At 46.9% G+C, this 72,089-nt stretch overlaps 1 protein-coding gene across 1 annotated transcript; it reads right to left on the minus strand.

Moving 5' to 3' along the window:
* Positions 1 to 9,344: 9,344 nt before the first annotated feature.
* Positions 9,345 to 40,254, minus strand: LOC115099569 (alpha-1,4-N-acetylglucosaminyltransferase-like). The gene is made up of 2 exons (XM_029617302.1): positions 39,919 to 40,254; positions 9,345 to 9,936 (listed from the first exon to the last, which is right to left on the minus strand). The coding sequence occupies exons 1-2, from the start codon at positions 40,252 to 40,254 to the stop codon at positions 9,352 to 9,354; spliced, it is 921 nt and encodes a 306-aa protein (XP_029473162.1). The 3' UTR covers positions 9,345 to 9,351.
* Between the last annotated feature and the right edge of the window lie 31,835 nt (positions 40,255 to 72,089).

Below are 72,089 nucleotides of genomic sequence, written 5' to 3' on the forward strand. Positions count from 1 at the left end.
ACTGCTGTGCCTGTCCATCCAGGCCTTGTGTTCCTACAAGTGTTTGACCTTGATTGCTTTGCCTGTTCATCCAGGCCTTATGTTGCTAGGTGGGATTGACCTCTGACCTCGACTGCTGTGCCTGTCCATCCAGGCCTTATGTTCCTACAAGTGTTTGACCTTGATTGCTCTGCCTGTCTGTCCAGGCCTTATGTCACTAGATGGGACTGACCTCTGTCCTTGACCGCTGTGCCTGTCTGTCCAGGCCTTACATCCCTACAAGGGCTTGACCTCTAACGATGTGCCTAACCGTCCACTGTCAAGGCCTTACGTCTATACAAGGGCCTGGACTCTAATGCTGTGCCTGTCTATCCAGGCCTTATGTCCCTACCAGGGCTTGACCTCTAACGCTGTGCCTGTCTGTCCAGCTTGGAGCTAGGCTATAGTTTTCATGACCTTCATAATACAGGCCATTTTCCCTAGATGTTTCTTAGTTGCCATATTAATGTTTCTAGTGCTATAGAAAACTGGTGGTAGATGTACTATAGTTCATCCTCTGTGTTCCCATTGTTTACAGAGGCACTGTATGGTACAAACTCAACATAGGTTGATATTGTAGATTTGGACTTGAGTAGCAGTACTTATTTCTCAGAGCTCTTCAAGTTCCTTTGTCATCAGCTAAAGTACATAAGTACAGTCAGTAGCTTCTGGGTATTCACTAGACGCCAACGGAAACACCCCACTCTAGGGGCGAACCCATTCTAGGGAGCCCTTTCCTGCACAAAGGAACGGGAACTCTCTCCTGGGCCAGCCTGTCTTGCCCCTATCAAAACCACAGGGACCTGACTGCCTCAGCTCTGCCAGCCTGTCTTTCCCTTATCAAAACTACAGGGACCAGACTACCTTCCTCTGCCAGCCTGTCTTGCCCCTATCAGCTTTCTGCCACTCTGCCTTGCTGCCATACACGAGACGACTCACTTAACTCCTTGTGGTTTTCTTGCCACTATCATGGTTCCTCAGTGTGTTGGTGCTTGTCTTTCTGCTTGCTATGTTCCCCCTTCATTGTGCTGTAGAATGTCAATGCCACTTGTCTTGCCACTTTGCCTGTCGTGCTGCCTTTGAGGGTTCATGCATCTGTTATCGGTGCTCTCTTTTGAAGCTGTGTTGTGTTTTTAACACTCTCGCTGCTGCTTTGTGCCTCTGTTAAAGCACTCTTGCCACTTCTGGTACCCCTTTGCTCCTTTACAGTGCCTTAGCTATTGATGCCACTTTGTGCCACTTTGCCACAGTCTAAGTACCTTGGAGCTCTTTTGTTGTTCTGATGATTGCTCCCCAGAAGTTTCATCAAAATTGATAATAAAACCCCAATTCTGCAGCCAAAAATAGGCTGGAAATCCTTCCCCCATTGACTTTAATGGGAACCGGAAAACAAATTCACATACCAACGTATCGGGGCGCCATACGTCCGAATACAACGGAAATGACCCCCGACGAATACGTATCACGAATGCAACAAAACTTTTCCGGCTGCACAGTCCTAGTAGTCAGCTCCTGACACCAGTACACACATATTCCTTTATTCTACAAATAGCTTAACTTCCCATTTCCCCACATCTGTTTCCCCTCTGGTGTTTTCATGCACAGTTTCCATTGTGAACTTTGGGTTCACCTTTTCACATAATTTAAAAATATTGATTTTTGAAAACATTTGTCAAGAAAGTCTTATAATTGTAATTGTAAAACTTGTTCCCAAAAAGTCTCATAGCTCCAAATATAATATTCAACGTGAAAAAATTATGGGGTAGATTTTAAAAGCTTGCGCACGGGCATACATGTGAGCACGCTACCCGGCGCACACACATGTATGCCCGATTTTATAACATGCGTGCGCAGGCGCATGCATGTTATAAAATCAGGAGTCAGAGCGCACAAGGGGGTGAACAATTGTGCACCTTGCATGCGCCGAGTCCGCTCCAAGCCACGCTGCTTTCCCTCTTTCCCTACCAGGCTGCTCCGAAATTGGAGCAGCCTCGAAGGGAACTTCCCTAACCCCCCACCCCACCTTCCCTTCCCTTCCCCTACCTCCCCCGCCCTTTCCCCCCTACCTTGGATGATTTCTTTTTTTTATCACAAAACTTACTTCAGCCCTGGGGCTGAAGCAAGTTGCACGTGCCGGCCGACTGCTGGTGCGCAATCCCTGGCACAGCGGCAAATATGGTCACTGTGCCGAGAACATGCCCCCGCCCTGCCCTGCCCCCAGACTACCCCACCCATGCCCCACCCCTTTTTGCAAGCCCCGGGACTTATATGCATCCTCCGGATTTACGTGCATAACCCTTTTAAAATCCGGCCCTATGTGATCATTTTTAGTGCTTTCACAAAAAACTTTAAAAAGTTCACAAAAATTTGTCATTAAACATGCTCAGTTATATGAATATTGTGGATGTAGGTTGGATGGTTGATGATTAAAAAATGACCAAAGTCGTTATCGGGTGATAATGCTTGAATGATATGAAAACAGCCACCACATCCATGTATACTATTGTAGACCTGCACATGGAACAGGCAATGCTCCCAGGAGGTTCTGGGTTTCAGCTTTCTACCTAAAATCCTAAATTTGGCTTCCTGAACCTCCCTCACACATTCTTATATGCCGTTGGTGCCCACATGACCATGGAAGCTGACTCCTTCCCAGCACTGTCTAAAATCCAATCTAGGTGATGCGTGAGGTCCAACACCTTCATTTCAGGCAGCCTCATGTCCACCAGCTACCCAGCTATCTACATTTCCAATGATCAAATCACCAACTATGATGGTCAACCTAAACTTTTGCTCCTGGGCAGTAGTCCTGGGAGACTCATCCTCAGTGGGAGAGGACAATGCATCACCTGGAGAGCAGATCCTTGCTAAAGGATCACTTCCTGCTACACCAGAGTGATGCTCTCTGACCAGGAGGACTTCATGAAGCAAGGTAGGGATGTGAATCGTTTCTTGACGATTTAAAATATTGTCCGATATATTTTAAATCGTCAAAAATCGTTAGAGGCGATATTTAATAGGAATTCCCCCGATTTATCGTCAAAAATCATAAATCGGGGGAAGGGGGAGGGGAAGGGGGAGGGCGGGAAAACCGGCACACTAAAACAGCCCTAAAACCCACCCCGACCTTTTAAAATAAATCCCCCACCCTCCCGAACCCCCCCCCAAATGCCTTAAATTACCTGGGGTCCAGTGGGGGGGGGGTCCCGGTGTGATCTTTTACTCTTGGGCCTCCGGTGCATTATAGAAATGGAGCCGGCGCTACCTTTGCCCTGTCATATGACAGGGCAAAGGTTGCGCCGGCGCCATTTTGTTTTTTGTCCCCCGAAGTCAGGAGCGTAGGAGATCGCTCCCAGACCCCCGCTGGACCCCCAGGGACTTTTGGCCAGCTTGGGGGGCCTCCTGACCCCCCCAAGCTGGCCAAAAGTCCCTGGGGACCAGCGGGGGTCTGGGAGCGATCTCCTAAGCTCATGACGTCGTTTTGCCATACAAAATGGCGCCGGCCATACACTGTATGGCCGGCGCCATTTTGTACGGCAAAACGATTCGAGTGCAGGAGGTCGCTCCCGGACCCCCGCTGGACTTTTGTCAAGTCTTGTGGGGGTCAGGAGGCCCCCCCAAGCTGGCCAAAAGTCCCTGGGGTCCAGCGGGGGTCCGGGAGCGATCTCCTATGCTCCTGACGTCGGGGGACAAAAAACAAAATGGCGCCGGCGCTACCTTTGCCCTGTCATATGAGAGGGCAAAGGTAGCACCGGCGCCATTTCTACAACGCACCGGAGGCCCGAGAGTAAAAGATCACACCGGGACCCCCCCACTGGACCCCAGGTAATTTAAGGCATTGGGGGGGGGGGGGTTCGGGAGGTTGGAGGATTTATTTTAAAGGGTCGGGGTGGGTTTTAGGGATGTTTTAGTGTGCCGGTTTTCCCGCCCTCCCCCGATTTATGATTTACACGATATTTAAAAAAACAAAACCGTGACGATCCGATTCCCTCCCCCCCCCAGCCGAAATCGATCGTTAAGACGATCGATCACACGATTCACATCTCTAATGCAAGGTAGCAACAAGGCTGCCAGATTGGAGTTGAGACTTGCCTACTATGTACCTGAAGGTCTCATCTATATACCTGTCTACCTCAGCTCCTCCAGTTCTGCCACTCTAGCCTCCAGATATTGGACTTGTTCTCTTAGAGCCAGGAGCTCTTTTCACCATACACATAGAACCTCTCACCAACAAGTAAAAAATCTTATATGTAATGATTCAAATGCAAAACACTGGAAGCCCCCCCCCCCCCTTTCCTTTCTGCTGGACTGCTGCCTTCATCTTAATTTTGTTGAGTTCCTAGTTAAGTTTAGGTTGCTATGGGAGTAGGAATGGTACAATTAGAGATCTTTAAATTTATTGGTGTATTCACTATCAATCTGGGCGTGATCTACAAGGGAATGACTAAACTCTCAATAAGTGTGGTGCAATAGTGTGATTTAAAAAAGAGCCTGATTGATTTTTAATGACAAAGTGCCTCTTACCTTTAAATCAAAGGATGAGCCAGGTGTGAGTGGGAGGGAGGGAAAGACACTCTAGAATTAACTCCCTCTAGTTTGCTTATTATCTCAGGCACACACAAACTCTAAAGAATTTACCTCACTACTTTACCTCTCTCTAAATTATTTTAGTCCTATGATTTCCCAAAGCAATACCTACTGATCCTCTTCAGCCATCAGCAAGTTGATCTTCTCCTCTGAATGCTTCCACTGGATTGAATGGTCATGTCCAAGGCACACCTATCAGTATGTAGAGTTCTTTCCTTTTGAACTCTAAATATAAGGCATGGGGGTAACTTGCACAGTTCAACAGTTGCAACCCTATATTTAAAACATTGGGGTAACCTATATTGGAGTAGTATATATAACCCTAAACAGAAGGTAAGGGGTTAAACTGCATGGAGTGGCAGACACACACCTATATTGAAATAGTAGATATAACCCAAAACAAAAGGTAAGGGGTTAAACTGGAGTGGCAAACACACACAGAATGCATGGGTGTAACCTGAATATTAGGGATGTGAATTGTTTTTTGACGATTTAAAATATCGTCCGATATATTTTAAATCGTCAAAAATCGTTAGGGCCACGATACAATACCAATTCCCCCGATTTATCGTTAAAAAATCGTAAATCGGGGGAAGGGGGAAGGGGGAGGGCAGGAAAACCGGCACACTAAAACCAACCCCCGACCCTTTAAATTAAATCCCCCACCCTCCCGACCCCCCCCCAAATGCTTTAAATTACCTGGGGATCCAGCAGTGGTCCAGAACGGCGGCGGTCCGGAACGGCCCCCTCAATTGAATCCTGTTGTCTTCAGCCGGCGCCATTTTGCAAAATGGCCGCCGCAAAATGGCGGCGGCCATAGACCAAAACGATTCGACGCAGGAGGTCGTTCCGGACCCCCGCTGGACTTTTGGCAAGTCTTGTGGGGGTCAGGAGGCCCCCCCAAGCTGGCCAAAAGTTCCTGGGAGTCCAGCGGGGTTCCGGGAGCGATTTCTTGCCGCAAATCTTTTTCCGTATGGAAAATGGCGCCGGCAGGAGATCGACTGCAGGAGGTCGTTCAGCGGGGGTTCCGGACCGCCGCTGAACGACCTCCTGCAGTCGATCTCCTGCCGGCGCCATTTTCCGTACGGAAAACGATTCGCGGCAAGAAATCGCTCCCGGAACCCCGCTGGACTCCCAGGAACTTTTGGCCAGCTTGGGGGGGCCTCCTGACCCCCACAAGACTTGCCAAAAGTCCAGCGGGGGTCCGGAACGACCTCCTGCGTCGAATCGTTTTGGTCTATGGCCGCCGCCATTTTGCGGCGGCCATTTTGCAAAATGGCACCAGCTGAAGACACAGGATTCAATTGAGGGGGCCATTCCGGACCGCCGCCGTTCTGGACCACCGCTGGATCCCCAGGTAATTTAAAGCATTTGGGGGGGGGGTTCGGGAGGGTGGGGGATTTAATTTAAAGGGTCGGGGGTGGGTTTTAGGGGGTTTTAGTGTGCCGGCTCACGATTTTAACGATTTTCACGATAGTTTACACACCCAAACGGCAACAATACGATTCCCTCCCCCTCCCAGCCGAAATCGATCGTTAAGACGATCGAGGACACGATTCACATCTCTACTGAATATAGGGTTTCCAGCTCATCCCATGTCAACTGAACAGATTGATCCAGGCTTGGTTTTGCCCCATTGCATGCCTAGGGTTGTAGTTTTGACTATCTAAGAAAAAGCAATGGGATAATCAGAACTACACCTCTATGCATGCAACAGTGAAAAACCAGGACTGGATCAGCCAGTTTAGTCAACCTGGGGTGAGTTGTCACTCTACTTGCAAGGAGCGACAATTGCAACTCTAAAACACCTGGCTGGGCAGATTGGAAGTACCATTTTCATAGTTATCTGCCATCATTTATTATGATGACCTCTAATTATTTTAGCAAAAATATGCAGCCTGTTATTCATGTCATCTTATCATTTTATTTTATTGGTTTTAATTTTTGTTTTATGGTGTGTTATGTTTTTATATATTGGTAAGTTGCCTTTGTGTAGATTTAATGTTTTATGTTTTCCTCAATTGTGAATGTTTATTTGTAAACTGTTAAGAATATTAGATGAGCAGTCTATAAATTCAAAATAAATAAGTATTCAGTAAGCCAATAAATTGCAAAGTTATCCAGGTAAAATTACCAAGATAAATTTAGCTGAATATTCAGCTGAATCTTGTTTTCTGCTGAATTTATTCTGCTAAAATTACCCAGATAAAGTTATTTGGATAACTTTACCATTTATCAGTTTAATTAATTTTGGTGGGAAAAAAAATTTCACAGCCCATAGCAGAAGCTTGATTTTCTCTGAATACCCTCGTTACACAAATGTTAGGCCTGAAGTGCCCAATCCCCTCACCATTCCTGCAATATTTTAAAGATAAATGCTGGGGCCATAGCAGCACAATTCCCACCATCCCCACAAGTTTCAAACAGGGATTGGTTGACTCTCAGTGATCTGACCAAGTTACACTAGAGTGATGTGAATATATTAGTAAGTTGTAACCAGGAGGCAGGGTGTAAAATTCAAAACTCAGGGTTTATCTGGCAAACTCTAAACTTAGTGAGACAAACCCCTATGACTATGGTCCTCTATGTTCCTATGTAATTGCTCTCTTTTTAGATCCACGTTTACCCTATTGTACATATATCATGCTGAGCATGCTGCAGGGTTACCTCAAAATTCAAGCAGAGGATCAAAAGTTCCTAGGCATAAGAGGAGTGGTCATTCTATCAATATCCCTTACACATATTGTGGGACATTTTAAAATTGTCCGCATTGGGACAAAATTTTCCGGTACTTTTACATTGAGAACTTTGCAACAATTTTCAAAGAGAAAGGAGGCATATATTTTTGCTTTGAGAACTGACACTGGTAAAGTACCTGCAGATTTTTGTACCTATTTTTCTATATGGGTACAATTTTGCTGGAAAAGTCGAGGCACAGAGTTGAAAATATAATCTCTGCACGTGCATTTCCTCTCCTAACCTAAACATGCCTCTTGGAATGCCTCCTTTCAATGTGGCTAAAAGTCTGTGCCTTGTAGAACACATAGACTTTCAGCCACATTGGGGGAGGGCAATTTGTCAGACAGGCAATTTACGCAATTAGCTTTGAAAGGTGTACATGGAGAATCTGTGTACTTATATAGCATGCTGAGGGCAGGGTGTTGAAGGATATAATAAAGAAAAAATCAACTTATGTGCAAGTATAACAGTGGGGGGGGAAAGAATGCTAGAGAAGCCAGAAGAATAAGGACACTAAGGGCCTCATTTTCCAAGCACTTTAACGCGATTTGCGAATGCAAATTAGTCATTTGGTATTCAGGGGGCGGAGCATATGTAAAGCGGGAACCTGTGTATCGTGTGCGGCGAAACAGCCGCAGTGTTAGCGCGGCTAATAACTACAACCTCGCGTTATGGACTGCGTGACAGGCCGGAAAAGGATTACCGCCATCCACGATAGTCCCAGACAGCCTGTTGGAGAGAGAGAGAGAGAGAGAGAGAGAGAGAGAGAGAGAGAGAGAGAGAGAGAGAGAGAGAGAGAGAGAGAGAGAGAGAGAGAGAGAACCTTACTATAGTGCCTATGCCCTACATAGGTATTTTAATCCCTATAGGAGGGCCACCTACTAACTCGGGGTGGGGATTAGGTATGAGCGTCGGGGGTTGGGGGCCACTTTCGCATTCCACATGAGACCTACGGACTGAACAGTGGTCTCTAGTGCATATTTGCTGGCCGTCGGAGTGAGGACGCTCACTCCAAGCGGAGATTTGGCCAACATTCTCTCCACCTAGCATGTTGTTGCCCAGGTAGAGTGTCCATCAAGCTAGGTAGAGAGAACGTTGCCCAAACCACTTCTTGGAGTGAGCGTCCTCACTCCGACAGCCAGCAAATCTGCACTAGAGACCACTGTTCTGTCCGTAGGTCTCATGTGGAATGCGAAAGTGGCCCCCAACCCCCGACGCTCATACCTAATCCCCACCCTGAGTTAGTAGGTGGCCCTCCTATAGGGGTTAAAATACCTATGTAGGGCATAGGCACTATAGTAAGGTTCTCTCTCTCTCTCTCTCTCTCTCTCTCTCTCTCTCTCTCTCTCTCTCTCTCTCTCTCTCTCTCTCTCTCTCTCTCTCTCTCAGGCTGTCTGGGACTATCGAAATATCGTGCACCGCGATGAAAGAATCATCGTGCAGTGGGAAAACATCACGTGCGGCGCTAATGTTTTCGCGAATGGCGAAAACATCGCCGCACACGATGTTTCCCCACTGCACGAAAGAAGCCTCATTTGCATTGGTAACGCCCCCTAATGCGTTACCAATGCGATATTGGAAAATAAGGCCCTAACAATCATGTTTGATGGTAAAATTCCAAACACAATCACTTAGAATACACTACATGTGAGAAAAGAGGATATTACAGTAAAATAAAGATGATGTGAAAATCATGTCAAGAAATTTAAAAAAAGCATAACAGTTCACGTACAAATAACTGTAGCTTCATGGTGATAGTTGATTAAGTTTGATAGTGCACAAAGAAATATATTAGCCTTGGAGGCTTTCATGAGTTGCATAAAAGGCCTATCCAAACTGGGATAAATAACTCTGAGGAGCTGAATAAGAGAATTGAATTGAAATTTTCCATGGGACATCTGTGGAGTTGGTCTGAATATTGTTATGCAGTGTTCATTGGCAGTTTCTGATTTTGAGGAGAATACTGAGTAAAAAGCGATTGACTTTAATAATGTTATCATCTTATGTTTACTTCCTTGGTGTAGCTTTCACAATGAATTCATAAGTAAGTGGACAGTATTTGATAAAGAGATTTTCAGCCACTGTATTGCTTCCTGCAGTAACCTTCTTCATATCCTTATTCATGAAATTCCACAAATGCAAGGCATATGAATTATTAAAGGTGCCACGGGGGTCCCAGACCTCAAAATACCGTCTCCATGCAAGATAGGGAATTGGATAGAATCGTTGTGGGTGCAAAATGGAAATATTCCCACATGTGGCATCTTCTACATGCTTGAAAACTGGCAACTCACATTGCCTTGCTAAAACTCGGGTAAGCAGTCGAGGGCCTTGTTGTCCCCATATGGCTCCATTGTAGTTCTTCACAAAGTCTTCCATGCATTCCCATAGATACTGATAGTGCCTTTGGAAACCAAATATCCCATTGCTACAATTTTGTGATCTTGGAGCTGCCAGGAAATCTACTTCTTGGATAGGCCTCATGGATATGATATCTGTGTCCATGTAAATCCCACCATGCTTCCAAATCATTGCTAACCTGAAGCCATCTGAACTGATATGTGTCCAGTAGCTTTCCTTGACTGGATTTACCTGTAAATTGAAGAGCGAAAGTAGTTATTCTTTCATGAGTTTTGTTTCAATCCGGGTCAAATAAACATATACTACATTGATTATTCCAATGAATACCAATTGTCAACAGAAGATGTACTGTATACTGTGCCTTGGCAATGTTTATTGATGCAATATGTAGTTTCTTTGTACTATTTATTTATTTATTTCAGTTTCTATACTGGTATTCTAAGGAAATCATATTGGTTTACATTTTAAAATAATAAAATACATCAAATTAAAACAAAATAATCATAAAATATTCAAATACAGCGTAAAATAAATTAAAAGTAACATCTGTAATCAAACTAACAACAATGGTAGCCTAGTCACTAATATGGTTCAATTTCTATCTATAAATACTAATTATAAAATTTGAAGTTGCAAACTGATGTGCACTGAATTAGAAATTAGTATTGACTGCAGACTTCAATTCTGTTTTCTTCTTTCTAGATCAGTAAAATATAGAAAGTCACATTAACTGGCTGGCTGGTGTGTTGTAAAAGAAAAGATAGAATATCATGCTAATGGAATATTGGTACATTTTATGCAGATACATAATCTGTCATATTTAGAAAGATAGACACATGATGGCAGAAAAAGACCATACGACCTAATTAGATTCCCTATCTAAACAACTGCTCAGCTCTACAATTTCTACTACTTCTTCAGAGATTCCCAGTGCTTGTCCCATGCTTTCTTGAATTCAGATACTGTACTGCCCTTGTCTCCACCATCTCCACTGGGAGGCTGTTTTGTGCATCCACCGCCTACTCTGTAAAGAAATATTTCCTGAAGATTATTATAAGAGGCATTAGAACCTATATATTATGCATACAAAAAAAGACAGTGAACAGGAAAAATGGAATATATATTAAACAAAAATAAAACAAACTTTAGAAACATTTTTAGAAAGGCAACAAACATGGTGCTTCACTAACAATTTTTAAAAGTGAAGACTCCCCCAATGTCATCATTTGCCCAAAAGTAATCCTTCTATTTTTCATTTTTTGAAAAAGTGTCCAAAGAAAATATGCCTAGTGTAGTGCAAAAACGTATTCAAAGGAATGAATTCTCTTTAATAATTTTAAAACCAATGATAACCACAATGTTAGTCAAGAGAATATTTAATTTCTCTAATGAACATTTTACACCCAAAACTGGAGTTCTTCAAAAAGCAAGACTGCTGGTCTCCTGGGGAAGAATTATTTGAAACATCTAGGTGACATGTGAGGTCCACCACCTTCGCACCAGGCAAGCATGTTATAGGCAATCCTCATGCCCACCAGCCACCCCGTAATCTACATTCCTAATAATCAAATCACCAGTTATGACTGTCAAGCTAACCCTTCCCTCCTGGGCAGGAGCCCTGGGAGATACATTCTTGGTGTAAGGAGACAATGCACCACCTGGAGAGCAGGTCCTTGTTACAGGATCACTTCCTGCTGCACCAGGTTGATGCTTTCTGACAAGGAGACTTTATTCCTCAAGGACCAATCCCTGAAGCACACTGATAGTAACACTGCCCTTCTCAGAGCAAACTCCACTTACCACTACTATGTGTCACTTCCCACCCAGCCAGTTTCTAACCCAGTCTGTGTCTCTAGGTTCCATACCAAGGGTGTTCAATTTATTTATATGACTTATATGTGGAACTGTGTCAAAAGCATTACTGAAATCCAAGTACATTATATCTAGCACCCTTGCTTGATCCAGCTCTCTGGTCACCAAATGAAAAAAAATGATCTGATTCATCTGACAAGATTTACCTCTGGTAAAACTATGCTGCCTCAGATCTTCCAATTCATTGGATTCAAAAAAATGCACAATCCTGTTTTAGTAGAAATTCCATTAATTTGCTCACCACAGAGTTCAGACTAATTCGTTTGTAGTTGCCAGCCTTTTCCTTACTTCCACTTTTATGAATAAGAACCACATCCACCCATCTCCAGTCCTTCAGAACATAAGAACATAAGAAATTGCCATGCTGGGTCAGACCAAGGGTCCATCAAGCCCAGCATCCTGTTTCCAATAGAGGAAAAAACCAGGCCACAAGAACCTGGCAATTACCCAAACACTAAGAAGATCCAATGTTACTGATGCAATTAATAGCAGTGGCTATTCCCTAAGTAAAATTGATTAATAGCCATTAATGGACTTCTCCTCCAAGAACTTATCCAAACCTTTTTTGAACCCAGCTACACTAACTGCACTAACCACATCCTCTGGCAAAAAATTCCAGAGCTTTATTGTGCGTTGAGTGAAAAAGAATTTTCTCCGATTAGTCTTAAATGTGCTACTTGCTAACTTCATGGAATGCCCCCTAGTCCTTCTATTATTTGAAAGTGAAAATAACTGAGTCACATCTACTCGTTCAAGACCTCTCATGATCTTAAAGACCTCTATCATATCCCCCCTCAGCCGTCTCTTCTCCAAGCTGAACAGTCCTAACCTCTTCAGCCTTTCTTCATAGGGAAGCTGTTCCATCCCCTTTATCATTTTGGTTGCCCTTCTCTGTACCTTCTCCATCACAACTATATCTTTTTTGAGATGCGGCGACCAGAATTGTACACAGTATTCAAGGTGTGGTCTCACCATGGAGCGATATAAAGGCATTATGACATTTTCCATTCTATTAACCATTCCCTTCCTAATAATTCCTAACATTCTATTTGCTTTTTTGACTGCTGCAGCACACTGAGCTGACGATTTTAAAGTATTATCCACTATGATGCCTAGATCTTTTTCCTGGGTGGTAGCTCCTAATATGGAACCTAACATCGTGTAACTACAGAAAGGGTTATTTTTCCCTATATGCAACACCTTGCACTTGTCTACATTAAATTTCATCTGCCATTTGGATGCCCAATCTTGAAGTCTTGCAAGGTCCTCCTGCAATGTATCACAGTCTGCTTGTGATTTAACTACTCTGAATAATTTTGTATCATCTGCAAATCTGATAACCTCACTCGTCGTATTCCTTTCCAGATCATTTATATATATATATATATATATATTGAAAAGCACCGGTCCAAGTACAGATCCCTGAGGCACTCCACTGTTTACCCTTTTTCACTGAGAAAATCGACCATTTAATCCTACTCTCTGTTTCCTGTCTTTTAACCAGCTTGTAATCCACAAAAGGACATCGCCTCCTATCCCATGACTTTTTAGTTTTTGTAGAAACCTCTCATGAGGGACTTTGTCAAATGCCTTCTGAAAATCCAAATAGACTACATCTACCGGTTCACCTTTATCCACATGTTTATTAACCCCTTCAAAAAAATGAAGCAGATTTGTTAGGCAAGACTTCCCTTGGACTATGTTCCATTAAATCATGTCTTTCTATATGCTTTACAATTTTGTTCTTGAGAATATTCCACTATTTGTTCTTGAGAATAGTTTCCACTATTTTTCCCGGCACTGAAATCAGGCTCACTGGTCTATAGTTACCCGGATCGCCCCTGGAGCCTTTTTTAAATATTGGGGTTACATTGGCCACCCTCCAGTCTTCAGGTACAATGGATGATTTTAATGATAGGTTACAAATTTTAACTAATAGATCAGAAATTTCATTGATTGTTGCAATAAAACTAAACAAAAAACACAATTTAATACTGTTTATACAAAATAATAGTTGAAGGTCACATATTGTAAATACTTAATCCAAGATTCATCATATAGGGCCTCATTTTCCAATATCACAGTGGTAATGCATGAGGGGGTGTGTCCCATGCAACTCTTAGGTGCTGCAAGCAACATGTTATATGAAACTGAGCAATTGTCGAGAGAGAGAGAGAGAGAGAGAGAGAGAGAGAGAGAGAGAGAGAGAGAGAGAGAGAGAGAGAGAGAGAACCTTGCTATAGTGCCTATGCCCTAGACAGGTATTTGTATCCCTATGGGAGGGCCACCTAGTAACTCAAGGTGGGGATTAGGTATGAGCGAAGGGGGTTGGGGGCCACTTTCACATTCAACATGAGACGTACGGAAAGAACAGTGGTCTCTAGTGAAGATTTGCTGGCCGTCGGAGTGAGGAAACTCACTCCAAGAAGAGATTTGGGCAACGTTCTCTCCACCTAGCTTGATGGACACTCTACCTGGACAAGAACAAGCTAGGTGGAGAGAACGTTGCCCAAATCTCTTCTTGGAGTGAGTTTCCTCACTCCGACGGCCAGCAAATCTTCACTAGAGACCACTGTTCTTTCCGTACGTCTCATGTTGAATGTGAAAGTGGCCCCCAACCCCCTACGCTCATACCTAATCCCCACCTCGAGTTACTAGGTGGCCCTCCCATAGGGATACAAATACCTGTCTAGGGCATAGGCACTATAGCAAGGTTCTCTCTCTCTCTCTCTCTCTCTCTCTCTCTCTCTCTCTCTCTCTCTCTCTCTCTCTCTCTCTCTCTCTCTCTCTCTCTCTCTCTCTCTCTCTCTCAACAATTGCTCAGTTTCATATAACATGTTGCTTGCAGCACCTAAGAGTTGCATGGGACACACCCCCTCATGCATTACCACTGTGATATTGGAAAATGAGGCCCTATATGATGAATCTTGGATTAAGAATTTACAATATGTGACCTTCAACTATTATTTTGTATAAACAGTATTAATTTGTGTTTTTTGTTTAGTTTTATTGCAACAATCAATACACAGATTGATATATTGACTCTTACTTCAGTGAGAGTATGTTTACAGCATAAAGGTAATTATCTCCGTTCTTTACATTTATATATAATTTGCTATTTTGTAATATGGTTTGCATAGGTATGAGAAATCGATAAGTATATCTCTAAGATTTTGGTATACAATATAAAAATGTTCAAATATATATGTCATAAATAGATGTCTTTACATCTTTATGATGGCTGATATTATGAAATGTTTTTAATATAGAAATAAGTATTTCTCTATGTTTTTGGCATATTGTATAAAAATGTTTAGACATGGATGTTGTAAGAAAATGTTTTTTTGATAGATATTTTGGGACTCCATATAATAATGGTTACCAGAAGTTTCTTGTGATATTTTTTAAAAATATTTATTATTTTTTAACCTTTTAGCCCCTGATGCAGCCTTGTTGGCGAAACTCAGTTCGAGTCGGGCACTTCTAATAAAATCTTCCACGGTGTAAGGTAGTCCACTTGTTGTTTTTTACAGTTTTTGTATGACACCTAGGCCTGAGAGGAGAGGATCACCTTGCTGGTGGCTGGAAAGAATCAGTAAGTATTGTCTGGAGAAAGTTTTAAAACTTAAAAGTATTGGGAGAAGTAAACTATTGTGGTATATGTTTTAGTGTGTTTGTGTGTTTTGTTTTAAATAGGTAGTCAGAAAGGCGGGTAACAAACAGAAGTTTGTGTGTTTTGTTTGAAATAGATAATCAGAAAGGCAGGCAACAGGTGAAGATACAAGATGGCGTCTTGAGGGGAGGATTTGGTGTTGAAAGCTCCAGTTTGCTCATTACTGTTTTTTAATTTCCTGAGAAAGATGCCGCATACAAAGAGGAAAGGGAGAGTGAGAGAGGTAGCCTTGGCCTCTCCCCAAAGCACCCTTATTCAGACGCGCATTAAAGGCTTTTGCACTGCTTTGGATTCAACTTGTCCAGTTGAGGGGTCCACTGGATGCCAGTTTTGAGTGCAAACTGAAGTTATGGGATGAGATATCTTTAAGGCTTAGAGCTCCTGCTACCCCCTCCCCACTGCATACTCAGACGCAGTCAGACTGGGCATGCTGCCAGAATGGATGGTGCTCTCAGGAGCAGCTGCCCCTGAGCTGGATATGGCAGCAAACATTGAGCGGTGTGAAATAAGAGAGTTTATTCCATCTAAACTACTGAAAGACCTAACAGAAGCAAAGGGTTTGGAGGAAGGGTAATCGAGTCATTCTGTCTTAACTTCCACTCCAGCCGGGAGATATGCTGTGGAACCCTTGCAGACTGTAAGTAAAGAATTTCTTCATTCTGGGGAAGGTTTACTGCCCCAGATATTGCCGGCTAAACCCCCAGTGATAACTCTTGATACAGTCTGGTGTGCTTTAACTTCATTGGAACATTCCATATCTGCACTTAGTCATGTTATAAAAGAGACTCAGAGCAATGTTCCTTCTTTGGAGCCTATTAGAACACATTCCTTGAAGACTGATGACCTCGACTTAAAAGTAGTTCAAATGCAATCTATACAGAGTGGCTTAATTCAAGGTGAACTTTCTACATCTAAAAGATTGGAAAATTTAGAAAATTCTGCAAGATATCTGAACTTGAGAGTTTTAAATTTCCCGAAATTTAAACTGAGCACTGTAAGAGATCAATTTAAAAATGATATGCAAGAGGTATTACATCTACCACTAGATGCATTGCCACCTATTTCAAGGATTTATTGTGTGATCTCCGAGAAAAATGAAAATGTTTCTCTTCAACCCCATGTTGCAGCTATTTATATGACTGAAATATTTGAGTCTTTGGGGGACAATCAAGTAGAGAGTTGTGGAACTTTGTTGGTAAACTTTGTGTTTGCATCGGACCATGATACACTTCTTAGACTTTTTCTACGCAACTGAGATATCTTATAGTTAGGCCAGAAAATCTGGGTTTACCCAGATATATCAAGGGCAACAATTAAGATGGAAGAAATTTTTGGCCCAATGTCCTCGAGCTAGACAGCTAGGTGCACAAATTATAGTCCACTTCCCATGTAAGTGTGCTATAAACGTTAATAATACACAACATGTTTTCTTTGAAACTTCTTATTTAATTGCCTTTTTGGATTCCCTTCAACCTCCTGAGGAGGCTAGTTAGACATTAGCAGTGTATATAGGTATGTATATCCAATCTCCTCTGTATTACTTGAAAGTGATATGTTTTTGTTATATGGCACTCTATTGTATCTTGAATCTCCCGATTTCCTTCTTACCAAGGATAATAGATAAATAATTTCTTGCTTTTATTACTATTTATTTTTGTTTAAGAATTGATATACCATTTGTCCTGATTTCAGTAGCATGTTAATGCTGTTAAACCTTATGAAAATGCAATAAAATATAAATAAATAAATAAAAAAGGCAGGCAACAAAGAAAAGTGTGTGTGTTTTGTTTTAAATAGGTGGTCAGAAAGGCAGGCAATAAACAGAAGTTTGGGTGTTTTGTTTTAAATAGATAGTGAGAAAGATAGGCAACAAACAGAAGTTTGTGTGTTTTGTTTTAAATAGATTGTTAGAAAAGCAGGCAACAAACATACATTTTTGATTTTGTATTTATGAATCTTCCCATCCCTCTCCCACCCACCCGTAGCTCATCCTTTAATTTATAGGCAAGTCTCAATTTCACACTTAAAAAAGGATTTGGTGCAGGATTTGATGAGAGAGGTAACAGTGGTGGGGCCACTTGGCAGTAGTTATCATAATATGATCAAATTTGAATTAATGACTGGAAGGGGGACAATAAGTAAATCCATGGTGTTATGATTCTGCAAACAACCAAACAACCCAATCATGTACTGGTATAAAACTATAAAGCACCTTATTACCGACCCAACAAACTTTTGTTAGACCCTCTATATACGAGCAGGCATAGAACAGACCATCTCGTTTTTTATAAGGGATCTTAATTACTTTAATTTTCAACTCCTAGAATTTTTTCTTTTTTCAAGATATTATAAAAACAGTCCTGATCAAAATTCATAGAAAAATTTTCAATTATTAAATCCAAGGCTAATGATAGTATAAGGATACTCATCCATAATGCATCGATCCCAAACGTCCCATGTGGATTCTGCCCCATGTGGACAGCATCTTCACCTTTTTTCTCTCTTCCCCTGTGCTGTTATTGCTTCTTCAGCAGCCCGGGGACTGCCGACGTCTTGCCATCGTGACCGGAGCCGCGCTTCTCCTTCTTTCGCAGTCCAGAGACCGCTAAAGCTTCCTACATCTGGCTGGAGCCGCGTTCCAGCAACCTCATGCAGACTGGAGGCCGCCAACGTGTCTCACATGTGACAGGAGCCATGGCTAAGCATCCCCTGCATTCAGGGGATCACGGACCACCTCTCTACGCTACCCGGCAGCAGGGAGTCGTCCGGTGCAGCCCATGTAGCCAGAAGGCTGCCAGCAACTTCCTCATGTGACCTAGACGTCGCTAGTCTTACCTCGGGCCCTCTGTGGTAAAGAAGCCTGCATCCCTGGACTCGCCTGGCAGCTGGAGCTGTTCTTGATCCTCTTTTCATGGCAGAGAAGCCGCCTTCAACATCCAGGCCTGCCTTGAGGCCTAATTCCAGCTACTGCTATTATCGAAGCTTTATAAAGAACTATTCTTCTTTAACCGTACCCTTGACTGCGATGACCCGCAAGGGTGACAACGCTTCAAAATGGTCAGTGGAGGCCATTTCCATGTTCGAGAAATTGAAGACTGGGTGGACTGGTATTGGGAAGTAGATTGATGGCACAGTCAAACCTTCGGTGGCAAGGAAGAATCTCCGCTTTTTCTTTAGAGAAGACGTCCGTGAATTCAGAGTATTGGGGTGGCACAGAAAACCTGGTGGTGGATACCGGAATCGCCGGTTGGGGTATCTGTTGGATACAGGTCTCCAGGCAATCTGGACCCCAAGCCGCAATCTGGAGTGTCCTCCAATCAATAATAGGAGAATGTCTTTGTAACCAGGGCAAACCCAGTACTACTGGGTGGACCGCTTTCTCTAAGATAAAGAAAGTTATCTCTTCTTGGTGGAGGATCCCGGTTTGGAGTACTATGGGAGCTGTACAAGAAGTGACTCGCCCCGGAAGGTTATCACCCTGGATAGATGAAATGAACAATGGAGTCTGATGAGGACGTATCGGGAGCTGTAGCTGGTGGACAAGTTCGGCCAGGATAAAGTTCCCCCCGGCACTGGAGTCAACCAGGGTCTGAGTAGTGAAGGACCCCTGCTCACATTGCAATGTCACCGGAACTATGAAATGAGGAGCAAGGTTAATTCCTAGGGTCTTCTCCTCGGAGACTCCTAGGATCTGTAGTTTCCCGGACGCTCCGGGCACTGAGCCAAAAGATGTCCTCTGTTGCCACAATACAAACACAGTCCCATCCTTCTCCGGCGTTGTTTCTCTTCTGCAGTCAACCGACTTCTTCCCAACTGCATAGGTTCCTCTTTGGATTCTGCTGGAGCTTCCGTAGTGGTGGGAGTAGCTAAAGGACGGGAGAAGCTTGGGGCCAAAGACACCAGATGACGAGGTGGTCTCGCTTCCTTGGCGCGTTGTTGCAGACGTCGATCAATACGTCCTGCCAAGTCGATAAGCGCATCCAGGTCCTCCGGAAGCTCCCGGCCAGTGAGTTCATCTTTGATGCGGGAGGACAAACCCTCCAGAAAAATGCCCCGAAGACAGTCCGGCCGCCATCCCAGTTCTGAAGCAAGGGTGCGAAACTCAATTGTAAAGTCTGCCAGGGTGCGGGTACCTTGTCGTAGATTTAGGAGCTCCGAAGAGGCCGTAGATACCCGTCCCAGCTTGTCAAACACCTGGCGGAACGTCTGCACAAATCGAGACAAGTCACTCAAAATGGGATCCCCTCTCTCCCAGAGGGGAGAAGCCCATGCCATGGCTTTCCCGTCTAACAGCGAGATTATGAAGGAGATCTTCACCCAGTCATTGAGGAATTGCTGCCCTTGCAGAGAAAATCTGATGAAGCATTGGTTCAGGAACCCTCTACATAATTTCGCCCCTCCAGAAAACCGAGGGGGTGCGGGCAAGTGAGAAACCGAGACAGAAGTATTCGGAAGAGCAGGTGCAGCAGCAGCTGCCTCGGTTCCCTGAGCAGAATCCAGCCGATGGACCAGTCATTCCACAGTGGCGGTTAACGCCTCCAGGCTCTGCTGCTGTTGCTGTTGCTGCTGGCGTTGCTGCATCATCTGCTGGGCAAGACCTGGGATAGCCTGAAGACCAGATAGATCCACCGGGTCCATGGACTTCGCAATCTGTTATGCAAGTAGACCCTTGAACCGGAGCGAGAGATGACACCCACCTGCAGTGCTCAGGTGAACTCGTCTCCGGCAGGTGGAAGTTTGGCAAAGTCTTGACACGGAGACCTCAGTGAGGAGGCTGGTACGCAGTCCCAGTACCAACCATGGGTCTAGGCAGGTGGCAGGCAACACAATGTCCAGATTCCAGGCAAGGGTCAGGGCAGGCAGCAAACAACGAAGTCCAGAGTCCAGGCAAGGGTCAGGGCAGGCAACAAACAACGAAGTCCAGAGTCCAGGCAAGGTTCAGCAGGCAGCAATCCAAACGAGGTCCAAAATCCAAGCAGGGGTCGGGGCAGGCAGGAACAACGAAGTCCAAGGCAATCCAAAGTTGAACTAGGAGGCACAGGCAATCACAGAACACAGCCAACTACAGGAACCTGTTGCGAAGGCGTCCTGCTCCTCACTGAGGGAGTTTAAATCTCCCTCACCGATGATATCATCTTCCGGGGCCGGGCTCGCTTCTGTGTCGCAGCCCCTTTAAGAGGCGGAGACAGCCGCGGCTCTCTCGACGCTGCTCCCTGACGTCTTCCTGCCTTCATGCTGCTGCCTGCGCTCTGCAGACCGCCATGAGGGGGATCCTGAATGGCCCGAGAAGAGGAGGTAGGGAGGACTGGCTGCGAGTGCTCGCGGCCAGAACTCACAACACAGAGGGTGTCTTCCAAATAACACTTAAGGATAATGCAGCCTCTGACAGACAGATGTATGGAGATCAGTGTTTGTGTGAAGGGGAGTTTATGCAAGCTGAAGGTAGGGTGGTGCAGAGCTGGAGGCCAATAATGTGGGCATTGACAGAAAAAGAACATAGATGGATTTTGTTAATAGTTCCCTGCTGTCCTGATGAAAATCTTACCTCCAGCTTTATCCAACCTAGTGCACAGCTAGTCCATCATCCATCTCCTCTTGTGGTGCAGCTCCCAGGCCTTTTCTTGAGGTCTTCAATCTATAGGGTGAAATAGGTGTTACACTCGTCAGTCGCAGACGGCTGCGACCACTAATGCTCACCTCTTTTTATGCATCCCTGACATCATTGGGGAAAGAGGTGGCCTCCTCCAGCTACCGCCGACCTCCCTGGCATTACCGGGACAGCATGGGCACTGCCGAACGCCATCTTGCTCATGGGATCACTTAGGCGCGCGTGCATGTGCACGGGCCAGTATTAATCACGTCATAGCGGGAACCTCGGGGGCGTCCCCTCCGGATGACGTCTACACTCTGCTGTACTTAAGCTGCCTGGCCCTGCCTATCAACGAGTTAGCAAGTAGTTCCCTCATTACTGAATCCGCTTCTCTTGTACAGACTTCCTGTTCCAGTTCCTGCACTTCGGTGTGAGACGCTCTGGGTACCCGCTCCTCAGGAGCCCTTCCTTGTCTCTGGCTATCCGATCCTCGGAAGGCCTTCTGCCTTGGACTGCAGTCTGTTCCCGTTCTCTGGGACCTCTCCTGGAACTGTCACTCTGTTAGTACCTTGGCTCCACGGACTACTACTGAACCAGCTTTATTGTGAGATCCTCTCCGGTGTACCCCGTACCATGGGCTATTACCATGCCAGCACTAGTGAGGAGCCACCTCGGTGTAGCCTGTGCTGTAGGCCATTGCCACGTCATTGCTACAGAACCCTCTCCGGTGTCCCCCTGGTCTTGGGGCCAATACCATGCCAGCTCAAGTGAGGAACCGCCTCGGTGTACCCTGCGCTGCAGGTCATTGCCATGTCATCACTACAGGTCCCTCGCCGGTGTACCCATACCCAGGCCACTACAACTTCATCTCTGAGTGAGGAATCCCTCGGTGTACCCTGCTCTGCAGGCCACTACCGCATCATCACTTCGGAGAGACTTCTTTGGTATACCCCGCTCTGCAGACCATAACCAGATATTCACGCCTGAGGTATTCCCTCTGGGAGTACCCCTTCTCAGACCTTATCTCCTGCTCCTGCACCCCCCACTCTGTGGGCTGTGCCTTTTCTATTTTTATAATAAAGACTCTATTCCACAACTGTGTCTGATGTCCCCTGAGACCGCACCTCCCGACAGTGAGGCTCACAGCGCTCCTCCATGTGGGCAGTACCATCTCTCACCTCGGCCCAGGGCCCACACACCTACAAGTTATAACAATAGGAATGCCACCATTAAGAATGCACTGTCAGTTTGAGCTCCATACTGGTATGTAACTATGTATTGTTCATAATTAAGATATGAGTAGTTGTAGGACCCTTGGCCACCCCTCTAAAAGCCTCCACTTGCAGTGCTTGACCTTCTCCAGATCTCCCCTGCCTCTTTATTGTTCCCTCTAGTAGCCCTCGCATCCATTGCCTGACATTCTCCATCCCTCCCCATTCCCTATAACCCCCTGTAGCCCCCACATGCTTAGCCTGATCTTATCCACCCTCATTATCCCCATTCTACTTATTGCACATAGGTAGGAGGCATCACAGTTGAAAATGGTGTACACCATGTGCCAGGCATTTTTTTTCTGCGAGAGGTTCCGCTGCTTCCTAGGGCTCCAGCAGTGAAGAGACAACAGCAGCCCCTCCTGTCGCGTACAGTGGAGTTGGGCTGCGAAGCAGTGGCTGCGGTGGTCCGGGGAAGCATAGGCCGTGTCAACAGGGGACCGGCGGCATAGGCCCGGATGGTGGGGTGAGGCTGCTCGCAGTTGGGACCGATGAGCAGCGGAGCACAACAACTAGTCAATTAACCTTCTTGTGAGCTGCACCTACCTTCTGAAACTCTCTCCCAGAAGAGATCAGCCAAACTCATGACTATCTCGATTTTAGAAAGCAGATGAAAACCTGGCTTTTCCTCTATGCCTTTATTTATATATGTAAATCAATTTTGATTCCACCTATACCAGATCCCATTGATACCATTGACTGCTGATTTCTGAGTACTTTAAGTTAAGGTAATATAACCTGCATTATTTAATTACCTGTTGTCTACTTATTCAAGCTTATCTAGGCTGGTGCCACCTACAGTCTGGCAGTATTACTTAATGTCAAAGCAGAAAAAATCAACCAAACATCTCCAATAACTATATGCCAAAAAAAACTAACATCGACACCGGCTCAAAACACCCCCCCAACGGGAAAATACAGCAGAGCATTCTGACTGAAACAAAACAGACACAAACACAGTACGGCCTCTCCCATTGCCAACAGTGTGACCGGGTGGGACTCTGGACTGATCCGTGGTACTACAGGAACGAAAATTATCAGGTAAGAATCAATTTTATTTTCCCTGTACGTACCCAGATCAGTGCAGACTCCTGGGATGTACCAGAGCTTACCTTACTTGGGATGGGATCCAGAGAGGCCCGCTCTGAGCACTCCTTCTCCAAATCCCATATGTCCTGGAGCCTTGATATCCAGACGAAAATGCCTGGCAAAGGTATGCACAGATTTCCATGTGGCTGCCCTACAAATCTCCTCTGTAGAAATAGGATGACATTCTGCCCAGGATGCAGCCTGAGAGTGAGTAGAATGAGCCCGAAGACCCAATGGTAGTGACCGTCCCTGCACTAGATATGCCGAACTTATGGTCTCTTTCAACCAACTAGCAATGGTAGCCTTAGAAGCAGCATTACCTCTTCTAGGACTACTCCAAAGGACGAAGAGATGGTTGGAGATCCAGAATGCATTGGTCACTTCCAAATAGCGCAGCAACATTCGCCTCACATCCAATTTTCAGAGCTCCCTAGACAATGGATCCGAGCCGTCCAACTCCAAAAATGATGGCAGCTCGACCATCTGATTCACATGAAAAGAAGAAACCACCTTCGGCAGAAAAGAGGGAACCGTACGAAGCGACACTCCCGACTCTGAAATTCGTAAGAAAGGCTCCCAGCAAGACAGAGCCTGAAGCTCGGAAATCCACCGAGCTGAAAAAATAGCCACCAAGAACACCACTTTCAAAGTTAAATCCTTCAAGGTGATTCTGCGAATAGGCTCAAAGGGAGTGCCGCACAACGCCTTGAGAACCACATTCAAATTCCAGGATGGACAAGGCTGCCGAAACGTGGGACGTAAATGCTTTGCCCCCCTAAGGAACCGCACTACATCCGGATGAGTCGCCAATGACGACTCCTGAATCTGTCCGCGTAAGGAACCCAGTGCCGCTACTTGAACCCGCAACAAACTACACGAAAGTCCCTTAGTCAAACCATCCTGCAGAAAATGTAAGATATTCGACACGGCCGCCCGAGTAGGAACCACTTCTCGAGTAAGACACCATGATTCAAACACCTTCCAGACTCGCACATAAGATAACGCTGTAGACATTTTCCGGGAACGTAGAAGAGTGGTGACAACCGCATCCGAATATCCCTTGGACTTCAACCTTTGCCTCTCAAAAGCCCTGCCGCTAGACAAAAGCGATCGACCTGGTCGAAACAAACGGGCCCCTGATGCAGAAGATCCTGCACATATGGGAAGCGAATGGGTTCCTCCACCGCCAGATTCAGGAGATCCGTGAACCATGGACGATGTGGCCATTTGGGAGCAACTAGTATCACTTCTGCCGGGTGTAACTCGATTTGTCGTAACACCCTGCCGATGAGTGGCCATGGAGGAAACACATAAAGTAACACATCTGTCGGCCATGGCAGTGCTAGAGCGTCCACGCCCTCTGCTGCCGTCTCCTTGCATCGAGCGAAGAAACGAGGAGCTTTTGCATTCTTGAAGGTTGCCATCAGGTCGAAGGCGGGGGTCCCCCCACTGTGTGCAAATGAGGTCATACGCGTCCTCCATGAGTTCCCACTCTCCGGGGTCCAGCCAATTGCGACTGAGAAAATCTGCATGAATGTTCTCTACCCCTGCAATGTGAGAGGCCACTATGCTGCACAGATGCTTCTCTGCCCATGCTATCAAGAGCCGAGCTTCAGCTGCAACTGGTTGACTCTTGGTTCCCCCCTGATGATTGATGTAAGCCACCATGGTTGCGTTGTCAGAGAGAACCCTGACGGACTGTCCGTGAATTAGTGGGAGAAATGCTTGTAGAGCCAGCCGGGCTGCTCTGGTCTCCAGCCGATTGATGGACCAAGAAACCTCCTGTGGGGACCATTGGCCCTGTACTGACTTCCGTAGACAGACCGCTCCCCAACCATATAGACTGGCATCTGTAGTGATTACCGTCCAGGACGGAATCTCCAGTGGCACCCCGCGACTCAAATTGCTCGGACACAACCACCAATCCATGCTGTCCCGCACTGCCTGGGTCAGCAGCAACGGTAGACGAAATTCTTACGACACTGGGTTCCAGGGGGATAGCAATGCTGACTGCAAAGGTCGCATATGAGCGAAAGCCCAGGGCACCTATTCCAGTGTGGAAGTCATTGAGCCTAACACATGTAAATAGTCCCAGACGATCGGTACCTGTTTGGATAATAACCTTCAAACTTGAGCCTGTAATTTGAACATTCGCTCCTGTGTTAGGGATACCGTTCCCTGACGAGTGTCGAACAAAGCTCCCAAAAAGTCCAGTGACTGAGAAGGAACCAGATTACTCTTGGAGACATTGACTATCCAACCTAGTGTGTGCAGCAATTGGAACACCTGCTGAACCGCTGCTTGACAGAGTGTCTCCAACTTGGCACGAATCAGCCAATCGTCCAAATACGGGTGCACCAGCAGACCTTCCCTGCGTAGCTGCGCTGCCACCACTACCATGATCTTGGTGAAATTTCAAGGCACAGTCGCAAGGCCGAACGGGAGTGCCTGAAACTGAAAATGCTGCCCCAGCACGGCGAACCTGAGAAACTGCTGATGCTCTGCCCTGATACCGATGTGAAGATACGCTTCCGTGAGGTCCAAGGAAGCCAAAAACTCCCCCTGTCTTACTGATGCGATCACAGAGTGCAAGGTCTCCATATGAAAGCGAAGGATCCGCAGACATCTGTTGATGCTTTTCAGATCGAGGATAGGACGAAAGGTTCCTTCCTTTTTTGGTATCATGAAGTAAATGGAATAACGGCCCCTGTGGAGCTCGTTGGGTGGCATTGGGACAATTGCACCGAGATCTCGGAGTCATCCCTGCATTACCCGTACCACCCGGCGCTTGTCCGAAAACCCACAAGGCGATACCAGAAAACACTGGCGCAGCCGGCGTAAAAAATCTAACGCGTAACCTTGTCTTATCACATCGAGGACCCACTGATCTGACATGATTCTGGTCCATTCCTCGTAAAACCGACCCAATCTGCCCCCGATTCTTGGTACGGAGGAATGGACTGGCCGCACATCATTGTGCAGGCTTGCCCCCTTGCACATTCTAGCTGGTTCCCAGACGACCAAAACGGAGCCCGCGAAAGGACTGCGAATAAGACTGTTGTCTGTTGGCACTGTGACGAAAGGAGGAAACCATGCCCCGAGAGATCCGAGGATGGCGACCACCGCAAAAGCGAGAGTGAGAAGCCGGAGCTCCCCTGGTCCTTGGTCTGTCCTCTGGCAGCCGATGCACCTTGTTCTCACCCAAGGACTAAATTAGATCCTCCAATTCTTTGCCAAATAACAGCTTGCCCTTGAAGGGCAACGAACCCAACTGGGCTTTAGATGTCACATCCGCCGACCAATGACGGAGCCACAGCAAACGCCACGCGAAAACCGCAGAAACCATAGCTCTGGCCGAGGTGCGAAGTAGATCATAAAAGGCGTCCGCACTATAAGAAATCACCGCTTCTAATTGCCCCATCTAGCGTGCCTCTTCAGGCGAAAGTGATTTGTTGGCTAGTAATTGTTGTGCCCACCGAAAGCCAGTACGTAAGGAAAAATTACTGCAAATCGCTGCACGAATTCCTAATGCCGATACCTTGAAGATCCTTTTGAGTTGTATCTCTAGCTTCCGGTCCTGCAAATCCTTAAGCGCTGTACCCCTGGTCACCAGAATGGTGGTCTTCTTTGTGACCGCCACTACCGCCAAATCTATCTTAGGCATCCGCAACAGCTCCAAAACCTCCTCCGGCAGGGGATAGAGCTTATCCATTGCTTTCGCCACCTTGAGGCCCAAGTCAGGAGTATCCCACTCCTTAAAAAGCAAATCTGACGCGGAAAAATGCAAGGGAAAGGCGGAAGGAGGACCCCGAAGTCCCAAGACGATCCTGCAGTACCTGAATCCCTAATTCACCCAGAATTTCCGGAATAAGAGGTCTCAGTTCGTCCCTTCGAAATAGACGAATCACCTTCGGGTCATCCCCCTCTGTCCCATGGGAACTACGAGGACCCATGGACACCTGGTCTCCATCCCCATCAAACCCCTTCGGTGGTTGGGACGGAAGGTCCTGATCCCCTTGATGTTCCTCCGGCTCATCAGTATCCATTGTGAAATTTGGATCTCCCTGGGCTATCCGAAGTCGAAGAGGCCGGGACCTGTCCAGGCCCCCTGGAAGTGGAGCGGCCTTCGACTGCTTCCCAAATTTTAGCCCTGGGTCCGGAGTGGGGGTATCATGTGGCCTCTTCCTGGCCAGCCTACAGGCCTTGAATGCCTTGTGCATCAATAGCACAAACTCAGACCCGAACGAATAATCAGAAGATGCCCCGTCATCATCCCCCTCAGGGATCCTTAAATTATCTGGGCAGTCGGGCCTAGCAGGTCTGTCCCCCGCAGGGACCCTGTGCTGAGGTGACAATCGAGGTGGGAGGTTGTCCTCCCCACGATCCGCCGGCGGCGCGGGCGTCTCGGCTCCCCGAGGTGAAAAAATGGCTGCCGTTCCCGCCGAAAATGCATTCCCGGCATTCAAAATGGCGCCCATTCCCGGGAACAGGCCACTAGCAGCCGGCTTGACCCCTGTGGACCCGGCACGCGAACGCTTACTGCCCCGGGTCCGGACAGGGGCCGAAGAAACTCCCTCGCCTCCTGAAACACAGGAGGAACAGAGGCTTTCCCTGGACAGCTGCGCCTGCGCGGACCCGCAGGCCCGGCAGGCAGACCGACGCGGCATGCTCTGCCCCAGTGAGAGAGAGAGAGAAAAAATTAAGTCACCCCCAACGATGGCGAACACGGCGCTTGCCCCCCCCCCCTCACGGGAAGGAGAGATGAAGAAGGTAGAAACAAGAAAAAAATCTTTTTTTTTTTTAATACAAAAGCTACCGATCACCTCGGGTCCTGATCCAACTGGGGGGAGTGAGCTGGGCACCCCGGTGTCACCCCCAGTGCCGATGGTACGCCGGTAGATGGGGATCCCCCACTTGTCAGCGGTCTCTGGAGCCAGGGGGGATAGTCCCCTCAGTACCTTGCAACCCCCTGGGAGGCATGAACACGGACCTGACCTGCAGGCAAGCCTCTGCGGTCTCGAGCCCTAAACCTTTTTTTTTTTTAAACACTATCTACCACCTAATTCCTAGGCCTCAGCACAGATTGTAGGTTTTGCACCCCCTCCACCTGCTAGGAGACAGAAGAATACTGCCAGACTGTAGGTGGCACCAGCCTAGATATAGGCGGAGTTTTGGTTTCTAAACTTCTTTCTCCATCTGCTAGAGGGGGAGGCAAAACCCAGGAGTCTGGACTGATCCGGTACATACAGGGAACAAGCATTTAAAATTTAGGATTAATTCCAGCTTTTATCCCTGCAGCACTTTTTGTCTCAGCTTTCTTTTCCACCAATACCATTCAATCTGTGTCAATTTTAGTAAGTAACTTTGCTTTTATTTTTGTATTTTAGTATGTCTTTACTATGTATGTTATCATGTATCCACTCTAAACCATTGAAGGAGTGGGATATAACTGCTTATAAATACATAAAATAAATAAAATGATGTTTTACTTATTGCTTTATGACATGCACTTTGGTTTGGTTTACTATTGTAAGAAATGAGGTTAATTAAGACTGCTGCGACCGATTCAGCTCATGTCATGTGCTGCCCTGCTCTCCTCTCTGGGTCTACTCGCGGCTGGGGCCAGCCACTGCTGCCAAATTCCTCCGGGTTCTCAGGGCTTCTCATGGCGGCCGGGACGCCACTGCCACCCACGCTGATTATGGGCCTTCCTAGGCACACACGCGCGCCACCGGGCCTCCGTTTGAAGGCGCAATGGTGGGAACCTCAGGGGTGTCCCTGACTGATGACATCACAAGGTTGGGATTCTTAAGCACCACCTTCGCCCCTTGCTAGCTGACTTGACAATGAGTTCCTTCGCTACTGGTGCTTGTTCCTGTCTCCTCAGACCTGTGGTTCCTGTATCGGATCTACCGGCAACTTTGGACTCTGTTTCGGGTACCCAGTCCTCGGGGTCCTGCTTGAACTCCAGTTGGAGACCTTGTCTCCAGGCTTCCCCTGCTCTCCGGCTAGCCCTGCCTTCCAGAGGTTCTGCCTGCCGGCTACCCATTCCTCAGGGTTGTCCCTCGGAACTGCCTTACTGCTTTGGAGACTCGACTCTGTGCTTCCTCGCTCCTTGGGGCAGCGCCTACACCAGTGACTGTACCTGTGCTTCCTCACTCCTCGGGGCACTGCCTACGTTCTACACCATTGACTGTGCTTGCCCTTCCCCGCTCCTCGGGGCAGTCCCTACGTTCTACAGCAGTGACATAGCTGCACTTCCCAGCTCCTCGCGGTAGAGCCTTTGTTCTACACCAAGTGACTGTATTCGGCATCTCCCCGCTTCTCTGGGTAGTGTCTCAGTGTCTCTACTGGAGATTCCATCATGCGCACCCCGCTCCTCGGGGGTTGCTTATGTTATTACTTGAGAGGTTCAACTCGTGCATCCCCGCTCCATGGGACAGCCTAGGTCATCACACCAGAGCCTCTTTCGCTTCACAGCCCCGCCCCTCGGGACAGTCTCTGCTGCGTACCTCCAGAAGCTCCTGTCTTATGCTCCCCACTCCCCAGAGCCTGCCTAGCACTCTTTCTCAGAGGATCCTGCTCTGGCACTTGCATCTCCAGTTCTGTCAGTAATCTGTGGGTTCCCTCCGAACTGTATCTCTTACCCCGCTCCTTGGGATCCCCCACAGTACTCTCTCTTGTGATCATGTTGCTCTGACAGAGGACACTCTGTTCCTCTACTCACTACTGTATCTCCTGCTACAGCTGACCTCGCCTCCCAATGGTGAAGACCTGTGGGGCTCCTTCCTGCAGATGGTATCAACCCTCATCTCGGGCCAAGGTTTCTCGAAACCCACTAATCCTAACAGATTGCCAAGTCCATGGACCCGGCAGAGGTCTCAGCTATCCAAGCCATCTCTGGCCTGGCACAAAGAATCAGTGAGCAACAAAAGTTCCTGGAGACACTGCCAGCATCCATTGATAACTTGAGCACTCACTTAGATGCTACCATGACTGCTGCCATGACATCTACCAAGCTCAATTCCTCCACCACTATGTTGGTCCCTTGGTCTATCGTGCCCTTGCAGGTACCCCTATGCTTTTCTGGGTCAATCTTATGTGCAGGGGTTTCTTGAATCAGTGTAATATGCACTTCTGCTTGCAACCGGCTTACTTCCCAGATGTGATCACCAAGATGACCTACATCCTGGATGGAAAGACCTTGGCCTGGGCGTCCCCTCTCTGGGAGTGTGCTGACCCGGTTCTCTGAGACCTGCCCAGGTTCCTCAACCTATTTTGTTCTGTCTTTGATGATCCAGGCAGAAGAGCCATTTCTGTGACATCTCCATCTCTAACAAGGCTCTCAACCATTAACTGACTACATCATAGAATTCAGGACCCTTTCCTTGGAGCTTCACTGGGACTCAGACTGCTTACGATCTATCTTCCTCGACAGACTGAGTTCCCGGATTAAAGATGAGTTGGTGACTCGTGAATTGCCTGCATCCCTGGACTCTTTCATGGACCTTGCTGGTCTCATCGACTGCCACCTGCAAGAGCGCTCACAGGAGTCTAGAGCATCTAGAAAATCGATGCCAGACTCGTCCCAAACTCGACGTTTGGCTTCACCCAAGTTGAACGCAGCCCAGAGCAAAGCTGAGGATGAGCCAATGCAGATGGGCCAGAGCAGACTTTCTCCCAAGGAACAACGCCGTCGCTAGCAATCCGGCCTCTGCCTGTACTGCGTAAAATCCGGACATGTCATCGCCTCATGTCCAGTCTGTCCAGGAAACTCCCAGGCCTAGATTCAGCAGGATAAGAACATAAGAACATAAGAAAATGCCATACTGGGTCAGACCAAGGGTCCATCAAGCCCAGCATCCTGTTTCCAACAGTGGCCAATCCAGGCCATAAGAACCTGGCAAGTACCCAAAAACTAAGTCTATTCCATGTAACCATTGCTAATGGCAGTGGCTATTCTCTAAGTGAACTTAATAGCAGGTAATGGACTTCTCCTCCAAGAACTTATCCAATCCTTTTTTAAACACAGCTATACTAACTGCACGAACCACATTCTCTGGCAACAAATTCCAGAGTTTAATTGTGCGTTGAGTAAAAAAGAACTTTCTCCGATTAGTTTTAAATGTGCCCCATGCTAACTTCATGGAGTGTCCCCTAGTCCTTCTACTATCCGAAAGAGTAAATAACCGATTCACATCTACCCGTTCTAGACCTCTCATGATTTTAAACACCTCTATCATATCCCACCTCAGTCGTCTCTTCTCCAAGCTGAAAAGTCCTAACCTCTTTAGTCTTTCCTCATAGGGGAGTTGTTCCATTCCCCTTATCATTTTGGTAGCCCTTCTCTGTACCTTCTCCATCGCAATTATATCTTTTTTGAGATGCGGCGACCAGAATTGTACACAGTATTCAAGGTGTGGTCTCACCATGGAGCGATACAGAGGCATTATGACATTTTCCGTTTTATTCATCATTCCTTTTCTAATAATTCCCAACATTCTGTTTGCTTTTTTGACTGCCGCAGCACACTGAACCGACGATTTCAATGTGTTATCCACTATGACACCTAGATCTCTTTCTTGGGTTGTAGCACCTAATATGGAACCCAACATCGTGTAATTATAGCATGGGTTTTTTTTTCCCTATATGCATCACCTTGCACTTATCCACATTAAATTTCATCTGCCATTTGGATGCCCAATTTTCCAGTCTCACAAGGTCTTCCTGCAATTTATCACAATCTGCTTGTGATTTAACTACTCTGCACAATTTTGTGTCATCTGCAAATTTGATTATCTCACTCGTCGTATTTCTTTCCAGATCATTTATAAATATATTGAACAGTAAGGGTCCCAATACAGATCCCTGAGGCACTCCACTGTCCACTCCCTTCCACTGAGAAAATTGCCCATTTAATCCTACTCTCTGTTTCCTGTCTTTTAGCCAGTTTGCAATCCACGAAAGGACATCGCCACCTATCCCATGACTTTTTACTTTTCCTAGAAGCCTCTCATGAGGAACTTTGTCAAACGCCTTCTGAAAATCCAAGTATACTATATCTACCGGTTCACCTTTATTCACATGTTTATTAACTCCTTCAAAAAAGTGAAGCAGATTTGTGAGGCAAGACTTGCCCTGGGTAAAGCCATGCTGACTTTGTTCCATTAAACCATGTCTTTCTATATGTTCTGTGATTTTGATGTTTAGAACACTTTCCACTATTTTTCCTGGCACTGAAGTCAGGCTAACCGGTCTGTAGTTTCCCGGATCGCCCCTGGAGCCCTTTTTAAATATTGGGGTTACATTTGCTATCCTCCAGTCTTCAGGTACAATGGATGATTTTAATGATAAGTTACAAATTTTTACTAATAGGTCTGAAATTTCATTTTTTAGTTCCTTCAGAACTCTGGGGTGTATACCATCCGGTCCAGGTGATTTACTACTCTTCAGTTTGTCAATCAGGCCTACCACATCTTCTAGGTTCACCTTGATTTGATTCAGGATGACTGCTCCTAGGCCTGACTTCGCCGTCTCCTCTGTTGACAGTACCCGTCTCCATTAAGATGGATAACCAGGAATTCCACACTCTGGCTTTGATGTACTCTGGGGCTGGTGGGAACTTTATTTTAAAACAACTTACTGAGCATCTCTGGATCCCCACCATCCGCTCCCCAGTGCCCTTACTCCTTTGATCCATCCATGGAGAACCACTACTTGGAGAGGTTACTCTTACCACGGCCCCTATTCGTCTCCACACAGGGTCTTTGCACATAGAAACCATTTCCTTCCACATTCTGGAGAAAGTCATACATCCTGTAGTCCTGGGACTGCTGTGGCTACAGCAACACATACCGCAGTTTGACTGGGCCACCTTACAGCTCTCTCACTGTGGCTCCTCCTGTTATGACCACTGTCTAGAGTCCGTCTCGCCTCTGCCTTGTCTGAATGCTTCTCTCTCTCCTCTAGGCCTTCCACTGCAATACTTTTCATTTGCTGATGTGTTCTCCAGAAGGTCTTCACCGTACCCCCACATCGTTCCTACAATTGCGCAATCAACTTGTTGCCCAACACAAGCCTCCTCAGGGTAGGATCTACCCATTATCACTAACAGAGCTTCAGGCCATGTCGGAGTACTTTTGTGAGAACCTGGCCAACAGCTTCATTTGCCCCTCCAAGCCTCCCATGGGAGCGGGATTTTTCTTTGTAGGAAAGAAAGGCAGCTCACTCTGTCCCTGCATCGATTACCGAAGCCTAAATGAGATCACCTCAAAGACTGCTATCCATTGCCTTTGATCTCAGAGCTTTTAAATAGACTTCAGGGAGTGAAAATCTTCTTCAAATTGGACCTCAGGGGAGCTTACAATTTGGTCTGTATCCGCAAAGGCGACGAATGGAAAACCACGTTTAACTCGCGTGATGGCCACTTTAAATACTTTGTGATGCTGTTTGGCCTTTGCAAAGCCCCTGGCTCGAGGGAGCCCAACACCAGATTACAGTGTATACTGATCACAAAAACCTCGAATATCTACACCGTGCTTAGTGTTTGAGTCCGTTGGGCTCTCTTTTTTACCCGATTCAATTTCCTGCTACACTACTGACCTGCCAATACAAATTGCAGTGCTGACTCTCTCTACAGATCCTTCATTTCAGAGAATGTTCCCAACACTCCAGGGCACATAATTGACCTGCTAAGGTCATCCTGTTTGCCACATTTCCGGTGCCACCTGGGAAGACGGTCGTCCCTCGCCAATTGAGGCTGAGGGTCCTTCGATGGGCTCACGACTCCTTGACTGCAGGACACCCGGGTCAGTCCAGGATGCTCTCCACGCTCCAGCAGTTTTATTGGTGGCCTACCAAGAGAAAGGACACATAGGCCTATGTAGAGAACTGCCTCACTTGCCCCCGCCATAAACCTCCTGTGGGACATCCATGGGTACTCTTGCAACTGCTACCTATTCTGAGTGAGCCATGGACCCACATTGCAATGGATTTCATAGTGGATCTGCTTGCCTCCAGTGGCAACAACACCATCTGGGTCGACCGTTTTTCAAAAATGGCCCACTTCGTGGCTCTGCCTGGTCTCCAGTAGAGATGTGAATCGTGTGCCCAATCGTTTTAACGATCAGGTTCAGATGGAGGGAGAAAAAAATCTGATCGTTAGAGATGTGAATTGGAATTGGTTCCGATTCCAATTCATATCGTTAATTTTTTAGTGAGGCCTGAGCAGATAAAAAAAACCCCACCCCGACCCTTTACAAATGACCCCTTTGCTCTCCCACCCTCCCGAACCCCCCCCCCCCAAATGTTAAATTACCTGGTGGTCCAGTGGTGAGGGGGAGGGGAGCCCAGCGCGATCTCCCGCTCTCCCGCTCTCGGGCCATCGGCGCCATTTTGGCTACCACTGATAAAAATGGTGCCGATGGCCCGATAAAAAAAACCCACCCTGACCCTTTACAAATTACCCCTTTGCTTCTCCCACCCTCCCGACCCCCCCAAAAACCTTTTACATGTACCTGGTTGTCTAGCGGGGGGTCCGGGAGCCATCCCTTCAATCATACCCTCAGTGCCGGACTGGTTTCTAAATGGCGCCGATCGCCTTTGCCCTCACTATGTCACAGGGAGCGACCGTCGCTCCCTGTGACAAAGTGAGGGCAAAGGCGATCTGCGCCTTCCAGAGGTTCTGCCTGCTGGCCTCCCTGCTCCTCGGGGTTATCCCTCGGAACTGCCTTACTGCTTTGGAGACTCGACTCTGCGCTTCCTCGCTCCTTGGGGCAGTGCCTACATTCTACACTAGTGGCTGTGCCTGCGCTTCTCCACTCCTCAGGGCAATCCCTACATTCCATACCAGTGACTGTACCTGTGCTTCCCCGCTCCTCGGGATAGAGCCTACGTTCTACACTAAGTGACTGTACTTGGCACCTCCCCGCTTCTCCGTGTCTCTACCGGAGATTCCATTGTGCGCAGCCCCGCTCCTCGGGGTTGCTTACGTCACTACTTGAGAGATTCAACTCGGGCTTCCCCACTTCATGGGACAGCCTACGTCATCACACCAGAGCCTCCTTTCGCATCGTAGCCCCGCCCCTCAGGACAGTCTCTGCTGCGTACCTACAGAAGTTCTTGTCTCATGCTCCCCGCTTCTCGGGGCCTGCCTAGCACCTCTCTCTCAGAGGATCCTGCTCTGGCACTTGCATCTCCAGTTCTGTCGGTATACTGTGGGTTCCCTCTGAACTGTGTGTCTTACCCCGTTCCTTGGGATCCCCCACAGTACTCTCTCTACTAGCTCCTGCAATCACATGGCTGTGATGCAGGATGCTTTGTTCTTCTACTCACTACTGTATCTCCTGCTGCATCTGACCTCACCTTCCGATGGTGAGGGTTCCTCCCCGCAGGTGGTATCAATAGGTGGTTTAATAGGGGAGAGTCAACATGATTTTTTGCAAAGGGAAGTAAATTTGATAACTAATTTAATTAAAAAAACTACTGAAAACATGGCTTTTCAAACAGGCTTTCAATGAGGATAACAACTGAACAATGCAGGATACAGGTTGTTGCAAGAGCAAATGAAGAAGCTGGATTTAAGTTTTGAGTGATTTTTAGGTAAGGATTTTATTTGTAACAAGTTTTAGATTTCTAACTAATGATGAATGTATTTATTTTTATTTTGATGTGTATTTGGATTTTCAGAAGGCGTTTGACAAAGTCCCTCATGAGATGCTTCTACGAAAACTAAAAAGTCATGGGATAGGAGGCGATGTCCTTTCATGGATTACAAACTGGTTAAAAGACAGGAAACAGAGAGTAGGATTAAATGGTCAATTTTCTCAGTGGAAAAGGGTAAACAGTGGAGTGCCTCAGGGATCTGTACTTGGACTGGTGCTTTTCAATATATATATAAATGATCTGGAAAGGAATACGACGAGTGAGGTTATCAAATTTGCAGATGATATAAAATTATTCAGAGTAGTTAAATCACAAGCAGACTGTGATACATTACAGGAGGATCTTGCAAGACTGGAAGATTGGGCATCCAAATGGCAGATGAAATTTAATGTGGACAAGTGCAAGATGTTGCATATAGGGAAAAATAACCCTTGCTGTAGTTACACGATGTTAGGTTCCATATTAGGAAAAAGATCTAGGCATCATAGTGGATAATACTTTAAAACAGTCAGCTCAATGTGCTGCAGCAGTCAAAAAAAGCAAACAGAATGTTAGGAATTATTAGGAAAGGAATGGTTAATAAACAGAAAATGTCAGAATGCCTCTATATCGCTCCATGGTGAGACCACACCTTGAATACTGTGTACAATTCTGGTCGCCGCATCTCAAAAAAGATATAGTTGCGATGGAGAAGGTACAGAGAAGGGCAACCAAAATGATAAAAGGGATTGAACAGCTCCCCTATGAGGAAAAGCTGAAGAGGTTAGGGCTGTTCAGCTTGAAGAAGAGACGGCTGAGGGAGAATATGATAGAGGTCTTTAAGATCATGAGAGGTCTTGAACGAGTAGATGTGACTCGGTTATTTACACTTTCAAATAATAGAAGGACTAGGGGGCATTCCATGAAGTAAGCAAGTAGCACATTTAAGACGAATCAGAGAAAATTCTTTTTTCACTCAATGCACAATAAAGCTCTGGAATTTGTTGCCAGAGGATGTTGTTAGTGCAGTTAGTGTAGCTGGGTTCAAAAAAGGTTTGGATAAGTTTTTGGAGAAGTCCATTAACGGCTATTAATCAAGTTTACTTAGGAAATAGCCACTGCTATTAATTGCATCAGTAGCTTGGGATCTTCTTAGTGTTTGGGTAATTGCCAGGTTCTTGTGGCCTGGTTTGGCCTGGTTTGGCCTCTGTTGGAACCCTCGCTGAACGACCTCCTGCAGTCGATCTCCTGCCGGCGCCATTTTCCGTACGGAAAACGATTCGCGGCAGGAAATCGCTCCTTGACCCCCGCTGGACCCCCAGGAACTTTTGGCCAGCTTGGGGGGGCCTCCTGACCCCCACAAGACTTGCCAAAAGTCCAGCGGGGGTCCGGAATGACCTCCTGCGTCGAATCGTTTTGGTCTATGGCCGCCGCCATTTTGCGGTGGCCATTTTGCAAAATGGCGCCGGCTGAAGACTACACGATTTAGTGTGCCGGTTTTCCTGCTCTCCCCCTTCCCCCGATTTAGCTACGGACCGCCGCTACGGAGGTAATTTAAGCTATGGACCGCCGCTACGGACCCCCAGGTAATTTAAGGCATTTGGGGGGGGATTTAATTTAAAGGGTCGGTTTTAGGGGGTTTTAGTGTGCCGTGTTTTAGTGTGCCGCTGGACCCCCAGGTAATTTAAGGCATTTGGGGGGGGGGGTTCGGGAGGGTGGGGGATTTAATTTAAAGGGTCGGGGGTGGGTTTTAGGGGGTTTTAGTGTGCCGGCTCACTATTTTAACGATTTTCACGATACTTTACACACCCAAACGGCAACAATACGATTCCCTCCCCCTCCCAGCCGAAATCGATCGTTAAGACGATCGAGGACACGATTCACATCTCTAATATTTAGTATGGGGTTATGAAAGGATGTATTAATGAAGATTTGATCTAGGGTATTACCTAGTTTGTGTGTTGGGACATCTATGATAGGTGTGAAGTTTAAACCAGACAAGGCTTCTATTAGGTTGGCAGTTGAGGAGTGATGTTGTTGATTATTAAAATGTAAATTAAAAACTCCAGCGATGATAGTGTGTTCTAGGTCGCAAGGTAAGGTAGTAATTATTTCAAGGAGGGTAGCGGGGTTGTTGGTGAGAATTCCAGGAGGACTGTATATTAAGCAAATGTTTAGTATCTTTGTGATGATCAGTAGGGCTTCTATATTGAAGTCGTTTGGAGTTATGATTTTCTTGTGAGGAGAGAGGGAGGATTTTACTATTACCAGTAATCCACCTCCTCTTCTGTTTAATCTAGGTTGAGATATGGGTATGTAACCGTCTGGACACATGCTATTTAGGATAACTGTATCATGGTCGTAGAGCCATGTTTCTGTGATTAGAATTATGTCAGCAGATGTAGAGGTGATTAGATCATATATGATTGCAGTTTTTTTCCTTGTAGATTGTGCATTAATTAATAGTATGGTTACTGATGTGACTAAGAGCATGAGTTGGTTTGGTATAGTATTGTTTGTTGTTAGGATAGGTCGTAGGTGTCGTTGTCTTGTGGTTTTGGGTCTTGTTTGTAGAGGACCATATCTTCCGTTTCCATTGATGGTTGGAATATTCATTTTGCTGAGGAGAAAAAAATTGTAAAAGTTAGTAGGGGGATAAGTTTATTGCTATCAGTGATGAAGGTGCGCACGAAGGTGCGCACAAAGGGGCATGCCCCTTTGTTGTGCTCCTTCGGCACGCGATGCAGTCGCGTAGTGCTTCCGGCGTCGCTGCTCGGCCTTTGAGCCGATGCCTCACGATGACGCGGGAGGTCGGGCGGGGCTAAGCCCGCGTGGCTCAAAGGATAGAGCAAGATGTCAAAGCTCTATTCTTGAAACAAGCAGCGAAAAGTGTTGCAACTCCTGCCCTTAAGCTAGGAGTGGGATGTGAAGTCCGCTGAGAGTCAAATTCTGAATCCGGCGTCACTGCTCGGCCTTTGAGCCGACGCCTCATGATGACGCGGGAGGTAGGACGGGGGCTAAGCCTGCGCGGCTCAAAGGATAGAGCAAGATGCCAAAGCTCTATTCTTGAAACAAGCAGCGAAAACTGTTGCGACTCCTGCCCTTAAGCTAGGAGTGGGATGTGAAGTCCGCTGAGAGTCAAATGCTGAATCCGGTGTCGCTGCTCGGCCTTTGAGCCGACGCCTCACAATGACGCGGGAGGTAGGGCGGTGCTAAGCCCACGTGGCTCAAAGGATAGAGCAAGATGTCAAAGCTCTATTCCTGAAACAAGCAGCGAAAACTGTTGCAACTCCTGCCCTTAAGCTAGGAGTGGGATGTGAAGTCCGCTGAGAGTCAAATGCTGAATCCGGCATCGCTGCTCAGCCTTTGAGCCGACGCCTCACGATGACGCGGGAGGTAGGGCGGGGTTAAGCCCGCGTGGCTCAAAGGATAGAGCAAGATGTCAAAGCTCTATTCTTGAAACAAGCAGCAAAAACTGTTGCAACTCCTGCCCTTAAGCTAGGAGTGGGATGTGAAGTCCGCTGAGAGTCAAATGCTGAAAAGGGGAAGACTCAGGATAAAATGTCAGGAAATAGTTTGTTCCATAGATAAGCTTCCCAGAAGAGATGGAGAAAACAAGAACAGTAATGGAATTCAGTAAGGTCAGGGACAAACACTTAGAATCTGTAGTGGCTAAATAAAAATAATTTGTGCATGGAAGTAACTGCACAGATCAGCAGTTTCTACCCTTTACAAAAAGTGCTACAAAATAAATTAGCAGTAAAAAAGCCAGGACTGGCCTAAAGAAACCCTATAAATTAAGAGCTATGAGGGACTATGAGTACGTATTGAAGCAAAGATGGCATTACAATTATGAGATATTAAGAAATAAATGAAATAGATATTAATGAGAAATAAATATTATAGGTGACCATCTTTATTTTTGTAAAGAAAATTGCAAATAGAGAAAAAGAAAATCTGGAAAGAAATTAAACAGAAACTAAGATGAATTTAAAGTGAACATATTATGAATAAAAAATATGCTTCAGATTTTCATTGTTCTACTACTTTAACTTAAATATGACAAAATCAGTTACCTTTTGGTACCATGGAAGGAGAGGAGTGTCTTTAAAAACATTTTCAAAATTTAAGGGTAGGATTTTGACATTTTTAATAGATGATAGTAGTGGAATGGCCTTGTAGAAGGAGCTCTTGGTGATAGTCATGTCTTCGGTTAATCCTTTCATGAAGAAATAAATAGAGCGATTGGGATAGGTCCGAGATGCTGATTCTATAGCGCATACCACCAATGAGGAAACTTCCAGATTTTCTGTGGTCTCAGCAAAAAAGATACCATGATTAGATTCAATATTTGCAACTTTCACTGTTGGCTGGTTGTACAAGGATCTGTACAATGTCCATGAATGTTTCATGTTCATCCAGTAAACAATACAACAGATGAATATGATAAAGAGGTGGAAATTTTATCCATAATTTCATGGCTTCTTCTTGGATTGAGTACTGTAGAACCTGCAGAAAAAAGAAAGTGGCCTAGCATTAGAAATGAAATACTAATTAAAACCTGTTATATTCATATTTGCCTTTGAAAAGAAGCTGCTTTTAATTGGTATGGACAATTATGAGAAAGAGGTGTATTAGCTTCTTCAAGGTAATTTCTCATAAAGGGTGAGATGGTATATCAAGTGAAATTGCTGTGTTTGTGTTATATAGAATATATTTTATGCCAGAATACAAATTAAAGTAAATTTAAGGCCAGAGAGAATGATATCTCACCCTCATGATAGCAGGGTAGACATTCTGAGGCAGGAGCAGGCTATGTGGTTGGTTTACCCCCTACCCCCTTTTTTTCCCTTCATGGGTAGGCCAGGTGCTCATGGGAGTTGTGTTTTAAATAATGGACTTCCAGGGTCAGGATTAGGCTTTACCTGCAGGGAAGTCAGCAGGAAGAGGGGAGATAGAATTTGTGTGTAACTTGTTCTCCTCATTCATTTCCCCTGTAGCTTTGAAGTTTCCTCCCACCCTCCCTCCCCTTTTGTGTATATAAGCTCAATAGTATTGGTTGTTCTCTGATCGTAGTTTGGCAGTAAACCCAAGGCTAAGTTATGTTAAACCTTTGATCTGGTTACCTTTGGTTATGCATGCATAGCACGATGGACATGTGTAGCTGGGGGCCAGCTATATGATGCAGTGGGCAGTATGTGAGGTCAGCAATCGGAATTCTTGTGCTCTCTTGTTGGGGTGTGACAGAAAAGTCTGGACAAGTAGTTAAGACCACTGGAAGGGTGACTGAAGTATTGGCTAGCTGAAGGCAGCATGCTGCTGGGATGTGATGGAGAGTTGCCTTGAGAAAACCGGGGTCTTGGAGTTCTGTTTAAGTTAAAGTGGTTGGTGTGTTATTGTTAGCTCAGGTTATGAGGTGTGAAAGCAATAAACTGTGACCTTTGTTAATTCCATCTCATGTCTGTGTATTTTTTTAAGGGTGACTAGGAGGAATGCTGAGAGTCCTGCATATCCATGTTTAGCTCTATAGCTGATTTCATAAAAGTATTCATAAAGCTGCCTAATCCTTCAGGGATACAACTAAAGAATCTCTAGGATGAAGGCGTTCTGAGAATAGAGAACATCCATATAAAAGTTTGTCAGTATAATTAGCTACATTTTGCTTTAATAGAGCAATAATCCATTAATAGATCCCAGATATTTTAAGCAATCATATAATTAATACATTTAATTAAAAAGAATTGTATTTTATTTTAAAAATTGACTTAAAAATAACATTCCATTGAGATATTAGAATCAAGGATATTTTCTTCTGGTTCCAAATTTATCATTCAGAGTTTCATTAGATTGTTGTTTAGGATGTGTTCCATTTCTACTGACATTCATATAGGAGTAATAACCTATGCATCGTCCCTACTTGTGTCTGCCACAATTAGGGGAAGTCCAACAGTTTGCTTTATTTAAATATGACTTGCCATACTGGGTTAGAACAAAGGTCCATCAAAGCCAGTATCCTGTTTCCAACAGTGGCCAATCCAGGTCACTAGTACCTGGCAGGATCTCAAGGGGGTAGATAGAGTCCAACATGCTTATCCCAAGAATAAGCAGTGGATAACTGAAACTTAATCTTAATTATGGTTTATGGTCTTTTCCTCCAGGAACTTGTCAACCATTTTTAAACATAGCTATACTAATAGCTTTCACCACATCCTCTGGCAATGAATTCCAGAGCTTAATTATGCGTTGAGTAAAAAAATATTTCTCTTATTAGTTTTAAACGTATTACTTAGCACTTCATTGTATTTCCTCTAGTCTTTCTCTTTTTGAAAGAGTAAAGGACTGATTAAATTTTACTCTTTCCATTCCAATCATTACCTTATAAACCACTATCATATCTCCCGTCAGCCATCTCTTCTCCAAGGGAAAGAGTCTTAACCTCTTTAGCTTTTCCTTATAGGGGAATTTTTCCATCCCCTTTATCATTTTGGTTGCCCTTCTATATACCTTTTCTAATTCTGCATTACCTTTTTTGAGATGTTGTTAGCAGAACTTCACACAATACTCGAGATAAGATCACACCATGGAGTGATACTGTTGCATCCGTCGGTCTCAGATGGCTTCGACCTCTGTGCCTTACCTTTCTCTCTGCTCTTCCCGCTAGCCTCTGCTCTCCCCACTAGCCTCGGGAAGATGGCTACTGCCGCATCTGCATGCCGCTCTCTCCGGCATCCCCGCAACGGCAATGGCAAAGCTATACGCCATGTTTCTCCTGAGGGCGTCCACGCGCACGCCACCCATGTCTTTATCCACGTCATGGCGGGAACCTCAGGGGCATCCCCCTCTAGTGACGTCATGCCATCCGGGTATTTAGCCTGCCCTTTGTTTGCTAACAAATTGAGTTAGCAAGGATTGGATTACCTCTGGTCTGAGCCGTTTCCCTGCTGCCACTGGAAGCTCTCTCTGCCCTTTGGAGTAATTCACTAACCTGGGTACCCACTCCTCGGGGGACCTTTACTTTCTTTCAGGTGCCTAACTGGGATCAGGTACTCGCTCCTTGAGGGCCTGCTCTCCCTGCGTTGGTGCCTGTAATCCAACTACTTCTGCTTGCTGGGATCTCCATCTACACAGCTACCATCTTAGGAGAAAGAAATGCTCCAAAAAGCAGGACAAAGAGCAAAGAAAGGCTACGCCACTCACCATAGCAAAGCTCCTGAATTCCAGCCTGGTGACAAAGTCTGGCTGTCTACCAAACATTTGAGACTCAAGCTACCATCAGCTCGTTTTGCTCACGATTTGTCGGACCCTTTCCCATCCTCCGACGTCTGGGTACTCTCACGTATAATCTGAAACTTCCTCCAGCAATGAAGATTTATAAATGGGAGTCCCTCAAGGCTCTTCCCTCTCCCCTACCCTATTTAACATTTATCTGCTACCGCTCTGCCTCCTCCTTTATAAGCTGAAAATCAAACACTTTATTTACGCGGACGACGTCCAAATTCTCATCCCTATTAAGAAATCCCTACAAAATTCTTTAATCTTCTGGGAGAATTGCTTTCTTGAAATCAGCGCCCTCCTCACCAAACTCAATCTAGTAATCAACAAAGACAAGACAGAATACCTCATCATCTCTCAGGAAGATAAACTTTTGTCTAGAGATACAGCCTCACCTGTAAATGGTCAACAACAAATAGTCTTCAACTCTCCCCCCAACCCCACATCAACTTTATCGAACAACCTCAAAAACTCAACCTTCGTAAGAGACCTAGGAGTGCTCATTGATAATCAGATCAACATGAAAAAATTTGTAAACAACACGACAAAAGAATGCTACTTCAAACTACAAGTTCTGAAAAAGCTAAAACCACTACTGCATTTTCAAGACTTCCGCCTGGTTCTACAATCAATCATCCTTACAAAAATTGATTACTGTAACTCTCTACTACTTGGTCTTCCAGCTACCACCATTAAGCCTCTACAGATGCTACAGAACTCTGCGGCCAGGATCTTGACCAACTCTAAAAAAAGAGACCACATCACACCTATCCTATACATACTCCATTGGCTACCGATCAAACATAGAATTCTATACAAAATTCTAACCATCATGCATAAATCTTTACACAACTCAGCCCCAATGGATATCACATTTCAGCTACGCACCCACAAATCCAAGAGACCGATTAGGAAAGCTTACCAAGGCACCCTATTCGTCCCTCAAGCCAAATCCGCGCAAAGTAACAGGGCACTATCCACTGCAGGTCCTACCCTTTGGAACACCCTCCTGCCAGATCTCGTTCAAGAAAAAACTGAAAACATGGCTATTTAGTCAGGCATTTCCTTGAAGACCCAACATATACTATCCACGACATCTTTAATTGATTCTATTTGTTATAAATTCACCCTATATCCTTCCCTATTTTACACCTTCTTTCTTTTGCCCCTCCTCCCTATCCCCTTCTTCGTGTAAACCCAGTCAATCTTTTCCCCTTGTTTTTCGTTTTATCATTTAAGGCACATTTAATCAAATTCGCTATAAGAATTGTCACCAATGGTTTCTAAAGGTTTAAATGTTTAATTTGTTACTAGTATTCTATGTAATGCTCGCAAGCACTATTATATTGTTCCATGTTCTTTGTTCCATGTAATGCTACTTGGCAAGTTGAATTGTTTTACTGTAAACCGGTTTGATTTGCATCCAATGCAAGAAGATCGGTATATAAAAAACCAAAAATAAATAAATAAATAAATAAATAAATAATGCGTTCCATGTCTCGCTACTGAAACCGCTTGTCCTTAGCAAGTTTTCCACCAAGACACCTGAACCTACACCCATTGATGCAGAAGAAGACATTGAATACAAGGTTGATGCCATCCTTGATGTAAGAAAGAGAGGCAGAGTTTGGGAATACCTTCTGTCATGGAAGGGATACAGACCTGAAGAAAACTCTTGGGAACCTTTGGCTAATATCTATCCAATGAGATGCTTCGTCAATACCATCGATTGCATTCTCAAAAACCAAGACCCCCTTCAAAAGGGGGCTCTTTGAAGGGGGTACTGTTGCATCTGTCGGTCTCAGATGGCTTCGACCTCTGTGCCTTACCTTTCTCTCTGCTCTCCCCGCTAGCCTCAGGAATATGGTTACCGCTGCATCTGCATGCCGCTCTCTCCGGCATCCCTGGAACAGCAATGGCAAAGCTATTTGCCATGTTTCTCCTGAGCGCCTCCTAGGGTGCGTGCGCTCATGCCACTCACGTCTTTATCCACGTCATGGCGTGAACCTCGGTGGGGGGTCCCCCTTGAGTGACGTCACACAATCCGGGTATTTAGCCTGCCCTTCGTTTGCTAACAAATCGAATTAGCAAGGATTGGATTGCCTTTGGTCTGAGCTACTCTGCCACTTCCCTGCTGCCATTGGAAGCTCTCTCTGCCCTTCGGGGTAATTCACTAACCTGGGTACTCGCTCCTCGAGGGCCCTTTACTTTCTTTCAGGTGCCTAACTGGGATCAGGTACTCGCTCCTCGAGGGCCTGCTCTCCCTGCCTCGGTGCCTGTAATCCAACTACTTCTGCCTGCTGGGATCTCCATCTACACAGCTACCATCTTAGTGAATAATCTAACTTTGCCAGTCTGTCTCATCTACAGCTCAGCACTGGGAACCTCCATCCAGAACTCCTTATACCATTGTGTGCTGCTACATTGCCATTGTGAGATGGCTCTCCTCTGCCGAGGGCCCCTGGACTGCTACTACCAGATCAACTCACTACTGCCACCTCTGGTGGTAACTCACAGCTGTATAATAAAAGACAAATATCTGTGTTTTCGTGTCTCGAGTATTGTGGTTCCTCGCGGGGCTTCTCCCCGTGGGAGTGGCCATCACTACAGTACCCAAGAATCCACTCCAACACCTCAAAACCATAACAGATACAAAGGTATTATGATATTTTCTGTTTTATTCTCCATTCCTTTCTTAATTATCCATAGCATTCTGTTTGCTTTCTTGGTTGCAGCTGAAGCAGAAGATTTCAATGTATTATCAACGATGATGCCTAGATCCTTTACCTGAATGTTGACTCCTAATGTGGAACCCTGTATTTTGTAGCTATAAGTTAGATTACTCTTTCCTAAGTGCATCACTTTGCACTTGCCCACATTAAATTTAATTTGCTATTTGCATGCTCAGTCTCCCGTTTTGCAATGTCCTCTTGCAATTTCTCACAATTCTCTTGTGATTTAACAACTTTGAATAATTTTGTGGCATCTGCAAATTTGATAACCTTACTTGTTGCTCCCATTTCCATGTCCTTTATAAATATATTATGGTCCCAGAACAGATCCCTGGGGCACTCTACTATTCCTTTGGGAAAATTTACCATTTAGTCCTACTCTCTGTTTTCTATCTTTTGACCAGTTGGCAATCCACAATAGGATACTGCCCCTATCCCATGACATTTTAATTTCCTAAGAAGTCTCTCATGAGGGACTTTGTCAAATGCTTTTTGGAAATCCAGATATATGGTATCATCTGGCTCACCTTTATCCACATGTGTTATGATTTGTGGGTTTGTGGACCCTTGGCCCAAGGCACAAGTTGTTACAGCCTGTGGAGAGGTTCATGCTGTCAGGAGGTGGGTTATCGGCACAGCGGGGAGCTCTAGGCACAGTGATGGAGAGGCCCCAGAGACCAGTAGCTAACCCCCGCAGGATGGTAGACCGAAGGAGGTTCTCTGGGAGGTCAACCTTAAGGGAGCACAGTTGCAATATGATGGACGTAGTAGGGAATATAGACCACCCACAGGTGGAGAATCCGGACTCAGCCTCAGCTGCTTGGTGTAGATAGGAACCTGGAGAGTGGAGGTGATGCCAGAGACGAAGCAGTAGCTGACTCGAGGAGTGGGACAGTTGCCAGACAAGGACAAGCTGGCGTCCAGCACCGAGGAGCAAGGCAGGACAAGGTAGATCTCTGGAGTAATGGTGCAGCTCAAGGAGAGGGCAAGCGCTGTCAGTCTCAGACAAGGATACAGGAACAACCCCGAGGAGCGAGGAGGCCAGGCGAAGAACTCCCTGATACTGCGATGATCCAGAAGAGACACAAGTAGCTGGAGCCACGGCAGGGTTGGACCCGAGGCACAGAGCCAGCCCGAGAAGCAGGGTAGGCCAGGGAAGCAAGATCTCAAAGAAGCACACACTGACCCCCGAGGAGTGGGAACAGACAGGGTCCAAGGAGCGGCAGCAGGAGACATTTCGGGGATCCGCAGGAGCTCAGTGCAGAATGGAACTTGTTTCCAAGTCAGTTTGCTGGGGGCTATGGTGGAGCTTATGAATGAGAGGCCAATGACATCATCACAGCGGGATACCCCCGAGATTCACACCTAAGAGGCTTCAAAGGCAGGGCCTATGATATGCACACACACCTAGGAAGGCCGAGCGATGGAGCAGGGAGTGGCGTGTCCATGCCACCAAGGAGAGTCCCGCGGAATGCGGTAATGCAGACCAGCTCGTGCAGCGAGCAGCCCGAAGAGGGCAGGAGAATAGTGCAGGATATGAGTACTTGTGGTTGCAGCCATCTGTGACTGACATGCATAACAGTACCCCCCCCCCCCCTCTTAATGCTCCTCTTTGTGGATTTGGGCTTGTGAGGATGGTCGATATGGAACTGTCGCAGAAGGTCCTTTTCCAAGATGTTAGCCATGGGTTCCCAGCTGTTCTCCTCAGGACCAAACCCTTCACACGACAGGAGGTACTCCCATTTTCTCCCATGCTTCTGGATATCCAAGACCTCCTGAACTTGCTAGGTGATGTCGGCTTCAGAGGACAGCGGAACTGGGTTGGGTGGCTTCTTGGAGAATCCAGAGAGAATTAGAGGCTTGAGTAGAGAAACATGAAATGTGTTGTGGATCTTGAGTGATGGAGGCAGTTGAAGTGGATATGTAACAGGACCCAGGTGACGTAACACTGCAAAGGGTCCAATATATCTGGGGGCAAACTGAGCTGAGGGCAGCCTGAGGCGAATGAACTTAGTACTGAGCCATACCTTATCTCCAAGTTGAAACTGGGGTGCAGCACAGTGATGGGTGACAAAAGCCTTCTTTGACCTCTGGGTAGCCGTTTTGAGCAAATGTTGGGTACTTTGCCACAGTTGATGTAGTTCCTGGGCAGTTGCCTGCGCTGCCGCAGAAGTGACGGACAGAGGGAGTGGAAGAGATGGCAAAGGTTGGCGTCCGTAGACCAGATGGAAAGGCGATGACCCCATGGAGGAGGATAGATGGGAATTAGCATGATCTCCGCCTAGGGCAAAAGGCTAAACCAATTGTCTTGCCGCAGACTCACCTAGGCTCGCAGGAACTGTTTAAGGGTTCTGTTAGTCCTCTCGGTTTGACCATTAGCTTGAGGATGGTAAGCCGAGGTAAAATCCAAGGAAGTATCAAACTTCTTACACAGTGATTTCCAGAAGCGAGTGGTAAGTTGAACACCATGGTCCGAGAGTATATGTCTGGGTAGGCCGTGGAGCTGAAACATGTGTTTAAAAAACAATTTGGCCAATTGAGGTGCTGTAGTGTTATAGACTTGCTAGCGAGTTAGCAATCTGTTGTAGACTTGCTAGGAAGCTAGCAATCTGATACGCTCTCCTTCTCCAAAGGGGAGGAGCTAGTAATCTGCTGTCATTCATTCTGCCAGGAGGGTGGAGTTGGCAAGCTGTTCTGCTGTGCTCCTGAAAGGGGAAGGAGTAGAGATATGACATGACCTGCTCCTCCAGAGGGGAGGAGATAGCTATCTGTAATTCTGTAGGGAAAATGCTGTTGAATACGCCTGTATAGAAAGGAAGTAGCAAGCTGTACCAATCTATTAAGGAGTAGCAATCTGTTAATGATCAACTCTCCAAGAAAGAGAAGTTGGCAATAGGTGTATAGTACTTCGCTATTGAGATAGCAATCTATCATGCCTCCCGCTGCGGAGTAGCAATCTGTATATATACATAAGCTGTTGGCAAGTCTCTGAGAGAGGAGTAGCTGTCTATATAATACTTCCGTGAGCAGAGTAGGTGGTCTGTAGTGGTTGGCTCCCACAAGGTGATAATAGTGAAAGGAATGACCACTTGGGGAAATGGTGAATCCCTGGGCCGATGGCAGATGACAGCACCCCCAGGAGGAGATCCTGAGAGGAACCACTGGCTAGGCTAGAATATGAGATAAACACAATAGTTCTTTATTAGACTGGAAGCTGGACTACCAGAGGTGGCAGTAGTGAGTCACTGTGTCTGGCAAGGCTGAAGTCCTTCTGATACTAGAGGTGATGTTGGTATTGCTAAGGAATTGTTTAGTAATATTGTTTAGTGATCACTTTTAGTTTAGATGACATGTCACGGTCGTGACATCATTACGTTGATGTTACGTGCTGAGTCATATGTCAGCATGCCTGTCTATTGATTGGATATATTTGAGCATAAGTAGCGTCAGATATATGTGGTACATTTCACTACGATAGCAAGCCTTGAGTAAGGCTTTTTGGAAGAGACAAATCAGATCAGCATCACTTAGTATAAAGGTGAGTTTTTGGGTATGGTTCATGTATTGTCAGCATTTGTTGCAGTTGTGCAATGAGCTATAATTTTGAAGTATGTCTTATTTTTTCAGTTGGCGAAACGAGGGTCCCTTGTAAGGAATGTGAAGAGGAATTGAGAATATAAAGAGGAATTTATGCGAATACAAGAACAACATTGTGAGAAAGACATGAGAAAAGAACTTGCTGAAAAAAACGCTGGGGTACATTTTAAAACACAGCGCGCGCGCGTACTTTTGTTTGCGCATCAGGCGCGAACAAAAGTACGCTGGATTTTATAAGATACGCGCGTAGCCGTGTGTATCTTATAAAATCCGGGGTTGGCGCACGCAAGGGGGTGCACATTTGTGCAACTTGCGTGCCGAGCCCCGCGCGTGCTGCCTGTTCCCTCTGAGGCCGCTCCGAAATCGGAAAGTGAGGAAAGTGAGGGTATATCGTTCCGAGACTTTGCCCGTTCTGACGCAATTAGAAATAAGGAAATTTATGTCCCTACCTGGGAAAAATCCGGCATCCGAGGATTCTGATGTGGCAACTGGACTGGGAGAACCACTTGACCTGGCAGAGGAGGTATCGCTTAGGGATGTGAATCATGTTCCATATCGTCTTAACAATAGAAATCGTGTGGCAGGGCAAGAAAATCGTGTTAGGCATGATTTTTTAGTTAAAAAATCGTTAAAAATCGTTTTTTCTGATTAGTGCGCACTAACGGGAGTTAGTGCGCACTAACTGAAAATGATACAATTTGACACTTTTCAGGCCAGTTAAGGTCAGTTTAGGAATGAATATGTATTCGTATTGGCTGCCCTCTTATTTATTCATGTTACCAAGGTTCCCACTGACAGTATATGGGGGATGGGAAATGGAAACAGTTGGTAGCTTGACAAAACAAGTAATGTGATCAGTCAATGTGACTAGAACTTGTGCCCTAACCCTGATACCAGGGGTATTGTGATCTTCCTGCACACAGTGCCCTATCCCTATTAATACCAGGAGTGTTGTGATCTTCCTGTACACAGTGCCCTAACCCTGGCACCAGGGGTGTTGTGATCTTCCTGCACACAGTGCCCTATCCCTATTAATACCAGGAGTGTTGTGATCTTCCTGCACACAGTGCCCTAACCCTGACACCAGGGGTGTTGTGATCTTCCTGCACACAGTGCCCTATCCCTATTAATTCTGAAACAACGGCTCACTTCCTCAAAATCTTAATAAACAAAAAAACATATAAAATCTTTGAGGATTACTGCTAGAAAGCATTCATTATAATTTTTGTGTTTCTTAACAAACTGTCAGGGGAAGGTATCAGATAGAAAAAGTGCTCACAGTCTCACAGGCTCTTGCCCTATACAGGGCTACAACCCTTCTCATGTAATGGCACTATTAGATCACGTCATCTACCAATTCCCCGTGAGAATAATCAATTTTTTAGTTTTTTTATTTTTATATCAGTATACCCCTAGAAAAATTAAAAAGGTTTAAACCTATCAAAAAATCCACTTGCAATTCCAGCTTTTTAGTGTATACTATATGGTGCCCTTGTGGCTTACTATATATAGGCAAAACAACAAGACAGTTGAAGACTCGTTTAATAGAACATAAACGTAATAAATTAGAAGCCCCATTGGTACAGCACTGTTTAGAACAATCTCATGAATTTTTGAGTTTAAAATGTACGGTGTTAGAGGTAATGGAGCAGGATGAAAGAAGAGGTGATTTAAATCTACGTCTATTACAACGTGAGCAAAAGTGGATCTTTAAATTGAATACGGTAGCCCCAGCCGGGCTGAATAAGGAAGTTGACTGGTCGGTGTTTTTGTAAAAATCAGCTGATAGGTGCTTTAACGATTCATGACAGGAAAGAAAAAAAACGCATATTTCCGGTATTGAGATAGTGAAGGTGTCTAGGCGCCATATTTGAACGCTGAGAAGGATTGGGTGAGAAAGCGCCAAGCTGAATAGTAAGTACCATTGAGAGTATTGTCAGTTAAAATGTGATATAAATGTATTAAGAGCAGTACATTAATAAAAAATGCTTCTTTAGGTATTGAGCAGTAAGCCCCTGAAGCAGGCGCATTTGATGCGCCGAAACATTGTCAATGTCGGGCGGGAAGACAGCTGACAACAAGCAAGCGAGCGCATAAAAAGTATCGGTAAAATTTAGCAGTTAAGCACATGAAAAGATAAGTAATTTAATACACAATTTCACTTAATAGGAGGGTGGTAATTTTTAAGAATACATTTTATTGGGTGATATAAAAATAAAAAAACTAAAAAATTGATTATTCTCACGGGGAATTGGTTAGGGATGTGCAGAGCAAAATTTTATGTTCATATTTCTTATGTCCGAAAGGGGGTCCCACTTGCGGCCAATATGGACATAAAAAAAATCTAATGAGTTGGGTATATGTACATATGTCGCCCATTAAAGTCAATGGGGGAAGGATTTCCAGCCTATTTTTGGCTGCAGAATTGTGGTTTTCTTATCAATTGGCCCAGGAGAGAGTTCCCTTTCCTTTGTGCAGGGAAGTACTCCCTGGAAAGGGTCCACCCCTAGAGTTGTGTGTACCCGGTGTTTACATTGGCGTCCAGTGAATATCGTTGGCGTCTAGTGAATTCCGTTGGCGTCTAGTGAATTCAGACGGTACTTACGCACTTCAGCAGATGACAAAGGAATTGGAGGATCTCTCAGAAATAAGAATACGTGTGGGAACACAAGGTCTGGATGAACAGGCAGGCACAGCAATGGAGTTAAAACAGCAGTAGGAACACAAGGCCTGGATGAACAGGCACTTCCTTCGAGGACAGAGGTCAATCCCAGCTAGGGACACAAGGCCTGCATGAACAGGCACAGGAACTAGGTTAAAACACTGGTAGCTCGCCAGCATCTTTCTGATGCATGCTAGAATATTGGCAGCGGTGTGGGCATGGTCCGTCAGGTGGGTGTGCAGTAAAGCCCACCTCCACCCTCATGCTTGTTCAGGGAAGGACTCCCTGGAACGGGTCCACCCCTAGAGTTGTGTGTACCCGGTGTTTACATTGGCGTCCAGTGAATATCGTTGGCGTCTAGTGAATTCCGTTGGCGTCTAGTGAATTCAGACTGTACTTACGCACTTCAGCTGATGACAAACGAATTGGAGCCTAGGATCTCTCACAAATAAGAATACGTGTGGGAACACAAGGCCTGGATGAACAGGTACATCATTCGAGGACAGAGGTCAATTCCAGCTAGGGACACAAGGCCTGCATGAACAGGCACAGCAACCAGGTTAAAACACTTGTGGGAACACAAGGCCTGGATGAACAGGCACAGCCACTGAGTTAAAACACCTGTAGGAACACAAGGCCTGGATGAACAGGCACCGCCACTGAGTTAAAACACCTGTGGGAACACAAGGCCCGGAAGAATGGGCACAGCAACTGAGTTAAAACACCTGTGGGAACACAAGGCCTGGATGAACACGGATACTCGGATAGTAATTATGTGTTTTTTTAATGTATTTATATTCTTATTCGAAAACGTTTCTAGCACGTCATACTTGATTACACTCAGGTACTGTAGGTATTTCCCTATCCCCAGAGGAACACAAGGCCTGGATGAACAGGCACCGCCACTGAGTTAAAACACCTGTGGGAACACAAGGCCTGGATGAACAGGCAGGCACAGCAATGGAGTTAAAACACCAGTAGGAACATGGATGAACACTGATACTCGGATAGTACAATTTTTTTTTTATGGATTTATATTTTTTTTTTAAAAAGTTTATAGCACTTCATTTATTTTTATATTTATTTGTCATTTTTATATACTGACATTCTTGTATTCAATGCAAATCATACTTGCTTACACTCAGTTACTGTATGTATTTCCCTATCCCCAGAGGAACACAAGGCCTGCAGGAACGGGCACAGCAACGGAGTTAAAACACTTGTGGGAACACAAGGCCGGGATGAAGAGGCGCAGCAGTCGAGCACAGAGGTCGATCCCAGCTAGGGACACAAGGCCTGGATGAAGAGGCACATCATTCGAGGACAGAGTTCAATCACAGCTAGGAACACAAGCCGCGGAGGAAAAGACACTAACCAGGATCCTCCAAGCCCTCATTTTCTCCAAATTAGACTACTGCAACTCTACATTTCTTGGACTCCCTTCCTCATACACAAAACCACTCCAAATGGTTCAAAACGCAGCAGCCCGTCTACTAACAAACACTAGGAAAAGAGACCACATTTCCCCAGTCCTAAAAGACCTCCACTGGTTACCAATTCAGTTCAGAGTCATTTACAAATCCATCACCTTGATATACAAAATCTTTCACCAACACACCATAATCGACCTACAAATTCCTCTCCGTTTATACAAATGCACAAGACCGACCAGGGAAGCCTACAGAGGATGCCTCCTTGTTCCACCCTCCAAAACCACTTATCACAGCACCTTTAGAGATTGAGCCCTTTCCACAGCAGGTCCACCGTTATGGAACTCCATCCCCCCAGATCTCAGAAATGAACCTTGCCTCCTAACCTTTCGGAAAAGACTCAAGACATGGCTTTTCAGGCAAGCCTTCCCGAACTGCACCTAACACACACCATCAATAAATTCTCAGCTCATCTTAAACTCATCCAAGACAGAAATCCTACTCATCTCTCCTGAAAACAATATCTCCAACACTACTCTTCCCACCAACCTACCTACCACACGAGTTACAGACTTAGGAGTGATAATAGACAACCGGCTAAACTTCAAGGCACATATCAACAAAACAACCAAAGACTGCTTCTATAAACTCCAGGTTCGGAAGAGGATAAGACCTCTTTTCCATGCTCAAGACTTCAGAACGATCATCCAAGCAGTCATTTTTGCGAAATTAGACTACTGCAGTTCCCTATTGCTAGGTCTGCCCTCATCCTATTCCAAACCACTACAGATGGTTCAAAATTCAGCAGCCCGATTACTAACAGGCGCAAGAAAGAGAGACCACATATCTCCCATTCTGAAAGAGTTACATTGGCTACCCGTCCACTTCCGTATCATCTATAAAGCCATATGTGTCATCTTCAAAACTATTCATCAACGCATCTTATGCACTTTAGCTGATGACAAAGGAATCGGAAAATCTCTCAGAAATAAGAATACGCGTGGGAACACAAGGTCTGGATGAACAGGCACATCATTTGAGGACAGATGTCAATCCCAGCTAGGGACACAAGCAGCGTAGGAAAAGAAACTAACCAGGATTCCCTCAGTAACGGCGAGTGAAGAGGGAAGAGCCCAGCGCCGAATCTCCGCCACTCCGGGTTCGGGGATCTGAACCCGACTCCCTTTCGATCGGCCGAGGACGACGGAGGCCATCGCCCGTCCCTTCCGAACGGCGCTCGCCTATCTGTTAGGACCGGCTGACCCATGTTGAACTGCTGTTCACATGGAACCCTTCTCCACTTCGGCCTTGAAGAAGAATGCTCAGTCTGTTTAAAAGAACAAAATTAACGGACCCACTCAAGGACTATGCTCAGTCTGTTTAAAAGAACACAATTAACGGACCCACTCTGAAGGTCAATGCTCAGTCTGTTTAAAATAGCAATATCAACAGACCCACTCTGAAGGACAATGCTCAGTCTTTTTAAAATAACAAAATGGAACTGCCCAGCTAGGGACACAAGGCCTGGAGGAACAGGCACATCATTGGTGGACAGAGGTCAATCCCGGCTAGGGACACAAGGCCTGGAGGGACAGGCAGGCACAGCAATGGAGTTAAAACACCAGTAGAAACACAATGCCTGGAGGTACAGGCAGGAACAGCAACGGAGTTAAAACACTTGTGGGAACACAAGGCCTGGAGGAACAGGCACATCATTGGAGGACAGAAGTCAATCCCAGCTAGGGACACAAGTCGCATAGGAAAAGAAACTGACCAGGATTCCCTCAGTAACGGCGAGTGAAGAGGGAAGAGCCCAGCGCCGATTCTCCACCACTCCGGGTTCGTGGATCTGAACCCGATTCCCTTTCGATCAGCCGAGGACGACGGAGGCCATCGCCCATCCCTTCCGAACGGCGCTCGCCTATCTGTTAGGACCGGCTGACCCATGTTGAACTGCTGTTCACATGGAACCCTTCTCCACTTCGGCCTTGAAGAAGAAAGCTCAGTCTGTTTAAAATAAGAAAATTAACGGACCCACTCTGAAGGACCATGCTCAGTCTGTTTAAAAGAACAAAATTAACGGACCCACTCAAGGACTATGCTCAGTCTGTTTAAAATAAGAAAATTAACGGACCCACTCTGAAGGTCAATGCTCAGTCTGTTTAAAATAGCAATATCAACAGACCCACTCTGAAGGACAATGCTCAGTCTGTTTAAAATAACCAAATGGAACTGCCCAGCTAGGAACACAATGCCTGGAGGTACAGGCAGGAACAGCAACGGAGTTAAAACACTTGTGGGAACACTAGGGCTGCACAGTAGATGCCGGTCAGACACAGCGATTCATGTCAAGAACATGTGCTGCAGTGCTTACTGCTTACATTATCTTGAGCATAGGAGGCAATTGGAACTGCTGCAAGGCTCCTTTCAATAGCTTTTATTCATCTTGCCATTCACAAGGAAAATCGGGAAAGCCAAGCAATGGCAGGTTTACTTTCAAAAACACTAGCATTTCCATCAAGACCGGTGAAAGCCTTGAGCGGTGAGGGCTCATGATATCCCCTGTCATTGAAAAAACACGTTCACTGGGCACACTTGTTGGTGGACATGACAGATATCCTTCAGCCACTTTGGCTAGGTGTGGCCAGACAGTGGACTTGTGTGCCCAATATGCCAGCGGATCTGTCTGCGTATTCTCTATTGGTTCTGAGAGATACCGTTTCACTGACAGCTCTGCTGCTGTCTCCTCCTGTGCTTGGGAGGGCTGAGAGTCACTCAATCCAGTTACTTTCTCTCTCGCCTGTTGCACTACTGATGTATCTTTATGGCCAACATGCCTTGGGCGTTCTGACGTTGAGGTGGAGGCACTAGTAATAGTATCTGTCACTGACACAGTCCTTCTCCTGCCAGGGCTAGCAGCAGCACAACTCTGTGACGTGCCTGCTGTTTCCACCTGTGCTTCAAGCCTAATCTGTCTCCGCCTATGGTGCTCCTGTTCACGGACCTGTGCTAACAACAGCTCCTTCACAAATGACAGACAATTGGTCTGTAGGGCGATTTTACCTTTCACACGGGGATCACAGACAGAGGCGAGCATGTATGTGCTGTCCTCTGTTAAAGGCCTTAATCTGTCTTTCACCTGCTGCTGCAAAACGTCCACACACTGCAGCACCTCAGCAGTCATTCCCTCTTGCCGTTTAATGCCTTCCAAATGGTCATCCAGGAATTTCACTATAGGGATGATGTCAGCCAAGGTGGAACTTCTGGAACTCAGCTCCTCCGTGACGTCCTTGAAGGGCTGCAGGATTTTTAACAGCTGACTCATGACTAACCAATCGTGATGCCCTAGGGGATTCTGTACACCTATGTCTATTGTACCAGAAAGTTCATGAAGGGGTGTCTGCAGCTCCAATAACCTCTCCAGCATCATAAAGGTGGAATTCCACCGGGTGGGAACGTCTTGAATGAGACGCTTCTCGGGCATATCCAAAGCAGTCTGATTTTCTCGGAGAACCTGCCCCGCCCTGACACTTCTGTGGAAGTGTGCTGCTATGTTCCTGCACTTGTGTATTAACCGACGCAGGTATTCAGTCTCCTTGTCCTTGGACTCCAAGCCCAAACCTGACTTCACTACCAGATGCAGAGTGTGTGCAAAACATCGGATGTTCTTAAACCGCCCATCGCTTATTGCCTTAACCATGTTTGCACCGTTGTCTGTGACAAAAAAGCCTGCCCGCGTTTTACTGTCTCGCTGGTGTACTTTCCAGCTCGCCAGCATCTTTCTGATGCATGCTAGAATATTGGCAGCGGTATGGGAATGGTCCGTCAGGTGGGTGTTCAGTAAAGCCCACCTCCACCCTGATGCTTGTTCAGTAATAGAGCTGCTGGCTGCCCCTGCCTCTGCCATGTCCCACCAGTGTGCTGTCAGAGAGAGGTAAGAGTGTGCAGCATTCATGGCGGTCCAGATATCGCAGGTGAAATGCACTCTTCCGTCTGCCTTACCTAGCAGTGCTTGCACGCGACTGACACAGTGCTTGTACAGGCTGGGGATGACCTTTCTACTAAATGTGGTTCTGGAGGGGACTTTGTAATTTGGAAGTACGACCTTCAAGAAACGTTTGAAACCCACATTCTCAACTAACTGCAGGGGCTGGTCATCAAGGGCAATCATTTCCCCAATGCTCCTGGTTACTACTTTTGCGGCTGCCTGCCTCCTACCCCGGGATAGCGTTACCGCACTCCACCCCATTTCCTCCATGGTGCATTGTCGCTTCTCCCACATGTCAGTGGGTTTCTGGCCTGCCGCCTGACTGCTAGAAGGGTATGAGGGCGTGGGCTGACTCTGCTGCTTTCCTACCACTGCACCCTGGTTGGAAGGGGAAGGGGTCCCCTGACGGAAAATGCTACCATCCCCAGATGGCAGTAATCTTGTTGGGTGTTGCCTCTTAACATGATACTCCATGCCAAAATTTGACAGATGTCCCAGTTGCTTGCCTCTGCTAATATCCCTGGCACAGTAATTACACCGAGCATAACGCGGGTCTTCTGTCACTTTAAAATGTGCCCAGATCGCAGATTTCTTTTGTGATCCTCCTCTCTTTCCCGCCCTGGGGGTGGATGGTGGCACTGGAGTTGAGGTACTACTGGGTGTGGGTGGTGCACCCACTGCACCCGGCGAAGCAATGCCAGCGGGGGCAACAGTCACCCTCTGTCTCCCTTCTGACAGCTCTTCCTCCTCCTCGATATCAGTGGAATGTCTCCCCTGCCGCAGATTTCTGGAGGTGGAGGCTAAAACAGGACTAACTGACAATTCTACCGAAGATTGCTCAGGTATTACATCTTCCGTTTCTGATGAGAATCCCATCCAAGAAGATTCTTCTTCTGAATCAGAAGCTAACAGTGCCAGCGCTACCTTGTCACCGCAAAGTTTTGCAGGACACTTCTGTCCCCTGGCTGCTCTTGGGTGTGTAACTTTTGTCTGGCTAGACTCTGCCTCCTCTTCACTCTCCTCCAAAACTACAGTGCCAGAAACAGGTGCTGGCGATTGCAAAGTTTCATGGTCTGATTTCTTTTTTTTTGCCATGGAACTGCCATCCCCTACAAAGACGTTTGATTGCGACAGTTGCCTTTTTACCTGTACTGGTGGTGTTGCGCTGGTGTCTTTTGCGGTGCCTCCGCTGCCATTCCCACTAAGTCGCTTGCATCTCCCTTTCCCTGACATTATGGATTTAATGTCAATGAGTACTAGTGGTAACACTGCCCACTGTCCCACAATAATAATGTTCGGTCAGTTTAAAATAACTAAATTAACAGACCCACTCAAGAAGAATGCTCAGTCTGTTTAAAATAACAAAATGAACGGACCAAGTCAAGGAGAATGCGGTTAAGTCTGTTTAAAAATAGCAGATTGAACAGACTCGCTGAAGGCCAATCTTCACTCTGTGTATGCCCACTGCCTGCCTGGCAATGCACGGAATGTGTCTGTCTGTGTGTGTGCAGTGAGTGCACAGAGAACAAGCTTCCTTTTCAGTAGATATGAGGCAGGGTACTCCCAGCCCTGGAACTGCTGCCCAGCCAGCACTGAACCACTCAAGGAGAATGCTTTTAAGTCTGTTTAAAAATAGCAGATTGAACAGACTCGCTGAAGGCCAATCTTCACTCTGTTTACAATGCCCACTGCCTCACTGCCTGCCTGGCAATGCACGGAATGTGTCTGTCTGTGTGTGTGCAGTGAGTGCACAGAGAACAAGCTTCCTTTTCAGTAGATATGAGGCAGGGTACTCCCAGCCCTGGAACTGCTGCCCACCCAGCACTGAACCACTCAAGGACAATGCGGTTAAGTCTGTTTAAAAATAACAAATTGAACAGACTCGCTTAAGGCCAATCTTCACTCTGTTTATGCCCACTGCCTGCCTGGCAATGCACGGAATGTGTCTGTCTGTGTGTGTGTGTGCAGTGAGTGCACAGAGAACAAGCTTCCTTTTCAGTAGATATGAGGCAGGGTACTCCCAGCCCTGGAACTGCTGCCCACCCAGCACTGAACCACTCAAGGAGAATGCTTTTAAGTCTGTTTAAAAATAGCAGATTGAACAGACTCGCTGAAGGCCAATCTTCACTCTGTTTACAATGCCCACTGCCTCACTGCCTGCCTGGCAATGCACGGAATGTGTCTGTCTGTGTGTGTGCAGTGAGTGCACAGAGAACAAGCTTCCTTTTCAGTAGATATGAGGCAGGGTACTCCCAGCCCTGGAACTGCTGCCCACCCAGCACTGAACCACTCAAGGACAATGCGGTTAAGTCTGTTTAAAAATAGCAAATGTAACAGACTCGCTGAAGGGCAATGTTCACTCTGTTTACAATGCCCACTGCCTCACTGCCTGCCTGGCAATGCACGGAATGTGTCTGTCTGTGTGCACTGCAGTGCACATAGAACTAAAGTATATATGAGGCAGGGTATTCCCAGCCCTGGAACTGCTGCCCAGTGCCCACCCAGCACTGAACCACTCAAGGACAATGCGGTTAAGTCTGTTTAAAAATAGCAAATGTAACAGACTCGCTGAAGGGCAATGTTCACTCTGTTTACAATGCCCACTGCCTCACTGTCTGCCTGGCAATGCACGGAATGTGTCTGTCTGTGTGCACTGCAGTGCACATAGAACTAAAGTATATATGAGGCAGGGTACTCCCAGCCCTGGAACTGCTGCCCAGTGCCCACCCAGCACTGAACCACTCAAGGAGAATGCTTTTAAGTCTGTTTAAAAATAGCAAATGTAACAGACTCGCTGAAGGGCAATGTTCACTCTGTTTACAATGCCCACTGCCTCACTGTCTGCCTGGCAATGCACAGAATGTGTCTGTCTGTGTGCACTGCAGTGCACATAGAACTAAAGTATATATGAGGCAGGGTATTCCCAGCCTTGGAACTGCTGCCCAGTGCCCACCCAGCACTGAACCACTCAAGGAGAATGCTTTTAAGTCTGTTTAAAAATAGCAAATGTAACAGACTTGCTGAAGGGCAATGTTCACTCTGTTTACAATGCCCACTGCCTCACTGTCTGCCTGGCAATGCACGGAATGTGTCTGTCTGTGTGCACTGCAGTGCACATAGAACTAAAGTAGATATGAGGCAGAGTACTCCCAGCCCTGGAACTGCTGCCCAGCCAGCACTGAACCACTCAAGGAGAATGCTTTTAAGTCTGTTTAAAAATAGCAAATGTAACAGACTCGCTGAAGGGCAATGTTCACTCTGTTTACAATGCCCACTGCCTCACTGTCTGCCTGGCAATGCATGGAATGTGTCTGTCTGTGTGCACTGCAGTGCACATAGAACTAAAGTAGATATGAGGCAGAGTACTCCCAGCCCTGGAACTGCTGCCCAGCCAGCACTGAACCACTCAAGGAGAATGCTTTTAAGTCTGTTTAAAAATAGCAGATTGAACAGACTCGCTGAAGGCCAATCTTCACTCTGTTTACAATGCCCACTGCCTCACTGCCTGCCTGGCAATGCACGGAATGTGTCTGTCTGTGTGTGTGCAGTGAGTGCACAGAGAACAAGCTTCCTTTTCAGTAGATATGAGGCAGGGTACTCCCAGCCCTGGAACTGCTGCCCACCCAGCACTGAACCACTCAAGGACAATGCGTTTAAGTCTGTTTAAAAATAGCAAATGTAACAGACTCGCTGAAGGGCAATGTTCACTCTGTTTACAATGCCCACTGCCTCACTGCCTGCCTGGCAATGCACGGAATGTGTCTGTCTGTGTGCACTGCAGTGCACATAGAACTAAAGTATATATGAGGCAGGGTATTCCCAGCCCTGGAACTGCTGCCCAGTGCCCACCCAGCACTGAACCACTCAAGGACAATGCGGTTAAGTCTGTTTAAAAATAGCAAATGTAACAGACTCGCTGAAGGGCAATGTTCACTCTGTTTACAATGCCCACTGCCTCACTGTCTGCCTGGCAATGCACGGAATGTGTCTGTCTGTGTGCACTGCAGTGCACATAGAACTAAAGTATATATGAGGCAGGGTACTCCCAGCCCTGGAACTGCTGCCCAGTGCCCACCCAGCACTGAACCACTCAAGGAGAATGCTTTTAAGTCTGTGTAAAAATAGCAAATGTAACAGACTCGCTGAAGGGCAATGTTCACTCTGTTTACAATGCCCACTGCCTCACTGTCTGCCTGGCAATGCACGGAATGTGTCTGTCTGTGTGCACTGCAGTGCACATAGAACTAAAGTAGATATGAGGCAGAGTACTCCCAGCCCTGGAACTGCTGCCCAGCCAGCACTGAACCACTCAAGGAGAATGCTTTTAAGTCTGTTTAAAAATAGCAAATATGAGGCAGAGTACTGCCAGCCCTGCCTGGCACTGCCCAGGATAAAATGTACAGACTCACTCAATAAGAATGTTCTTTTTTTTTTTTCCCTAACAAAGAATCTGTTCTGTGTTGTCTATCAAATCTGGTTCTGTTCTGTGTTGTCTATCAAATCGGGTTCTGCTATCTTCTCTGCCTCAGCCTGCCTAAGCCCACCCTGCACGATCCCGATCCCACCTCCCCACTGAATCGCTGACAATGTCCGTCAGTCCTCGTGCTGCTGCTGCTTTTATAGTGCTGCTGGCTCGTCAGGAAATCCTCAGAGAAGCACGGAATGACAGCGCGATTCGCTGCATTCAGTGCTTCTCTGAAAAGGTGAACGCAGATTCGCTGCGTTCCGGTATCCATGCCGACCTGTCCCACCCTTTCCTGTGAGTCACTGAGACTCACAGGACAGGGTCAGACAGGTTGGCATGGTTACCGCAGGGGCGCCGCCATTTTCAGGTAATCCGGGGCTCCGAGCTCGAGTCGCAGGTAATGGCGGCGAGAAAGCGCGCGCATGGCGATTCGCCGTATCCGACATATCTATGTTCATTTATGTCGGAAATCTGCTCGTATACGCCCCATCTTTTTTTTAAGTAAAAAAAAAAAATTGAGTTGCGTTTTCCATATGCGGTCAATCCGAATGCACATCCCTAGAATTGGTAGATGACGTGATCTAATAGTGCCATTACATGAGAAGGGTTGTAGCCCTGTATAGGGCAAGAGCCTGTGAGACTGTGAGCACTTTTTCTATCTGATACCTTCCCCTGAGAGTTTGTTAAGAAACACAAAAATTATAATGAATGCTTTCTAGCAGTAATCCTCAAAGATTTTATATGTTTTCTTGTCTATCCCTATTAATACCAGGAGTGTTGTGATCTTCTTGCACACAGTCTCCTAACCCTGGCACCAGGGGTGTTGTGATCTTCATGTACACAGTGCCCTATCCCTATTAATACCAGGAGTGTTGTGATCTTCCTGCACACAGTGCCCTAACCCTGGCACCAGAGGTGTTGTGATCTTCCTGCACACAGTGCCCTATCCCTATTAATACCAGGAGTGTTGTGATCTTCCTGCACACAGTGCCCTAACCCTGGCACCAGGGGTGTTGTGATCTTCCTGCACACAGTGCCCTATTCTTGATACCGGGGGTGTTGTGATCTTCCTGCACACAGTGCCCTATTCCTGATACCGGCGGTGTTGTGATCTTCTTGCACACATCCCGGTATCAGGGATAGGGCACTGCATGCAGGAAGATCACAACACCCCTGGTATTAGGGATAGGGCACTGCGTGCAGGAAGATCACAACACTCCTGGTATTAATAGGGATAGGGCACTGCATGCAGGAAGATCACAACACCCCTGGTATCAGGGATAGGGCACTGTGTGCAGGAAGATCACAATACCCCGGAGGCGTGAGGGTCAGGCAGCTCCCCCCTGTCTGTGAAGCCAGCCTCTCACTAGTAATGCAGGGAGGGAGCTGTCTCAGACTTCACCATCCTCCCCCCCCCCCCTCACCCACACACCATTCACTAGCTGGGACATGGGGGAAGTCAGGAGTGAGGGTCAGCAGCTCCCCCCTGTCTGTGAAGCCAGCCTCTCACTAGCAATGCAGGGAGGGAGCTGTCTCAGACTTCACCATCCTCCACCCCCCCCCCCTCACCCACACACCATTCACTGGCTGGGACATTGGGGAAGTCAGGAGTGAGGGTCAGGCAGCTCCCCCCTGTCTGTGAAGCCAGCCTCTCACTAGTAATGCAGGGAGGGAGCTGTCTCAGACTTCACCATCCTCCCCCCCCCCCTCACCCACACACCATTCACTAGCTGGGACATGGGGGAAGTCAGGAGTGAGGGTCAGGCAGATCCCCCTTGTCTGTGAAGCCAGCCTCTCACTAGTAATGTAGGGAGGGAGCTGTCTCAGACTTCACCATCCTCCCCCCCCCCCCTCACCCACACACCATTCACTAGCTGGGACATGGGGGAAGTCAGGAGTGAGGGTCAGGCAGCTCCCCCCTGTCTGTGAAGCCAGCCTCTCACTAGTAATGCAGGGAGGGAGCTGTCTCAGACTTCACCATCCTCCCCCCCCCTCACCCACACAACATTCACTGGCTGGGACATGGGGGAGGGGAGGAGTGAGGGTCAGGCAGCTCCCCCCTGTCTGTAAAGCCAGCCTCTCACTAGTAATGCAGGGAGGGAGCTGTCTCAGACTTCACCATCCTCCCCCCCCCCCCTCACCCACACACCATTCACTGGCTGGGACATGGGGGAAGTCAGGAGGGAGGGTCAGGCAGCTCCCCCCTGTCTGTGAAGCCAGCCTCTCACTAGTAATGCAGGGAGGGAGCTGTCTCAGACTTCACCATCCTCCCCCCCCCCCCCGTCACCCACACACCATTCACTAGCTGGGACATGGGGGAAGTCAGGAGTGAGGGTCAGGCAGCTCCCCCCTGTCTGTGAAGCCAGCCTCTCACTAGTAATGCAGGGAGGGAGCTGTCTCAGACTTCACCATCCTCCTCCCCCCCCCCCCCTCACCCACACACCATTCACTGGCTGGGACATGGGGGAAGTCAGGAGTGAGGGTCAGGCAGCTCCCCCCTGTCTGTGAAGCCAGCCTCTCACTAGTAATGCAGGGAGGGAGCCGTCTCAGACTTCACCATCCTCCCCCCCCCCTCACCCACACACCATTCACTAGCTGGGACATGGGGGAAGTCAGGAGTGAGGGTCAGGCAGCTCCCCCCTGTCTGTGAAGCCAGCCTCTCACTAGTAATGCAGGGAGGGAGCTGTCTCAGACTTCACCATCCTCCCCCCCCCTCACCCACACACCATTCACTGGCTGGGACATGGGGGAAGTCAGGAGTGAGGGTCAGGCAGCTCCCCTCTGTCTGTGAAGCCAGCCTCTCACTAGTAATGCAGGGAGGGAGCTGTCTCAGACTTCACCATCCTCCCCCCCCCCCTCACCCACACACCATTCACTAGCTGGGACATGGGGGAAGGCAGGAGTGAGGGTCAGGCAGCTCCCCCCTGTCTGTGAAGCCAGCCTCTCACTAGTAATGCAGGGAGGGAGCTGTCTCAGACTTCACCATCCTCCCCCCCCCCCTCACCCACACACCATTCACTGGCTGGGACATGGGGGAGGGGAGGAGTGAGGGTCAGGCAGCTCCCCCCTGTCTGTGAAGCCAGCCTCTCACTAGTAATGCAGGGAGGGAGCTGTCTCAGACTTCACCATCCTCCCCCCCCCCCCTCACCCACACACCATTCACTGGCTGGGACATGGGGGAATTCAGGAGTGAGGGTCAGGCAGCTCCCCCCTGTCTGTGAAGCCAGCCTCTCACTAGTAATGCAGGGAGGGAGCTGACTCAGACTTCACCATCCTCCCCCCCTCCCTCACCCACACACCATTCACTAGCTGGGACATGGGGGAAGTCAGGAGTGAGGGTCAGGCAGCTCCCCCCTGTCTGTGAAGCCAGCCTCTCACTAGTAATGCAGGGAGGGAGCTGTCTCAGACTTCACCATCCTCCCGCCCCCTCACCCACACACCATTCACTGGCTGGGACATGGGGGAAGTCAGGAGTGAGGGTCAGGCAGCTCCCCCCTGTCTGTGAAGCCAGCCTCTCACTAGTAATGCAGGGAGGGAGCTGTCTCAGACTTCACCATCCTCCCCCCCCCTCACCCACACACCATTCACTAGCTGGGACATGGGGGAAGTCAGGAGTGAGGGTCAGGCAGCTCCCCCCTGTCTGTGAAGCCAGCCTCTCACTAGTAATGCAGGGAGGGAGCTGTCTCAGACTTCACCATCCTCCCCCCCCCCCCTCACCCACACACCATTCACTAGCTGGGACATGGGGGAAGTGAGGAGTGAGGGTCAGGCCGCTCCCCCCTGTCTGTGAAGCCGGACTCTCACTAGTAATGCAGGGGGGGAGCTGTCTCAGACTTCACCATCCTCCCCCCCCCCCTCACCCACACACCATTCACTGGCTGGGACATGGGGGAAGTCAGGAGTCAGGGTCAGGCAGCTCCCCCCTGTCTGTGAAGCCAGCCTCTCACTAGTAATGCAGGGAGGGAGCTGTCTCAGACTTCACCATCCTCCACCCCCCTCACCCACACACCATTCACTGGCTGGGACATGGGGGAAGTCAGGAGTGAGGGTCAGGCAGCTCCCCCCTGTCTGTGAAGCCAGCCTCTCACTAGTAATGCAGGGAGGGAGCCGTCTCAGACTTCACCATCCTCCCCCCCCCCTCACCCACACACCATTCACTAGCTGGGACATGGGGGAAGTCAGGAGTGAGGGTCAGGCAGCTCCCCCCTGTCTGTGAAGCCAGCCTCTCACTAGTAATGCAGGGAGGGAGCTGTCTCAGACTTCACCATCCTCCCCCCCCCTTCACCCACACACCATTCACTGGCTGGGACATGGGGGAAGTCAGGAGTGAGGGTCAGGCAGCTCCCCTCTGTCTGTGAAGCCAGCCTCTCACTAGTAATGCAGGGAGGGAGCTGTCTCAGACTTCACCATCCTCCCCCCCCCCCTCACCCACACACCATTCACTAGCTGGGACATGGGGGAAGGCAGGAGTGAGGGTCAGGCAGCTCCCCCCTGTCTGTGAAGCCAGCCTCTCACTAGTAATGCAGGGAGGGAGCTGTCTCAGACTTCACCATCCTCCCCCCCCCCTCACCCACACACCATTCACTGGCTGGGACATGGGGGAGGGGAGGAGTGAGGGTCAGGCAGCTCCCCCCTGTCTGTGAAGCCAGCCTCTCACTAGTAATGCAGGGAGGGAGCTGTCTCAGACTTCACCATCCTCCCCCCCCCCCCCTCACCCACACACCATTCACTGGCTGGGACATGGGGGAATTCAGGAGTGAGGGTCAGGCAGCTCCCCCCTGTCTGTGAAGCCAGCCTCTCACTAGTAATGCAGGGAGGGAGCTGTCTCAGACTTCACCATCCTCCCCCCCCCCCTCACCCACACACCATTCACTAGCTGGGACATGGGGGAAGTCAGGAGTGAGGGTCAGGCAGCTCCCCCCTGTCTGTGAAGCCAGCCTCTCACTAGTAATGCAGGGAGGGAGCTGTCTCAGACTGGTATCAGGGATAGGGCACTGAGTGCAGGAAGATCACAACACCCCTGGTATCAGGAATAGGGCACAGGTTCTAGTCATATTGACTGATCACATTACTTTTTTTGTCAACTACCAACAGTTTCCATTTCCCATCCCCCCAACCATCACCTCAGTTGGAACCTTGGTAACATCAATAGATAAGAGGGCAGCCAGCCAATAGGAATACATATTTATTCCTAACTGACCTTTACTGACCTGGAAAGTGTCAATAATTTGTATCATTTTCTGTTAGTGTTCCTGAATTTCCATTTCCATTTCCCATCCCCCCAACCATCACCTCAGTGGGAACCTGGTTAACATCAATAGATAAGAGGGCAGCCAGCCAATAGGAACACATATTCATTCCTAACTGACCTTTACTGACCTGGAAAGTGTCAATTTGTATCATTTTCAGTTAGTGCGCACTAACTCGAGTTGGTGTGCACTAACTGGGAGTTAGTGCGCACTAACTCCCGTTAGTGCGCACTAACACGATTTAACGATTTTTAACGATAAATCGTTAGAATTTCTATTGTATTGTGTTCTATAACGATTTAAGACGATATTAAAATTATCAGACGATAATTTTAATCGTTAACAAATGATTCATATCCCTAGTATCGCTGAGTCCCGAGCTAAGGTGGCCACCGGCGCAGAGAGAGAACGGGGAAAGCCTCGTGGAGGGACCAGGAAGTGATTTCACTTCCGAGCCTAAATGCAAAGCAGAAGGAGGAACAGCAGGGGAGACGCCGCAAAATTCTGAATACCCTGAGGGTCAACAACCCAGGAGTACTGCTGCGGTATTGGTGGAGAGTGGAGAGGAGGCAGCGAGAGTGAGCCGTTCAGCTCAAGGAAACATCGAGGAGCCGGGTGCTTAAACCGTAGCAAGTACAAACAGGGATCCTGGGAGTACTCAGTTTGTGGGCCCCCCCTCCCCGACCATCTGTCGTGACCCTTGACAATCTGTGGGATATGATGGCTGGGTTATCGTCTAAAGTGAGGACTTTAAATTTGAAATGAGATCAGACCACCTTCAAACAACAACAGGAGTTGGATGAGACTCAACGGAAAGTAGGAAATATATTGGACAGAGTTTCTGATCTGGAAAAAAAAAGATAAGAAGACTCAGGAATTTAAAGCGGTGGTTGCTAAAGACAGAGAGATGCTTGCTCGACGTCTAGAACAGCTAGAAAATAATGCAAAAAATATGAATATACGAATATTGAATTTTCCCAGAATCATAGGGGAAATTCCCTTTGTGACTCTTAAAAGATTTCTTCAGGAAGGCGTGGGATTTACAGATGAGGAAATGCCTGGAATTAACACATGTTATTTTTTGCCTAGATCTAGGAATTTGAATAGAGAGCCAAATGAGCAGTTGCAATCTAATTTGACTAATTTGCTTGAAAATTCAGATATGGTAGTGCTTGATAAGGGTACGCTCTTGGTTTCTTTATTATCTACCTATGATGTTAATAAAATTATGAAAACTTATTTTAGAAAATTCCCAGTAAAATTTTTGGATATTTCTAATAAAATTTTTCCTGATTTGGCTTTAGTTACTCAGGTGAGACGGAAGAACTTTCTTTCATTTCGACAAGAAGTGATTGATTTGGGTTTCACGTTTTTGTGATGTTTTCCATGTAAATGCCTGGTAAAAAAGAGAGATGAATGTTATATATTCTTTTCTCCAGATCAATTGAAGATATTTATAGATTCAAAGAAACCCAGCACATCTACCCCAGTATTGTAATAAATTATAGAAAACCAGGTATTGCTATGCCAGCCATCTAGTTTTTCTTTTGTTTTTGAATTATTATATTTACCTAAATGATAACTCCTAAACAATCTGCCTCTCATTTTGAATAATTGATAGTAAAAGATAAGGTAAATGTTTATGGATATAAGTTTATTATTATTTATCTTTATCTAAAGAATATGCTAAGATTATTTAGATTTCTAAATAACTGGAAGTTTTCATGTAAGACCTGATATTTCTGCCACAAACGTTTTGTTTGATTTGTAAAATTGAAAAGCTGATAAATTTAAAAAAATAAAAATAAAAAAAAAAGACCCCCAACGCTGCATGCATTCCAAAGTATAAGTGACCAAGGGGTGTATATTCAAGGCATAAAGCTGAGGGAGGTCAATGGATAAGTAGTACCCTCCTGGTTTCAGCCTTCGAGATTGGTTGATTAAGTTGACCTTTCTGTTCTAGAGTAAGTTGAGGTATCTCTATACTATCGCAAAAGTGTCGACACTTATCGGTGTCCCTGGGTTCGGCAGAATATAGAGTGCCATAGTAGTACCGAATAGGGATGTGAATCGTTTTAGGACGATTAAAATTATCGTCCGATAATTTTAATATCGTCTTAAACCGTTATGGAACACAATACAATACAGATTCTAACGATTTATCGTTATAAATCGTTAGAATCGTGAGCCGGCACACTAAAACCCCCTAAAACCCACCCCCGACCCTTTAAATTAAATCCCCCACCCTCCCGAACCCCCCCCCCCAATAACTTAAATAACCTGCGGGTCCAGCGGCGGTCCGGAACGGCAGCGGTCCGGAACGGGCTCCTGCTCCTGAATCTTGTCGTCTTCAGCCGGCGCCATTTTCCAAAATGGCGCCGAAAAATGGCGGCGGCCATAGACGAAAAAGATTGGACGGCAGGAGGTCCTTCCGGACCCCCGCTGGACTTTTGGCAAGTCTCGTGGGGGTCAGGAGGCCCCCCACAAGCTGGCCAAAAGTTCCTGGAGGTCCAGCGGGGGTCAGGGAGCGATTTCCCGCCGCGAATCGTTTTCGTACGGAAAATGGCGCCGGCAGGAGATCGACTGCAGGAGGTCGTTCAGCGAGGGTTCCGGCGCCTCGCTGAACGACCTCCTGCAGTCGATCTCCTGCCGGCGCCATTTTCCGTACGAAAACGATTCGCGGCGGGAAATCGCTCCCTGACCCCCGCTGGACCTCCAGGAACTTTTGGCCAGCTTGTGGGGGGCCTCCTGACCCCCACGAGACTTGCCAAAAGTCCAGCGGGGGTCCGGAAGGACCTCCTGCCGTCCAATCTTTTTCGTCTATGGCCGCCGCCATTTTTCGGCGCCATTTTGGAAAATGGCGCCGGCTGAAGACGACAAGATTCAGGAGCAGGAGCCCGTTCCGGACCGCTGCCGTTCCGGACCGCCGCTGGACCCGCAGGTTATTTAAGTTATTTGGGGGGGGGGGTTGGGGAGGGTGGGGGATTTAATTTAAAGGGTCGGGGGTGGGTTTTAGGGGGTTTTAATGTGCCGGTTTTTCGATTTTTCGATTTTTCGATTTTTAACGATTTTTAACGATTTTTCACGATATTTTACCCCCCCAAACGGCAACAATACGATTCCCTCCCCCTCCCAGCCGAAATCGATCGTTAAGACGATCGAGGACACGATTCACATCCCTAGTACCGAAAGACCTGCAAAACCCTGGGAGGGTCAGTTACCAACTGTCCCGTAGGGGATTTTAGGGCCGCCACAAAGGCCGAGGCTCACCGGGCTCGAATTAAATTGGCCATTATTTTGCCCGGCTTATTCCCCATTTGGAAGAGCTTATGCTGATAATATAAAACACTTTTCTTCGCCCTCTGGTGTAACAGAGAGTTAAGCGCGCTTTGCACCGAGATATACTGGGTTCTATGAGCCGAAGTATTATCAGAAATCAAAGTTTGTTTAGCCTTTGAAGTTGCGTGCTTAACGCAAGAATCCGTTTAGCTAGCATTTTCTTCCGATGTGCCACATAGGATATAATCTCCCCCCTCATGACTGCCTTCGAAGCGTACCAATATAACACTGGGTCCCCTGTATGCTGCAAATTATGAGAGGCATATTCCTTCCAGTGAGTCTGAATATGTGCCTGAAACTCAGCATCACCATACAGATAATATGGATATCTCCAATGAAACATTGTAGGTCTGCCCCCTGACCAGGTAAGTTCCACCCAAATAGGGGCATGGTCTGAGAGAATGATATCATCGATGCCCGCATTAGTGAGTTGGGAGAATAGTTTGCTACCCAGCAAAATGTAGTCGAGGCGAGAGTATGTGGCGTGTGCCCTGGACAGATGCGTAAAATCAGTGGCTGTAGGATTCAAGGTATGCCAGGCATCCAATAAATCCAATTCCTGTTCAAGCAGGGAAAAGGGTTTACCCCAATGACCTCTCCCTTTTCCAACATCTCCTCCCTTATCCAACTGAGGGTCCCTGATAGTGTTGAAATCCCCCCGGTCAAGAAGGCCCAAGTTCATATAAGGCACTAAATGATCATGGATGGTCTGAAAAAAGGACAAGGGTGGATTGTTGGGTGCATATAAGTTACACAGCACGAACGGGCGCTGAAAAAGCTCTGCTATTAATATAATATATCGACCCTGAGGATCTTTACTTTCAAGTTTAACAGAAAGAGGCAATCGCTTATGTATGAGAATAGTGACTCCAGCAGATTTAGTAGTGGCTGATGCAAAATGTACTGACCCCACCCAGTCGCGGCATAATTTCTGGTGCTCCACATCCATGAGATGTGTCTCTCTCCTGAAGAAACACCACATCCGCGGATTTTTTCTTTAGGAGCGAGAAAATTTTCGACCGTTTAATTGGTGAGTTAATACCACAAATATTCCAAGAAATCAAGCGGACATGTTGCTTAGCCAGCATCTAGTACCTCAGAGAAAAAAATGAGAAAGATGAAATGATCTTGAGAGACAGGGAACCTCCCAGCTAAGATCCCTGCACAGCCCACCTCTGGCTCCCGGGCCACAAATAGTATAACAGCATAAGTATCTAAACCCACATCACAGTATGTGAACCTATCTATACAAACAAATAAACCCCAACCCTCCCCCACCCTCTCCTCCCTTCCCCCCCCCTGAAGATAGTGAAAAACACATCCCCACAACCTAAGTGAGATCACCCGAATGCATACCATTCCCTACCCCCCAACCCAGCCCAACCAGGCCCCCCGATATTCGAACAGTATAAACCGTGAGCCATACGAGTCACATGCAACAGGAAAATTAAGAAATAACAGGTACATTCCCCCCCACACACATAGAGAACGCAACTCAGCCCCCGGGCCGTAT

The sequence above is a fragment of the Rhinatrema bivittatum genome, chromosome 9, assembly GCF_901001135.1.
Source record: "Rhinatrema bivittatum chromosome 9, aRhiBiv1.1, whole genome shotgun sequence".
Taxonomy (NCBI): domain Eukaryota; kingdom Metazoa; phylum Chordata; class Amphibia; order Gymnophiona; family Rhinatrematidae; genus Rhinatrema; species Rhinatrema bivittatum.

What these genes read in the sequence shown, in the direction of transcription:
- LOC115099569 (XM_029617302.1), bottom strand. Translation starts at nt 40,254, where the DNA reads ATGAAACATTCATGGACATTGTACAGATCCTTGTACAACCAGCCAACA. An exon ending in TCCTTCCATGGTACCAAAAG is followed by an intron (nt 9,937 to 39,918) that starts GTAACTGATTTT and finishes TTCAATTTACAG; the next exon opens with GTAAATCCAGTCAAGGAAAG.